Source organism: Alnus glutinosa, chromosome 11 (assembly GCF_958979055.1).
Source record: "Alnus glutinosa chromosome 11, dhAlnGlut1.1, whole genome shotgun sequence".
Taxonomy (NCBI): domain Eukaryota; kingdom Viridiplantae; phylum Streptophyta; class Magnoliopsida; order Fagales; family Betulaceae; genus Alnus; species Alnus glutinosa.
Window position 1 is genome coordinate 12,451,876 of NC_084896.1, and position 72,089 is coordinate 12,523,964.

General features: G+C 39.6%; 1 protein-coding gene across 1 annotated transcript; it reads right to left on the reverse strand.

The window, feature by feature from the left end:
- Nucleotides 1–5,181: 5,181 nt before the first annotated feature.
- Nucleotides 5,182–26,387, reverse strand: LOC133882562 (uncharacterized). Its single transcript, XM_062321763.1, has 10 exons — nucleotides 26,209–26,387; nucleotides 26,020–26,130; nucleotides 25,822–25,887; nucleotides 25,129–25,305; nucleotides 24,904–25,017; nucleotides 7,868–7,939; nucleotides 7,513–7,596; nucleotides 7,298–7,398; nucleotides 6,873–6,957; nucleotides 5,182–5,912 (listed from the first exon to the last, which is right to left on the reverse strand). The coding sequence occupies exons 1-10, from the start codon at nucleotides 26,290–26,292 to the stop codon at nucleotides 5,493–5,495; spliced, it is 1,314 nt and encodes a 437-aa protein (XP_062177747.1). The 5' UTR covers nucleotides 26,293–26,387; the 3' UTR covers nucleotides 5,182–5,492.
- Nucleotides 26,388–72,089: the final 45,702 nt, after the last annotated feature.

Consider the following 72,089-nt stretch of genomic DNA (forward strand, 5'->3'; position numbering starts at 1 on the left):
GCACAACGCTCAACAAAGATAATATCATAAATGCAGTGGTGAACTTCCACAAGAAAACATTGATCCTCACTCAAAGATAACGCTTCCTTTACGAGATGGTGAGCCGCACCATTTAAATTTCACGTAACATGATTACCCTTCTACTTTTGCAAACAGTTAAATATCCCTCAAGTGTCCTCAATTAGATGGGCATATCTGCTCCAAGTTCTCCAATCTTTTTCTAACGCGTGCACTACTTGGAGAGCATCACCTTCCAAAATCACCATATAGAAACCCAATTCACGACAAAAATGTGATGCCCTTAACACAGCCATTGCTTCTGCAATATCAAGTGCAACAATGTAATCTTTTGGCTTTGACAACGCTGTCATTGCCGCACCCATGCTATCTCTGATTATAATACCGATGCCTATCTTCTATTTATTTTTATCCATAATCGCATCCCAATTGACTTTGACAAAACCATCCATAAGAGCTTGCCAATGGAGCTCCTTAACCTCCGCTACTTTTTCTGAATATTTCTGAGAATTTGAGGTTTGAAAAGCCACCAATGATTCTTGAGCATTGCTTAACACTGTAGAATAAGGGCTAATTGGTTTCCCATGGACCGCTGCATTCCATCATAACCACAAGTTTCTTGCGACAATCCCTATTAGCTCCATATCTTCATTGTCCGAATGCCGTTGAAGTCCCTCAATAATGAACACAAACTCTTCATTCACAATGCATCATTTTTGGATCTTAGTATCACACATACTCCATATGACCCTTGCAGCCGGACGTCCCCACAGAATATCCCTCTTAGTCTCTACCTCCACTTCACACAGGGGGCATAATGGGCCCTCCATAATTTTCCGTCTGAAAAGATTTGCTTTAGTAGCCAAGGAATTCTGACATGCCCTCCACAAAAAGCCTTTCACAACATGAGGGACATTCGTCTTCCATACATTTTTCTATAGGAGTTTGGTGAGCATTGAATGCCCATTAGCTTGCATATATTAGCCTCTTATTTTCATTATGATATAATATTTTGTAGTGTTTTTATGTTAATAGCATTCTCAAGAACCAAGGGAAAAACACAAGTAATCTTCTGAACTTAAAGGAAAAATTCAGAAAAAGCCAAATCTATCAAACTGCAAGGCAACACGCTCGAGCGCAAGTACCATTCCACTCGAGCTCACATCAGCTAGGCTCGAGCACATCAGGCCATGAGGCTCAAGTGCGCATTAGGAGCTTGAGTGCAGCTGGGAAAACATGCGCACAGAGGACACCAGGATATTGGGCTCGAGCGCAACCTAAGCACAACACACTAGGCTCGAGCGCAGTACCATTCTGCTCGAGCATAACTCAGTTAGGCTCAAGCGCATAAGACCCTAAGGCTCAAGTGCGCATCAGAAGCTCGAGCACTGCTGGAAGACATGCGCGTATAGGACACCATCACATTGGGCTCGAGGGCAGGAAGAACTAGGCTCGAGTACACATGAGCTCAAGCGCAGTCGAACTTGGGATCGAGCGCAGCTATGCGGTAGATTTTATAACAAGACACCAAATTCACTTAGGAGTTGTTTTAGAATTTCTAGTTGGATTAAATGTTCTTATATGTACAAATCCGTGAAGGATTTCACTTGTACTCTCTATAAGTGTCCTAGACTCGTCCAAATTTAAGGATATAGAGATTAGTTTACATTAAAGAATAGAATCACTATGATTAAAGGCTAGGGTTTTGGAGAGAAGTGCTTCAAAGTTTCAGTAACTTCTTGGGATGAATTTCTCTTCGACAAAGATGATTTCCAGCATCTCCATGAGCGGCGAAATCTTCCATAAGGTATTGATGTAGCCCTTTCTGAGTTGTAATGGCATAATTGTGTTTTCTCTTGGGAATAATATGAATATGAATATTGGTTGTTTAATCTTAAGATTGTGTTTAAATGTTTATATTCAATTTTGATAAATCTTTTATTATGTCTTAGAAAATTATTTATCTTGATTGAACTCAACGTTTATATTTTCTGTGATTATGTGAATGATGGTTTTACAACAGATTTAATAGACACAGAATCAAGAGGATTTGAGAGGCTATGCATAGGAAGAATAAATTTCTTTTGTACCCTAGTTAGTTTAATTTAGGTAAATCAATTTATACTTGCCGAAAGATGAGTTATGCTTACCCCTTGACTATATAATCGAATTAGGATATTTGATAGCCCATGTCTAGGAAGAATGAATTGTTCTACACCTTCATTTAGGTAGAGCATTCATAGCTTACCGAAAGATGAGCTATGCTTATTTTTCAATAAAAGAATTTTCTTGACGACATCATAGGGTGCTTGATACACACACACAAGTCAAAATATTCATGAACATAAAATTCTCATGTTAACTGCAATTTACCATTATGATGAGGTTAGATGTTAGATCAAGCTCTCTATTTTTTTTTTTAAAAAAAATAATAATAAAAAAAAACAAAACAAAACAAAAATTAATTTTTGCTTCTTTTTTTAAAAAACTTCTTAATTTTTAATTTTTGGTATTTCAAAATTTTAACGTTTCTATTTTTTTTTATTTGAGGGTACTTTCCTCATTTAACGATAGTTAGTGTGTAAAAAATGAAATATTCCATCTTATTTAACAAGATTCCCGAATGGCGAGATTTTTCATAACAAACTGATAGTTCAATGCGATTGAGTATGACAAGTGTAAAAGAAATTCGACTCAATTCAAATATAAATTTGTATAACTTCAATTTTTTTTTATAGTATTGTTTTGAATTTCGCAGTCAGAACGTCTAAAATATTTTAAAGGTGAAACTATACTTTACCCCTCAAACTACAACTAAATTTGCAATATCCCCACAAAACTTTTAAAAGATGCAATGTCCTTCCTAAACTATCGCTTAATTTGCAATATTCCTCACCGTTAGAATTTGTCGTTAACTACGTGACCGACATGTGACATAAAATGTCCATTATACTCCCAAAAATTTTGAAAGAATATTAATATGCCTTACATTAAAAATAAAGAAATAAATAAAAATACTTCGCTCGGGTGTGACCCAAGCCATGAATCTGGTGTGAGTCGTGTGACCCACGACTATCCATGGACTTCTCTTTTTTAAAAATAAAAAATAAAAAATTATCTTTTGCAAGTAAGGTATTTTTGTCATTTTGAATCACGTAAAACACTCGTGATCACTCCTCCGTTATGATTTAAATCTATCAATTATTGTGAGATTTTATTCATTTTCATCTACATTGATAATAGTCTTCTGGAACAATTTAAAATGTTTGACAAGGTGGAGATTCTATACAAGAGATAATGTCATTTGACACATCTTATTTAAATGAACTTTACAAGATATCTACCTATATTATTTTTAGATTTATTTATTATTATTATTTTTTAAAAAAAGTATATTTCTAAGTAATCTCACCAATATACACGAAAATGAATAAAAAAAACACATAAAAAATAATGTGATTGTGTCGTATCTTAGTTTATCCTTTGAATAAAAAGAGAGAAAAAAGAAAAAGAAAAAAAGAAGAAGCATATATTAGTAATTCATGAATCAAAAGATATGACATCTCATATCAACAGTAGTGCTTCCTTTATTTCCACTCCTGTTTTAGGCTGTACTCGCACGTGATTGCACTGATTGCTCGTGCTGCGTGCATGCAGTGAACTAAATATAAATTTAAATACCCTTCAAAGAAAAAGTAACCGGCGAACCTGTTTGAAATTCAATTGGTAGCCGCTAAAAAGGAGCAAGAAGGCACTGCCAAAAAAGCTCCCTGCCTTACAAAATATGTCCAAATAATCTTAGGTTCAACTTTACTTGGTTCCACATGTTTGACTTTAAGAAAATGCTAAAAATTACATTTAGGGTCTATAATTTTTAATACGATTTGTAAATCTTGACACAAATTTAACAAAAAATTAGTAAATTAAAGTTGAAAAATCTGACCAATTTAATTAAATTGATCAAATTATGATTGGCTTATATAATCCTATACCTATGTCTTGGAACGACTCAAATTCAACACGCGATATTTCAGCCTTGTTTGGTACGCAGAATGAGTATTCCATTAAAAAAATGAATAATTATAATTAGAAATGAAGAAGTGTAGAATGGAAAATAATTATTTATATTCCTTAATTTGGTGACAACACATATACCACAATTGAAATTGAATTATAATTACTAAAAAAAACACACATGCTTTCTTAATTTTATAAAACTCAAATCTAAAAAAACCCCGATGATTTGTGGGGGTGGCCACACCACCCCGGCGATGGCCGGCTACCCCGTCCCTAACAAATAAAAGAATGGCTATTCCAAAAGAAAAGTCATTCCATTCCAAGGTCCTCTCCTGCGAACCAAACAGGCCTTTAAGATTGATAAATTTTTACACAAACTCAATACAAAATTAGTAAATTAAGGCTTAAGGGTCTAACCCATTTAATTAAATGACCAGGTTCGAATTGACATATATAGTCTGATTTTCATGCCTCAACACGACTCGAACCCGACACGCAAACACAAATTGTCAACCCTAATAACACCTCCATCTCATTAAGGTGATGTGACAATGTTCATCAACTCTGAGATTATCTCTTTTTTTTTTCTTTCTTTTTTAAACAATGGCTAATCTAAAAATTAAGAAACATTAACCTAACGAAATAAAAGCAGTGTATCTAACATTACTCTTTGACTTTATGGTATCATTTTTACCTTTTCGATTTCCCAATAAGTCCTTCGGTTCACTTCTTTGGGGGGTCTTCCAAATGGGACAAAAGCATTTTCTTTTAACTTAACAATGTCGTGTCACCTTAGAGGTTCTATTTTACCTGATTGGACATTTTGCCAATTTCTTCATTCCTTGCAGAAAAGGGATGGCCTGTCCATTATAAATTCTTCGAGCCATCATAGATGTGGGAGTTGACATATTTTATGAGATTATGGGACAAAAAAATTATTTTCAATTGATTGGAAAAAAAAAAAGAGACGAATAGCAAATTGTTTCTTACCACAATTTTATTTTATTTTGGACCGGAAGGAATACTTCCAACTCAATAATTGCATAGTAGAAGTTATGCTACTAATTCAGTGCTAAGCACCCAGTGCGCTCAAAACTGTCTAAAATAATTAAATAAAAACTTCTATTGAAAGAAAAAAGAAAAAGAAAAAAGAAAAAGAGCCTTTTTTTCGTAACACACTTCCAGATACTAATCCAAGGGAAAAAAATAGAGTGCGGCGGTACCATATTAACTCCTTAGATACTAGTGCACTTTACCTGTTTTCTACAAGAGAAGCAATACGATAACAAAGCCATACAAGAGAAGAGAAACAAGTTCATCCTAGAAACTCAAAAATCCATCAAGGCCGAAAGAAAAGATGACAAAATAGTAACATACCAAGAAACTGCCCGCCAAAAGCTGCTATCGACGGGTAAACTAGAAAGAGGGATGGGATGGGATGGTTTCAAACACTACTACTAATCAGCATTATCCCCCAGAGGAGCGGTATTAGTATTACCTGTCTCTTGCGGACTGGTATTACCTGTCTCTTGCCTGACTGTTTCAGCACCCCTCCTGTTGGTATCATCAACATCCAGTACATCATCCATCATGTCATCCTCACCGACATTGATATCTTCCACATCATCCTCATCATCTTCACTGTTGTTTCCACCAGGGATCTTTCTTTTCTTGGGACCATGCTCAAGCCTATGGGTATCCAATTCTTTGTCCATTGTTTCCTGTAAGTTCAACATATCATTACTTGCTTTCCTTGTTTTCCTTGCATTTTGCCATCTCTCCAAATCCTTTTCAACATTGGCAACATACTGCTCCTGAATCTGTTTCTGATATTCAGACAGTTCCTCCCTCCTGGCAGCCTTCCACTCTAGAAATGTCTGACGTACAAATTTGTAAGAGATGGACGGACAAGTGCAAAAAATATTTCACATGAATTTATATATAACCAATATAAGTTTCACTTCAAACTGTGATTCTGCCTTCACCCCTTCCCTATGGCTGAGCAATGTTTTTGGTTGCAAAACCATAGGGATTGTTTGTGTATGAGGGCCAATTTAGAACTGGAAAATACCAAAAATCAAACCCATCCCCGCGAATAAAGTGAACACTAAATTCAATATTTTGGATAATTTTTGGTCAAAAAACAACTGATTAACATATTCAATAACCAATAATGGGAAGAAGAAAAAAAAAAGGTTTTCATTTCTTTCCAATAACTTTTCCAGTAAATATGGAGGGCAATGGAAAAATGTTAAGAAAAGAAGGATTGGAAAGTGCCTATGGCAACAGATAAAGATTCCAACAATATTATCAAAAGGCATAGGACAGTGTGCTCTTATAGTTGCAAAGGAGAGAGAGAGAGAGGGGGGGGGGGGGGGGGGGGGCTACACAGAAGACAGAGAGCTATGAGGAGCGGCTTAAGAAACAAAACATCGAGGAACCCTAGTTGAGATAAATATAGCCATAGGTCATTTGGTATAACAGAACAGTTTAATATTATAATATGTAAACAATTAGATCAGTTTTGGGTATCCCAGGATCTCAACTAAAACAGGTCGCCAAATCTGATTGGGTTTTGATAATTTGTGTCCCCAAAACCCATACCACATCTTAATCAGGTTTCCTAAACCCAACCAACTAAAGGTGAAAATATTGGTGAAAATTTCAACTTAAACTGGTGCAAAATGAAAATTATTATCTGCCTTTTTCAAACATTCAGCTTCTTCTGAAATATCAGGGCAATTGAATTGCCTTTAATTCAAAAGGTTGGCCCCATTTGTTGATATTCCTCAATTAAAGACCCCCCTATCACCAGAGAAGTGTTGCCAGGAACTCACCTGTTCTTTACGCTGCTGAAACAAGGTTTCATCTTCTTCTAAAGGTTTGTTGGGTAAATAATATATTGGAGGCTCTGCCTTGGTTCTGGAAAAAACACATCCCATAACCCATCAGTATTAATTGGGATATAAAGCATAAAATAATTCTGTCATTCTACCTAAATCATGCAATGAAGCAGGAAACATCCGCTAATCAAAATGCTTCAACACTACTATCCACATGAACAGAAACTTATCTTCGTCTCAATAAAATGTGAATATGGACACTTTTGGACCAAAATTAAAAATAACCTGCAGCAGAAAAAGAATACAGAAAGATTTCTTTAGTGCTAGGGCAATCAATTGTCAAGAAGGGTAGCATAAAAGGAAGATTTGTCCTTGGAAAGAATAATGGCATGGTATATTGTTATCTGAAGAAAATGCACCTTATAAAATTGCAAAGTTTTTTATGGTGCTCACTCCACCGAAGATACAGCAATTCCAACTTCTTTTCTTCTGTCTTGGCAGCAACACGTGCCCTGAGAGTCTAATGAAAATAAAGGCACAAGAAAAAAAAATTGAGTAAGGATCATTTAAGAAAAGGTCATTTCGAGGCTTCACCAACAAAGGTGCAACAACTAAGTTTTGATAAACAACAAACCAGGTCTCTTCTCCGCTTTTCTGCAATTTGCTCACGCTCTTGTTGCCTCAGCCTCTCACTTTCTTCACGTGCTCGTTGCTCAGCCTGAAAAATATTAGAGGCATTTACGTATCATAATAGTCTCATTGTTAAATTCAAGATGAGAACAGGCCAATTCTTCAAAGCACTTATGGGCAAAATACCCATATCTTAATTCCTCAGTCATCGTGTAATTATCATTATTCACTTTAAATGCTTGTCCTCAACAAAATTAATATTCCTCAGTCATAGTGCAATTATCATAATTCACCTTAAATCCTTGTTCTCAACAAAATTAATAAAGTGATAGGACTAATGAGTCCTTAAATACACTCACTCTTTGTAGAGAAGTAGACCTTCGCATGTAAGCCTCTGTTCCTGACAGTTGCGTATCTTCTTTCCTGAATTTCTGATCACAATTTCACAAAAATGGTGAGTATATGAGCACCAAAAAATCAGGAATACAACACGAGATTCAATGGACAATATAATCCAGAGATGTCTGCTCATGAAACAAGTTTCAGTAGAATCACATGTTATGATTCTTGACAATTCAGACAAAAATTAATTCAAAGTCACTCCTCAAAGCATCACCAATCACCCCTTGTGTTGAATGTAAAAAATACCTCACTTCTAAAATTTGAAAACTATCTCAATGTGAAATCAAATCTATTGAGACCAACTAGGCAAAAACCAACACCACTAAGCAACTTTTGAAAAATATATGAAATATTGTTATGCAAAGATCAATAGCAAGTATTCTTGTAAGGCAAAAAAAAAAAAAAAAAAAAAAACATAACATTTCATGGTTGCTTCAAAAGTGCCCTTGCTGCAAATTTTTTGACGTCATCTTATTGCACCTAACTTTTTTCAACTAGCAGGTTTGGACCAGCTATAATGTAGTCTACAAGCTATTGTTTCTCAGTTACAAGATTTCTTTACTAGATACATGCAATTGTAATACACACATTCTTATATTAAATTTCAGGGGAAATTACATTTTCCCCTCTGAAGTATCCACCTAGTTGCGTTTTGGCGTCCAATGTTCAAAAATCGACGATCGACCCCCCCAATCTCTCACTTAGGCAAAACATACCATCCATCCATGTTGTCAATCACTTTGGACAGAAATCAAGTCAAATACACGGCACGCAACTTTTTTTGACCAAAAGTTTCAAAAAATGCCCTCGGGGGGTAAAGTGTCATAATAAAAGTTTTTTTTTTTTTTTTTTAAAAACAAAAAATAAAAAAAAAAATGATTAAATACAACATAAAAAACAGGGATAAATACCTTTAACTCCTGTGGTTTAAAGTCTTTATCTTTTGTCCCATATGCTTCATTTCGTATAATAATAGTTTCTCGTTTATGACTAAAGACGGAAATGGTACTTCCACATCACTAGTCTTAAAAAATCGACACATCCCTTGCCTAATTAAAAATTAAAAAACTAAAAATAATAAAAACTTTTAAAAAAATTGGAAAAAGAAAACAGAAAAAGAAGGGTAGCTGAGCCACCCCAAAGAGCAAAATGGGGACCCCATTTGGCTTGGGCGTGGCTACGACCACCCCCACAAGACCAAAAAGAAAAAAAAAAAAAGAAAAAAAAAAAAATTCATTAGCCACCCCCGGCCAAACGGGAGTGGTTTTATCGACCCTCATTTTGCTCTTTGAGGGTGGCTCCCCAAGGGCCATGGGGGTGGTTCGACCACCCCCATGCCGGTCATAGGGGTGGCTCAGAGCCACCCCTCTCTTTTTTTTTTTTACTTTTTTCAAAAAGTCTACCCCCATTTTGGCCAAAGGAGCCACTCCTTTTTTTTTTCAAAAAAAAAAAAAAAAATTAACTTTTTGTTCAAGTTTTAATTATTTTTAGTTTTTTAATGTTATACCACTCAAATTTTCATTGGATCAATATTTTGCCAGGTCCACAATTGGATTACATGAACATCATATGTTTGTCTTGCTTGTCAAATATCAATATAATTTGAAATAACGCTATGGTGGATTCCATCAAAAAGAGGGTTGTTTAAGGTCAAATCTTTCTATAGCTCCCTAGCTTGTACTGAAGGGAGCCGCATTCCTTAGTAGAGTGTATGGAGGACTCAGGTTCCTTTGAGGACAGCCTATTTCCTGTGGTTGGCGGCTCTAGGTAAAATCTTTACCATGGATAATCTCTCAAAGCAGCATGTCATTGTGATTGACAGATGTTGCAGGTGCGAAAGATCTGGAGATTGTAGTGGGTCTGCCATGAGGGACTTTTGTGACTTCATCTCTGACCAGGGTCTTATGGATTTTCCGCTCGTTGGAGGTTCTTATACGTGGTCAATTTCCTGTGATCCTCCTATTTGGTCCAAAATTGATCGTTTTCTTGTCTCTCCTGATTGGGAAGATAGGTTTCCTGAGGCGTCTCAGAAGAGGCTTCCCCGCCTTTTCTTTGACCACTTTCCTATTCTCCTCGATTGTGCTCACTCTTCTGCAAGAAGTAGGCCGTTCAAGTTTGAGAATATGTGGCTCAAGGTGGATGGTTTTGTGGGGTTGGTGAAACAATGGTAGGACTCATTCTCTTTTCATGGCTCTCCTAGCTTTGTGCTTGCATGTAAATTAAAGGCCCTCAAGGCTAATTTGAAGACGTGGAATGTAGAGGCCTTTGGTAATGTGGAGAGAAACAAGAGAAAGCTTCTTGAGGAGCTTCAGGCGATTGATACAGTGGAAGGCAGTAGGGCTTTGGTTGAGGGGGAAATTCAAAAGAAGCTGGAGGTTGTCAGTGAGTTAGAGAGATGCTCACTGTTGGAGGAGGTCTGCTGGAGGCAAAAGTCCATGGTGACGTGGTTGAAAGAAGGAGATAAATGCACAAAATTCTTCCATTCTATAGCCAACTCAAACAGAAGGTATAACTCTATTGATTCCTTATTGATCGGAGATTCCATTTCTTCTAATCCGGCAGAGATAGGGGAGCATGTGGTTCAGTTCTATCAAGATCTCTTCTCTGAGAAGCATAGTTGGAGGCCTCGGTTGGATGATCTTTCCTTTGATGCCATTTTAGAGTCAGAAGCAAGGTGGTTGGAGAGAGACTTTGAGGAGGAGGAAGTTAGAAAGGTAGTGTTTGCTTTTAATGGCGATAAAGCGCCGGGTCCGGATGGCTTCTCTATGGCTTTTTTCCAAGCTTGTTGGGAGGTGGTGCGCTTGGACATTATGGAGGTTTTTTCTGAGTTTCATGCTAGAGAAGTTTTTGAGAAGAGTTTGAACGCTTCTTTTATTTCTCTAATTCCTAAGATTCCAGGAGCTTTGTCTCTCAAAGATTTCCGGCCCATAAGCCTTGTAGGAGGTATCTACAAGATTATTGCTAAAGTCTTGGCCAACAGATTGAAGACGGTTATGGACAAGGTTATCTCCAAATCCCAGAGTGCTTTCATCAAAGGGAGGCAGATTCTTGATCCAATCCTTATTGCGAATGAATGCCTTGATAGTCGTATTATATCAAGGGAGCCGGGAGTCGTTTGCAAAATGGATTTAGAAAAAGCTTATGATCACGTTAATTGGGATTTTCTGTTGTATATGTTGAGGAGATGCGGCTTTGGGGGAAAATGGTGTTCGTGGATAGCTCAGTGCATTTCTTCTGCAAAGTTTTCGGTGCTTGTTAATGGCTCACCATACAGCTTTTTCAGCAGCTCTCGAGGCCTAAGGCAAGGAGACCCTTTGTCTCCCCTTTTGTTTGTATTTGTTATGGAGGCGCTGAGTCGCATGATTACTGTGGCAGTGAGTGGGGGTGTGTTGGATGGTTTCAGAGTGGGCAATGCTTCTTGTTCCCACCTTTTGTTCGCTGATGACACTTTGATTTTCTGTGATGCTAGTTCCTCCAAGATTCGGTCTTTGCGAGTTCTTTTGCTCTTATTCGAGGCTGTATCGGGTCTTAAGGTTAACTTGGCCAAATCCAGCATTATTCCAGTGGGGAATGTCGATAATGTGGGAAGGTTAGCCGACATTTTAGAGTGTGAAGTTGCTTATTTGCCTGTGACGTATCTGGGTCTTCCATTGGGGGCTCCTTACAAATCTACTCGTATTTGGGATGGAGTTATTGAGAAGGTTGAAAAACGGTTGGCTAGTTGGAAAAGGTTATACCTCTCTAAGGGAGGGAGAGTGACCCTTATCAAGAGTACGCTCTCTAACTTACCTACGTACTACATGTCTTTGTTCCCTATTCCGGTGAGTGTTGCTTCTCGCATTGAGAAGTTGCAATGCGATTTTCTTTGGGGTGGCATGGGTGAAGTTTTTAAATACCATTTGGTGAGTTGGGAGAAGGTTTGTACTCAAATTTCGAATGGGGGGCTTGGCATTAGGAAGTTGGTTCAGTTTAATCGCGCATTGCTAGGTAAATGGTTATGGCGATTTGGTACGGATAGAGATGCTTGGTGGAGAGTCGCAGTGGAATCCAAGTATGGAAGTTCGTGGGGTGGGTGGTGCTCCCGAGAGGTTGCTGGGGCGTTTGGAGTAGGGTTATGGAAGTTTATAAGGAAAGGTTGGGAGAATTTCTCCAAATTCCTTAGATTTGAGGTGGGGGATGGCAGTAGGATTAGATTTTGGCATGACTTGTGGTGTGGTGATTCGATTCTGAAAGAAGTGTTTCCTGATCTCTTTGGCATTGCTCGGGTGAAGGATGCGTCAGTGTCTGATAACTTGGAGAGTTTGGGCGGGTCCATTCAATGGAACGTAAGCTTTATTAGAGAGGCTCATGATTGGGAAGTCGATGTTTTTGCCTCTTTCTTCCAGATGCTGGACTCTACCAAGGTGAATATGGAGAGGGCAGATTGTCTTAAATGGGTCCCGTCCAAGAAAGGTGTGTTCAGGGTGAAGTCATTTTTTGGTTCTATGATGTGTGCTGGAGGTACTCGGTTCCCATGGAAGTGTGTGTGGCGGTCTCAGGCTCCCCCGAGGGCAGCTTTCTTCACTTGGTCTGCAGCTCTAGGCAGAATTTTGACCTTGGACAATCTTAGGAAGAGGAACTTAATTATTGTGGATAGATGCTGTCTTTGCAAGCGGGATGGGGAATCAGTGGACCATATTCTTCTGCATTGCGATCTGGCCTCAGCTCTATGGAATAACATTTTCTCCCGCTTTGGTATTTCGTGGGTCATGCCTAGGAGCGTGCTTGACTTAGTTGCTTGTTGGTGGAAGTCTGGGAGATCTGGGAGCGCTACTTCTTGGTAGATGGTGCCTATTTGCCTTTTTTGGTGTATTTGGAGAGAAAGAAACCTTAGGTGTTTTGAGAATCTAGAAAGCTCCCTAGAGGAGGTGCAAGAGTTGTTTCTCTATACCTTGTATGTCTGGTCGATGGCTTATTTGTACCCTTTATCTATCAGCTTGGCTGAATTTCTTGCTTCTTTTTCGCTTTCTAGTTAGGTGTTTCATGTTGTATACTTCTAGTGTACGTAGGGGCGCCTTACGCTTTCAATAAAACTATCATTACTTATCAAAAAAAAAAAAAGAGGAATGTGGAGTCCGCAGACCACATTCTTCTTCATTGTGACATCGCTTATGCCATTTGTATTGCCTTTTTTAGTCGTTTTGGGTTGTCGTGGGTTATGCCTAGACGTTTTGTCTATCTGTATTCCTGCTAGTGGATCGCTGGCAGTCTGCAAGTGTTGTAGTGTGGAAGATGGTGTCTATAGAGGGAAAGAAATGACAGAAGTTTTGAGAACCGAGAATGGACAATGGAGGAGATTTTATCTGTATTCTTTAGAACTTTGTATCAGTGGACAGTTGTTTATGTAACTCCTTTGTCAATTAGTTATAGCGTTTTCCTTACTCTTTTTGCTTCTTCTAGTTAGGTGTTCCTTTTGTATACTTCCTAAGTACTTAGGAGTGCTTTACGCTACTAATGACATTGTTAATTACTTATTTAAAAAAAAAAAAAAATCAAAACTATGATGTTTTTATATTTTAAAAACTACTAAATGTATGAGATTTTGGGTTGGAAAATATATGACATCTGATTGCTGATAAGTGCCAAATATTGTATATTTAAACCCCTTAATTTACATTAGTTAATTCTTTAGCTGTGTCTTAATCTAATGTTTTGTATTAGATTTGTGTTTTTAGTATTTTGTAAGTTGCTAAATGAAAACAGCAGCTTTAAGGTGAAAAGTGTAAGGTTTGGAAGAACGCACACTTTGAGAAGACCTAGATGAAGTGGTTATGTTTAACCAAATCAATGAAATGATTAAATCAAAATTTATCTAATTAGAGTCAAAATCAGATTGGATTAGATTTGTGTTTTTAGTGATTTGTAAGTTGCTAAAGGAATACAGCAGCTTTAAGGTGAAAAGTGCAAAGTTTAAAAGAAAGCACACTTTGAGAAGACCTAGATGAAATAGTTATGTTTAACCAAATCAATTTTTTTTTGATATGTTTAAACAAATCAATGAAATGATTAAATCGAAATTTCTCTAATTAGAGTCAAAATCGGATTGGATTAAATTTCAGATTCTGCACATGTCATAATATTTTTGCCATAACTTTCCGCTCAAGTATCGGATTAAGGTAAAACCAGCAGCGTTGACAAGCTAAATCAAAATACTACAAATCATTGAGAAATACAATTTTCCTAATTCGAACGTCTGATATGCCAAAAGTGTCACGCAATATAAGAACGCAAATATGAACGAATCATATTCCGATTTATACTATGATTGCTTCTTAAACTAACTAGGAGATTGAAGTGCGATTTTTCTTTGATCTAGAGAACTTCTAGAGGTTTGTTTGCTCCCTATAAATAGACTGTTAAGCCTCAAGAAAAGGGGGGAGGGGAGACTAGAAATCAAAAATATTTTTTTTTAGTTTAGTTTTTCTTTAGGTGTAGGTTTTATTTTCATAATTATGTGTAGCTAATTTCTCAATTAATGTTGAGGATGAAGCCTCATCGATGAAAAACAACAATACTTCCATATAAGTCTTTATTATCTAATTTTATTTGGTTTAATGCTCCGTTTGTTTCGGTGTAAAATGATATCTAACAAATGATTTCGGCATTTTACAGTGTTTGGTAGTGGCGAAAATAATAGTCAACGAAAATCATTTTCAGTTTGACCATAAAAGCTTCTTTAATTTTTAGAAAACGATTTGCGGTTTTAAAAAGCGTAAATCGTTTTCCGAAATTAAACTTTTTATCCTTACACGCACATTTGATATCTAATTGTCGGAATCTAGGCGACGCCGAAATCCGGCAACATCCAGCCACCGACACCGGATGCAGACCAGATTCCGGCCGAAACTGGCCGAAATCCGGCCATGGTCAGAAGCTTGCCGGATCTGGCAAAAATGGTCGGGATCTGGCCAAAATGGTAGGGATCCAACCAGATCTGACCGGATCCAGAGGAGTCCTGATCGGAATCCGGCCAAAAATGCTCACCGGAATCCGGCAACGGCGACCAGATGTTGCCGAATTCCGGCAACAATTGCATTTTCGCCTTTTGTAATTTTTTCATGCGAGCCAAGCGCCGGAAAATATTTTCGAGAAAATCATTTTTTCGTCGAAAATATTTTACATCGGAAACCATTTTATGTCGAAACAAACGGAGCATAATTTTTTCAATGTTTTACTTCTTTTCAATGTGTGGAATGATTCTTGGATATCTTTTGTGATTCAATGATACATTTGATAATTTGAGATAATTTCATATAATTGATTGCTTGGTTTTTATTTTAAAACCATTGGATATCCCTTATGATTTATTCTATGGATACAATTGATATTTTGATTTAAATTAGATATCTTGTTGTGATTTACGGATACACTTGATGATTTGATTTAAATTAGATTTCTTTTGTGATTTGTGTACGGAATGGATATATGGGATGATTTTGATTAAATATTTGAAGCACAGTAAAACATACCTAGGATTTTAATTGTGAGAACTTTAGATTAATATTGATGAATATGGAGTACGTTATTATGATTCGGTGGGTGTAGATTCCAAAACCTTAGTACCTTTTCTTTTGTTTTATTTTATTTTATTTATGTTTTCTTTTATTCACCAAAATCAAACTTTTTTTGGAACTAGGTTAGGATTTGATTAATTTAATCATAAATTTTGTTTTCAAAAACACAATTTCCTGTGGGATTGACATCGCACTTGCAATCCATTAACTGCAAACGATTCGTGCACTTGCAAGTACAATTAAAACTCACATCAATTGCTATAAAATTTGGTATGCATAAATGACCATACTAAGGACATGTAATCAAACAGCAGATTTAATAAAATATATATATTTTTTTTGATAGGATTAATAATAAAATATTTATACAATATATTGTATTAATAAAATATTTATACAATATAAAGTTATCAAGTAGTTTAACATTACATAGAATGATACCAAACGTAACTTGAACCAAATCCGATATTATTGATTGGCGACATACATATAAAACGTCGCTATATGTATTGATCTAATACAGGTCTAAGATAAACTTTTTCCCTCAGTTGCTACAGCCATGTCATGATGTAACAAGATCGCAAACCATGCCTCTACCTCAAGACTTCAAGTCTATCTTTGATTGATTTATTTCGAAGTCATCCTAGGCTTAGTTTACCATCCATCTAGTTTGTCTTTCATCAATCAGCATGCTTCAACCCATATTGAGAATACTGTTTTGAATATTGTGTAAACATGGTTGCATTGCCCATAACTGGATAATATTATAGATAAAATCAAAGCCAAATAAGAGACCAAATTTCATTTTAAAATTGGTGATACAATTGCTTTCATCATAACGTTTCTAGACCAACATAGACATTTTGGAAATATTGTACCATAGAAGTTCAAAATTCACTTGGCGGCCAAAGTTGGATGGCCTTTCTTTCAATTTCATCAGTGCTGAGAGGTATCGTGGTTGCAAAGAGCTTTTGAAGAGAGTGAGGCTTTTGAAGTGGTGAGGGCTCTAAATGGTGATAAGGCCACAGACCCTAATGGCTTTTCCATGGCTTTTTTATAGACTTTATATGTCCTTGAAGAGGATATCACAAATGTTTCATCTCCGAGGAAAGTTTGAAAAGAGCCTCAATGCAACTTCTATTTCCCTTATCCTCAAGAAAGCTGGGGTCATGGATCTTAAGGACTTCCTTCCTATTAGTCTTTTTTTTTTTTATGAATAATAATTTAGGTTAAATACCCCATTAGTACCTGAGTTTTACGTGTTTTTAAATTTAGTACTTCAATTTTGTTTTGTATCATAGGTGGTATCTGAATTAGGGGTAAAAACCCATTTGGTACCTCTGTTAGATTTTTCGTCCAAATTTTAATGTCTCGCCACGTGTCAACCGCTGGGTTGACATGTGGCACTATATAAAAAAAAATTAAAAAAAATCTTTAAAAAATAATAAAATTAAAAAAAAAATTGAAAAAAATAAAAAAGAAGAGGAGTGGCTCTTAGCCGGTCTGGGGTGGCCAAACCACCCCCCATGGGATGGTTCACCCCATGGCAGAAAAGAAAAAAAAGAAAAAAAAAGGGTTTGACCCTTAGGGGTGGCCGAACCACCCCCTAGGGCCACGGGGTTGGCTTGGCCACCCCCAATGGCCAAAACCCATAAAAAAAAAATTGAGGGTTTGCCCTTGGGGGTGGCCGAACCACCCCCGTGCCGAGGCCGGCCCAAAACCCATCAAAAAAAAATTGAAGGTTTGGCCATAGGGGGTGGTTCGGCCACCCCAGACCGGCCAAGGGGGTGCTCAGCCACCCCTCTTCTTTTTTCTTTTTTTCAATTTTTTTTTTAATTTTAATTATTTTTTAAAGATTTTTATTTTTATTTTTATTTTTTTTTAATATAAATTTGGACTGAAAATCTAACAGAGGTGCCAAATGACTTTTTACCCTAATTCAGGTACCACTTATGATACAAAACAAAATTGAGGTATTAAATTTAAAAACACGTAAAATTTAGGTACCAATGAGGTATTTAACCCTAATAATTTATTAGAAAAAGAGACAAAGCCCTTATACATAAAAAGTATACAAGAGATGCAACCACCCTATTGGAATCAAAAATCTAATATGTTAACAGGATCTACAAGATTAGAAGAAAATTGGAACAAAAGCTACGATCCAATCTAAAAGAAGCCTCAAAAAAGAAGATTTTAAACGTAGCACATTGGACTCACGAGCCTCAAATTGGAGCCAATTTCTCTCTCCAAATGCTCCACATTAGTAATGCGGGGATAACTTTTCAGATGGCCTCTTTGGAATGTCTCCGCCCTTGAGTCTTCCAACAATTAAGCAGCTCTAAGATATTGCTAGGCATGACCCATGAAACTATGAACAAGATGAAAACCAAGTGTCAAATCTAACTAGTAAACTCAAAATGGATGGGGGTGGTTTACGGTCTCCTAGTTCTTTTTTAATAGACAACACCAATTGACAAGGGTAAGACCCGCCTTATAAGGTTATCAATCGTGGGGATTTTGCCCAAATTTGCCATCCAAGTGAAGAAAGCAATGTGAGGTAGAGCCTTCACCTTCCAAACACTCTTCCAAGGAAATATACAAGACTCCACAATGTAACAATTTAGCATAGCTCTTCACTTCAAAGCCATAATTACATGTTGCGTCCACAACATTTTATCTGTCCCTCCCGGATGGGTTTTCAAGGAGCAAAATAGATTGAGGAATGTAACAAGGGACTCCATCTCCCAATCAGATTCCAACGAATATAAGTGTCGTAAGAGTCCAAGTAATCTGACGCTAAGGCCTCTTTGTTACAAGCTATAAATAAAGTTACAGGAATGCATACTTGAGAGACGCTTCTCTACACCAAACATCTTGCCAAAAGCAAATGCGAGACCCGTGCCCAACTTTGTAGAAGACCAAGTTGGAGAATTTCTCCCAGTTATTCCTAATATTCCTCCAAAGGCCTATCTCATATGTCGCTCAAGTTTTCTTTGACCACCAACCCCCTCTCTGGTTCCCATACTTCTCAACAATCATCTATCTCCAAAAAGAACTCTCTTCTTGCACAAATCCCCAAAGTCAAATACCCAATAAAACTGTATTAAACAGCATGAGGCTTTCGCACCCAACCCTATAGGAACTAGAGAGCAAACAATCTTCTAGTTTACTAGATGAAGCTTAGGCTCACCATCAAACCAACTAATTTAGGACGCCAATAGGCTGTTTTCGTTAAGAGATTCTTGTAGTACTAGAAGATTATGAGCATTTGGTGTTAAGAGTTAAAAGTGGTTATGTTCAAATATCTTTATATATTCTCTCGCCTCTCTTCACTCTCTCGCCTCTCTTCCTCTATCTCCACCCTAGCAGTGGTGCATTGACGCACGTCACACTAGGGCTTTGCTTCTTTCAACATCTGCGGCGCTCGTCATCCAATGGTGCTTTCATTGGAGTTCTCATCGGTGAGCCTTGAGATGGAAAGTAGATTCTTAGTAGAGTCAAAATCTTTTTTGCTCTCGATCTTGGATGGGGCGTCGATGCTGCGGGTGGAAGAAAAGAGGAAAGGCTTCTTCGGTGAGATCCTCCTAAGCAACCAATGCACCATTTGGCTAGCGTCAACGATGGAGGTTCTTTTGGGTTTCCCCGGAGATAAAGAGTTTGTCAAATCTTTCAAGGAGGGGACAAAGGTTATGATTGTGCGTAGAGGTGGGAACAAAGATGGCCGGTTTTTAGAGGCGGCAGCTTATGGGATGGGCAGACGGAGAGGGATTCTACTCATCCCTGAGGGTCATGGAAGGTGGGGGTGGCACAGATTTGCTGGTGAGCTAAGAAAGGCAAAAGACTTCCTTTTTTGCTACGGTGGGGTGTGGGAGTGGGTCTTCATTTTCAACAGAGAAGAAGGGTGGGAAGGAAGGGCCAAGGCTGGGAATGGTTTTGAATAGGACGGGGCCTACCATGGGTGGTTTTCCATCGTCGTACGCGGAGGTGGTGTGGTCGGAGCCATTACGTCATACCAAGTTGTGGGCTCTATTGGCGAAGCCGTGTGCTATTGATATCCTTCCGGTGTGAGGTCTATAGAATGTGAGGTTTTGAGATTGATAGTGGATTGCTCTATGTTGGAGTATACCTCTGCTTGATCCGATGATCAAGAAGAAGCTGCTACGTCCATTGGGTAAGAAGAGTCTCAAAGATGGTCTCTCTGTTCGAGCCTTGGCATGATCTGCAAGGATGACAAACTCGAGTTTGAATTTGCGTACGTGGAGTAAGTTGCTCGCCAGGTTCAACATAGTTGTGGGCCGGGTTGTTGGGAAGTTGAGTCGATTTGTTCGGTTCGATTTGGGAAATAAGCTTAAAGGATTTTGTTTGGGCCAGTTCATGCCTAAACCCAAATTCAAAGAGACTATGGAAGTCTTTGAGGTTACAAGTCCTGTGTCGGACCCTGAAGTGGGTCTCATCTTTGCGAAGTGTTTTCAGCGTCTAACGGTTGCCCATGGGCCGGAGATGACTTCGGCGGCTGTTTTTGGGGTGGATCGAGGTCTATCAACTTCCGGGGTGGGTGTGTTTCTGATCTAGCGATTGATTCCGCCAAGATGTCTACATCTTCACTGTTCGTCTTTCTCCCCTTGACGACACCGAAGCTGTTGTCTTTGGTGTCTCTGGATGCTCCTCTGACTCTGATAAGCTCTGTTGTTGGGTTTGGTTCTTTCGGTACTTCTTCCCCTTTGCCAAGCAGCTCCGGTGGTGCTTGTTTGACACTTCAGCTCAAACTTGAGGGGTCTTCTCAGCCCATCTTTGCCCCTTCACAATCTTTTTCAAGGGCAGCTGAGTTGGGTGAGAAGCTTCGTTCTTCTTTTTCTGTGTCACCGATATTTAATCCTTTTCAGAAATACTACCGGAAGGCAAGGGAAGGTCGATCAGTGCAATTGGATGAGTATTTATTACCAGAATATGTGGCAGCAATGAGGTTGTTTGTTAGTTTTACAGTTGTGGAAGCAGCTGCAATGCTTCTAGTGATGGAAGCTGCGGGAAGGTCAAATTCTGTGAAGGATATTCTTAAGCCATATATATCGAAGAAGGTTTTCCTTCGGAGGGAGTTTCTCAACTTGAGCCCGGCTATGAAAGTTTCTACTCCTCATTCCTTGCTTCTAGAGTCGATCGTGTCGTCATCGACTCTGGATGTCAAGGAAGATGGGGTGATAGGGCATCCCTCCCCCTTGAGTCATTGTGTCACTCCTACCTTTGAAGAGGGCAATGAATTCAGGGTGAATGGTTTGTCCTAATCTCTGAAGTGGCCAGTAGGTTTTTGTTACGGACCTCCGTAACGGGGGATGAACGGTGACGATTTGGATAGTGGTGAGCTTGGGATAGTAGGGTATTCGAGGTACCCTGGGCCTCCTAAGTTAGGGTTATTCGAGAAACCCTAGAAAACTCCTAATCAACTACAAGAGCTGAATTTTAATATTTTTTCTGCTTGATTATTCATTCTTCAATACCCCTATTAATAGGGTTACAAAGCTAGAATTACGGAATGATAATTAAATAAATATTACAAATTCTAAATAATAAATATTAATTCTAAAGGGAGACAAATCCCTTATTTTCCTATTGGAGATATTGCTTAATGAGCAATATTCCTTATTTACCTAATAATAATAATAACCTCCAACTCTGACCTTATTTAAAAACCTAACCTAATTATTCTCTTAAATAATAATATGATACTTACCTAATTTAAAACCTAATTCTAATTACTCTAGGTACGTAACACTGTTACGGACCTCCGTAACGGGGGATGAACGGTGACGATTTGGATAGTGGTGAGCTTGGGATAGTAGGGTATTCGAGGTACCCTGGGCCTCCTAAGTTAGGGTTATTCGAGAAACCCTAGAAAACTCCTAATCAACTACAAGAGCTGAATTTTAATATTTTTTCTGCTTGATTATTCATTCTTCAATACCCCTATTAATAGGGTTACAAAGCTAGAATTACGGAATGATAATTAAATAAATATTACAAATTCTAAATAATAAATATTAATTCTAAAGGGAGACAAATCCCTTATTTTCCTATTGGAGATATTGCTTAATGAGCAATATTCCTTATTTACCTAATAATAATAATAACCTCCAACTCTGACCTTATTTAAAAACCTAACCTAATTATTCTCTTAAATAATAATATGATACTTACCTAATTTAAAACCTAATTCTAATTACTCTAGGTACGTAACACTGTTACGGACCTCCGTAACGGGGGATGAACGGTGACGATTTGGATAGTGGTGAGCTTGGGATAGTAGGGTATTCGAGGTACCCTGGGCCTCCTAAGTTAGGGTTATTCGAGAAACCCTAGAAAACTCCTAATCAACTACAAGAGCTGAATTTTAATATTTTTTCTGCTTGATTATTCATTCTTCAATACCCCTATTAATAGGGTTACAAAGCTAGAATTACGGAATGATAATTAAATAAATATTACAAATTCTAAATAATAAATATTAATTCTAAAGGGAGACAAATCCCTTATTTTCCTATTGGAGATATTGCTTAATGAGCAATATTCCTTATTTACCTAATAATAATAATAACCTCCAACTCTGACCTTATTTAAAAACCTAACCTAATTATTCTCTTAAATAATAATATGATACTTACCTAATTTAAAACCTAATTCTAATTACTCTAGGTACGTAACACTGTTACGGACCTCCGTAACGGGGGATGAACGGTGACGATTTGGATAGTGGTGAGCTTGGGATAGTAGGGTATTCGAGGTACCCTGGGCCTCCTAAGTTAGGGTTATTCGAGAAACCCTAGAAAACTCCTAATCAACTACAAGAGCTGAATTTTAATATTTTTTCTGCTTGATTATTCATTCTTCAATACCCCTATTAATAGGGTTACAAAGCTAGAATTACGGAATGATAATTAAATAAATATTACAAATTCTAAATAATAAATATTAATTCTAAAGGGAGACAAATCCCTTATTTTCCTATTGGAGATATTGCTTAATGAGCAATATTCCTTATTTACCTAATAATAATAATAACCTCCAACTCTGACCTTATTTAAAAACCTAACCTAATTATTCTCTTAAATAATAATATGATACTTACCTAATTTAAAACCTAATTCTAATTACTCTAGGTACGTAACACTGTTACGGACCTCCGTAACGGGGGATGAACGGTGACGATTTGGATAGTGGTGAGCTTGGGATAGTAGGGTATTCGAGGTACCCTGGGCCTCCTAAGTTAGGGTTATTCGAGAAACCCTAGAAAACTCCTAATCAACTACAAGAGCTGAATTTTAATATTTTTTCTGCTTGATTATTCATTCTTCAATACCCCTATTAATAGGGTTACAAAGCTAGAATTACGGAATGATAATTAAATAAATATTACAAATTCTAAATAATAAATATTAATTCTAAAGGGAGACAAATCCCTTATTTTCCTATTGGAGATATTGCTTAATGAGCAATATTCCTTATTTACCTAATAATAATAATAACCTCCAACTCTGACCTTATTTAAAAACCTAACCTAATTATTCTCTTAAATAATAATATGATACTTACCTAATTTAAAACCTAATTCTAATTACTCTAGGTACGTAACAGTTTTGATCCGTCTAGGGAGGTAGTTGTGTGGGAGCAGGGTGATGAGATTTGGGATGGGAAGGTTGGAGATTCCCCTTACCCTTTGGGTGTTCTTCCTCCCAGCATGGCATTGGATTGGGAGGTGGATAGTGCTGAGGATGAAGATCCGCCCTTGGCGATTCTGGATGCCTTTGAAGAAGACTTTCTTCGGGAAGTTAAGGTTGCGCGCCTGAAGTCCAAAGGCAGGAGAGAGATTTTGAATTTGGTAAGCTCCATCAACTACGGTGATGCAAGTGCGTCCACTCGGCATATGATAAGGAAGGCTCACGGGCGGTAGCGGGGAATGCTTCTTGAGGGTTCGGGTTTGAGAGTTTTTAGTTTTTGAGGGTTTGTTGGGTTCTTTTTTCTTTTTGTGGGCTGCTTTGGCTATTCCTGTGTATACTTTGTGTACTTAGAAGCACCTTATGCTTTTTAAATAGGATTAAATACCTTATTGGTACCTGAGTTTTCAGTTTTTTTAAATTTAGTATCTAAGTTTTCATTTGTTTCATAGGTAGTACCCGAGTTTAGGGGTAAAAACCACTTTAGTACTTCTGTTACATTTTCCGTCCAAATATTAACGGTCTACCACGTGTCAACCGCTGAGGTTGACACTTGGTACTATATTAAAAATATATATATATATATATATATATATATATATATTAAAAAAAATCTTTAAAAATTAATTAAAAATAATAAATTTAAAAAAAATATTTGAAAAAAAGAAAAATAAAATAAAAAGAAGAGGGGTGGCTTTTAATTTTTAATTTTTTTTATATAGTGCCACGTGTAAAGCTCAGGGATTAACACGTGGCAGACCGTTAATATTTGGATGGAAAATGTAACAAAAGTACCAAAGTGATTTTTACCCCTAAACTCAGGTACCACCTATGAAACAAATGAAAACTTAGGTACTAAATTTAAAAAAGCTGAAAACTCAGGTACCAATAAGGTATTTAACCCTTTTTAATAAAACTTTCTTACTTATCAAAAAAAAAAATCTATTTATGCTTGGATGGGGCAGCGTACAATAGTCCTCACTTTTCTAGTTTTATTGCATGTTTTGGATCTTGAGCTCTTTCTCCCTAATAGGGGGTCACTTATATACTTTCTATCTAATTGGGTTGGCCCCTTCTGCGCTTTTTTATGAGATTGATTCACTGTAGTTGTATCTCCCAAAAAAATCATCAATAAAAATATCAAATTGTCATCTAAAGAGGAATTGGAACAAGTTTGACAATCGGGATATGAATTTTTTTCATTGGCGCTAAAACCATTGTATCATTCTCCACTCAATGTCAGCTCATACTCTAAAGAGGATTGCCTTATTTTTCTTTCCAGTCCAATCAACTATTCCCAAAAAGATAAAATTTCCTTCCACAAAGCCCCAACCACAATCATATTACTTATATCATATCATATTCACCAATTTTTGTACCAAGTCATCTGAATTCGATTCTTCTACTTCAATAAGATATATGCTTGAAAAAAACGAGTCCTTTCCCAATGACAAAAACCGTTCTCCAACTCTCAAAGTTGCTAACCTTAAGAACTAGAAAAAGAAAAAAAAAAATGATTATCCATGTTCTCTACAAAAACTTTGCAAACATAAACACATGTTTAAGACGGTATTGCACGGTCATGAAGCAAACTTGGAAGTAAAAAACTTAACACTATAATAACAGTAACAATAAGTTCCAACCTGTAGATTGGACTAACAACTTACTGCAAATCAATCAATCCAGTTAAAATCCCAGTTGCTAACAAAAAATAAAAAACTATTACACACATACCTCTAAAGTCCCTAGAAGCTGCCCCAGCATTCTTTTGTTCCTGCTAACCAATCTTGGGTCCTCATCCTTCGGCAATACCCTTGGAATATGCTCCATTGCTGGACCTTCAGAATCCTAAGAATTATAAATAAATAAATAAATAACAGAAACTGAAAAATAAGAGCATTAAGACTTATGGCCCCAAACCAACTGTCCTCAAGAATACACAAAAAATATGAAATTTACAGTATTGGCTGCTCTTTGGTTTCCATCCCTCCTCAACCACCCACTCTGCTGCAAATTCGATGGCTCTCTTTCGCTCTGATTAGTAGCGCCAGCTCCAGCAGTTCCCTCCCTGGTTGCATCCTTCCTCTTCAGATCCTTCGCCGTTTCTGCATCCTCAGCGATCTCCCCATCCTCCAGCTTAATTTGCAAATCAAGACAAGTTCAATTAACCATTTTCTGGACAACTATGCTCTTCCAGAACAATATCAAAATGGACAAATAATACATAAAAGCTTTCTTAACTAAACCACACACACACACACACACACACACACACACACACACAAAAGCTACCATACTGTTTAATTGAGGTAGGCTATCATTCATCAGAAAACCAAAACAATACAGAAAAAGAGATTACATACTTTTGCGGTTATGTCTGAAAGAAATATTAAGAAATAAGAAAAATTATCAGCTTAACAGAACGGTGCCATTTCGTTCATTTGAGGCAAACCATCATTTTATCAACCAAAACAACGAAACACATTCTCCAAACTGTTAGTTCCTTTTCCTTTCCCTAATCTCTCATTAACCAAACAGGCGGATTAGATATATAAACCCATAACAGGTATATTACTGTAGGCTATAGCCTTAAAATCTGTTAACCAAACAGAGGATTGCAATATATAATCAGAATTGCGAAGGATTTAGTACCTTGACTACCGCGGACGATAGTCGGCGTTTGGCTGGAGGTTGATCTTCCGCGTCAGTCTTATCTGCCTGAAATCGTTCACAACAATAGAAAAAAAAATATATATATATATAAGACCAAATAAGAATCCAAAATTGAAAAAGAGAAAACTAAGATGTAGCGGAAAGCGGAGAAATAGAATGGGGTAAGAGTTAACGTACGGGTCGAACGAAGCCTCGCTGACGAGCTCCGTTGGCGGCGAAGTTGCGAGGGCCGGCACCAGAAAAGCCTCCCCTGCGGAGTCCCCGAGGATCTCGAAGCCGCTCCGCAATCTGAAATTGGTCAAAGGAAAAACAAGAACAGAATTAGAGGAGAGAGAGAGAGAGAGAGAGAGAAAGGGTTTTGGGGACCTGGCGTTGTTGGCGTAGGAGCTCATCGATCTCTCTACGGAGCTCCTCCTCTGTCTTCTCCGCTGCTGCTGCTGTGCTTCCCATATCTCTGAGATGGAAGAAACTGCTCCAATTCAACCAAGCGGGGTTTGTGTGCGCTTTTTACTGTGGGGGACTGGGGAGAAGAAACCCTTACAAACTATACGCCCCGGATTTTATCTGAGACCCTTTAAAATAAGGGATTTGGTTATTATACATCATCAGTACAACAACTGTATAACAACCCTTCACATGAGGGTGGACCTCAGTATGTGAGACCCATCTTCATATAAGGGATTGTTGTACAATTATTATATTGGTGTTGTAAATCTAACATTTTCCTTAAAATAAAATGGTTTGGAGGTCACCCACCTTTGCCGCATTTCCTTTTTTTTTTAAGATTTTGTATGTAAAAATGTCTAATTAAAAGCTTCAAAAACGTATTGAAACGATTGTCTAAACAATAATTTTAGACAAGTATTGTACCTCAATCAATGTACAAATATTTTATGTTTTAGGGGGTTCTCGTTCTTGCTGGTTTAAGACCTCGACCCCCTGTTTTTCGTTCCTGTTTTCGTCCCTTTGTTTCCACTAGCCTTGATTGTTATCTTTTCTTCTCTCTAAGTGTCGTTCTGTAAAACTAAGAGGTGACGGTATTATTCTCTAATCCTTACGAGGATTGGAAATTTGTGGTGTTTCAATCTACTGATGAGTTGTATAGGTATGGCGCCAGCAACCACCCACTGAAAGAAAGCGTGTCTCCCAATTTTTTTTGTTCGGTTTTCAGGTCGCATCTTTGAAGTTAGATCATGCTTTCCCGTCAGTCTTTGCATGACACGCAAGAGAGGCTTTTATTATTGTCCATTTACCTAGGCAACTGCTCCCAAGTCGGAATCCGGTATCTAACTTTGTTTTTAGAGTGTCTTTGTATCCTTAATTACTGTCAATGGCCCTTTGGGTCTCATATTATAATGAATGGTTTCTTTGTTAATTTCTCTTTCTTTATTATTTTTATCTCACTCTTTCTTTTTGTTTGGGTTAAAAAAATAATAATAATAAGAAAAGAAAAGAATATTTACAGATAAACTATATTTTTCATACCACAATCGCACTACGCTGACATGACATGATCTAGTAGCCTATAAATCAACCCACATTGAAATATAATAATCTAATGGTTATTAGCCCATGCCACATTAGCATAGTATGATTGTATTGTGAAATATAATATTACTTATATTTAAATGGGTATAAAGAAATAATAGATAATCAAATAAATAATGCATTTGAAAAACCATTAGCTAAAATAGGAAAAAAAATTACTTTTGTTAGCTATTTTAGATGGAAATTTAAAGAATTCATTGTAGATGCTCTAATGAATTTGAACCTATGAAGAAAAAAAAATAAAAAATAAAATAAAATAAAATTGTGTAACGACTTAGAAAAAAGCGCTAGCTACATCTGCGTTGTTACTCCAAAAGGACTGGTCAATTTGGAGCTTCCCTAGAATCTCTTATAAAGTCTAATTTCACCTAATAACTAAGCAATGTGAGACTTATAAACCATCTACTATATGTTGACAACTCCTCATTTTCCCAATGTGGAACCGTGTGTTAATTTTATATGTAATGAGGTAATCTTTGCATTAAAAAAAAAAAATGCGTACGGTTTTATTTTAATTTTTTTAGAAATGTCTTGTGTTTTATTTTTAAGTAGTATTTTGTTTTTAAAAAACATAAAAGAGTTTTAGAGTTTGTTGTGAAAAAGAGTATGAGAGCATTCACAATAAGCTCTTTAAAATTTCTCTAAATTTAACTTTAATAATCTACTTTTGTTGATTTAGCTAGTCACTTTTTAAAGCTGTTAAATAACACACCCTCTAAATGTTTATGTACTTTAAATAACGAGTAATTACATTTTTTCTCTATGAACTACCAGTCATTGTCAATATGCCACTTCGAACTGACACCCTCACCAAAAGAGAGTATTAAACTTCCATTTACATACCAAAACCCCCCTTCTGTCAGTCAATATCATTAAAAGACTCAAATATCCTAACTTAAAATCAAAATCAAAATCTACATATAATACCCTCAAAATTAAACAAATAGAAAAAGAAAAGAAAAAAAAAAGAAAAAAAAAAGAAGAAAGAAAGAAAGAAATGGGGTGGTTGCCACCGTGGGAGAGGGGATGGCTTGCGAGCCACCCTCGGGTTACATCTGGGGTGGCCTGCGGAGAAAGCACTGGGTGGCTGTGCGTCCACCCCAAGTTTAGAGGTGGCCGCAAGTCACCTCTAGGGGTGGCTCGAAGGCCACCCCAGCCTATGGGGTGATTGTGCGACCACCCCTGGTTGCATTTTGAGTGGCTCGCAGGCCACCCCTAAGTTTGGTGATGGACGTGAGCCACCCATAAGTGGCTAGAGTTACCCTCTAGCCACCCACAGTCTATGGGGTGGCCACGCGACCACCCCAGATGCAACCCAGGGGTGGCGTGGGGCCACCCCTAAGTTTGGGGGTGACAGGGAGCCACCCCCTCTTCCTTTCTTAGGTTCGATATTTTTTATTAAATTATTGTTTAAGGGTATTTATGTATTTAAACGAAATATAACAGCTAAAAATAGAATATTCCATCCGATTTAACAAAATTTCCTAACAGAACGGGGGTTTGATATGTAAATGGCAGTTCAATGCTCTCTTCTGGTGAGGGTGTCAGTTCATGATAGCATATTGACAATGGCTGATAGTTCATAGGGGAAAGGTAATTATCCTTTTAAATAATTATTATTTTTTATTGATAAAATTAACTACTAAAAAACATTCAATGCATTAAATTTAAGTCAAACCAAACCTTCTGAAGCATTCGATGCAAAAAAAATTAAAAATTAAAAAAAGAAAAAGAAAAAGAAACTTTAACATTCACTTTTTCGCTCTTTAGATTTAAAGAGAAAATTTTGATAAATGTTAAATTTAACTTTTGATAGAGGGTTTGTTAATTAGTAGTTTTTATGTGTTTTGTTAAAAATTTAGAAAAACAAAAAAAAACAAAAAACAAAAAACAACGACAACAACAACCAAATTTAAAGAGCTCATTGTGAGTGCTCTAAGTGGAGCAAGCCACATAAAAACCCATATGATCAACAAATAAGTGAAAAGAGTTTTCAATGTTTGAAAAACGAAAATAAGTTTCAAAATATTGCCAAACAAACCTATGGAATTATAAACGGCCATTTCGTTCAGCTAGTCCAAATTTTCCTCTTCACTACAATAGTTACAATTCTAAAATCACTTTCTCTCACACTCAAATTAATTACTTCTATTTATTAAGATACAGGGAAAAAAAAAAAAAAAACCCAACATCTAACAACTGATTTTAAAATAACTATGAATTTACAAATGTGCTAAAGTGACCAATCAAACTACCAAGATGTACCAAAAAGGCAGTTTTTTTCTATAATATCCTTATTCTCTTAAAAAATAAAATAAAAGTTAATAAAACTATTATTTTTTAAAACAAAAAAAAAAATTAAAATTTAAAAAGAAATTAAAAACAACAAAAATTAATTTTTCTTTTTTTAAAAAAATAAAAAAATAAAAAATCAAGGGATGGCTCGACAGCCACCCTAGAGGACGCCAAAGGTGGCATTTCGGCTACTGTAATGCCCTGCCTTTTACAAAAAAAACATAAATGGTTATATCTAATAAGCTACGTGACATTTGAGTCAACTGTTTCAATAATATAATGGTTATTGATTTATTTAAAAGCACATAATGCAATGATATGATGTAATGACAGTTTTATATGCAAAGTCTTAAATTATTTTCCTCTTGCACTAGAAATGTAAACCAGGAGGCAGTTCCTAGTTATTGGCCAAAACTAGGAACTAGCTCTAGGGTCCCCGGTTATTAAGAATTAGAAACCGACTCCGGTAACCAAGTAGCCGATTAACCGGTGGTTACCCAGTTACCCCGGGTGGTACCTGGTTATCTGGATTGGATACTTAAGGGCTAGTTTGGCAAACTATTTTCATTCTCCTTCTATTTCTTTTCACTTCTTTCAAAAATATCAAATAAAAAACATTCTAACTTTTTTACACTTTTTATATCACATAAATAATTTTTTATTATTATTCAAATAAAAAAATCCACTACAAAATAAAACTTTTTCACTTTTCTATAAAACATTCTCAAATTTTATATCACATCAATCACTTTTTACTATACAATACACAAATATTCATCAACCCAATTACTTACCAAACAAGCCTTAAATTTTTTTTAAAATGACTTTTTTGGCCTATTTTTTGGACTTCATTTAAACATTTTTAGCCATTTTTTAAGTTTTGGGCCTAATTCAATCACCTATCATCTGGATTTGAAAATGCTTTTAGTGCTAATTAGCTAGCTAATGAGTGTTAAACTAATACATTTTTCAATATCAAAAGCATGAATACTAACAAAAATGCTGATCAAATAATGCTCTACGAAATATAACAGAGTGCTTTGGATATAAATAGGAGATCATGCAACAAATGGCAAGGAAAGCATCCGCAGATGGATTTGGAGAGGTGGAGTCACTTTGCATCTCCGTAGTGATTAATTCAAGCAGTCCCTGGATTATGGAAACAATGATCTAGGGATTCCATTTCTCAAAGAAATAAATGAAAAATAAAAGACTCCTAATTTACTCTGTGTGTGTGTGTGATCAATTTATAACAAAATATCTAAATACTGAATTTAAAGAAGACAGATATTTTGTTAACGAAGTGAAAACTCAATTAAGAGAAAAACCACTATGGGGCAACCAAACCCAGGATATCCACTATTTAGAAAACAAAGCTAAGAACAAAGCAGTAACACTCACATACCCCGATGCAGCAATCGTTAGGGGTGAGCATGGGGAGGAGGGGGGGAGGTTTTTTTTCCTTTTTTGCCCCTGCCCGGCACCCTTGCGGTTTTGAAAAATTGCACTGGTGAACAGCAAAAGATGAGTTACATCTGTGCGGGGCGGGGGTGCGGGTTGGGCGGTGCAAGGCGAGTTTGGGCGAAGAAGATGAAGAGACGAAACAAGAAACAAAATCACAAATTTATTCAACACAGAATCAAAGACCAAGAACGAGAAACAAAATCACGAATTTATTCAACACAGAATAAAAGACCAAGAACGAGATAATAGCATGTATATTTGTTTACAGGAATCATAAATATTGCCAATAAAAGATTACACAGGTGTACCTTAAGAATTGGGCAGATGAAGTGGTTAGGAGGTGAGGTTTGAAGTGCTCTAGAAGCTGAATCTTGAGCCGAAGAACCATGGTCACCAGTCTCCCTCAAAAATGGAAAAAGAAGAGGGGGTCTTCCAGTCTTCCTCAGAAATGGAAGGAAGAAGACGAAGGGCAGAAGGGGGTGAGGGGGTGAAGGAGAAAAGGAAGAAGACAAAGGGCAGGTGGCGCAAGGGTTTCTTGGCAACTACAAAAATGAAGAAGACGAAGGGAGGTGGCTAAGAAAATAGAAATAATGAAGGGGTAGCCGGGTAGGGTTTTTAGAATTTTAGGTCTTTAGAAGAGTCAGCGGGGTGGGGTGGGTCCCCGGGATTTTTTAAAACCCAACCCGTAACCGCATAAAAACACTTAAAAACTGAAAAATTCTGGCTGGGGTAGGGCGGGTGGAAGGGTTTTTACCCACCCCTAGCGATTGTCCTTGCACTCTAACGTACCTATACGTGAACGCTTCCCAACCAGGTCTCTTATCTGAAGGGGTCTTCAATGGAATCATTTATTTATCTTAGGGCTCCTTCCTAAGTTAGACTTCAAAATTGATCAAATCACACAACGACCCTAAAAAAGCTAGCTAATCTCACAATATCTGCCTAAACAATATCTCTAAGTATAAAGGTGTTCAAGCAAGTTCAGATCAATATCCCATTTTTGGATGCCATCCAGGAAGTGCCATATTATGCCAAGTTCTCCTCTCATGAGAAGGCTTTATTAGATCTTGGAGAAAGTGTAAATCTCTTACCCTATTCGGTTTATCTGCAATTGGGGTTAAGAGAATTGAAGCCTACATCCATGACAATTCAATTGGCTGACAAGTCGGCGAAAAGACCACAGAGAATCATTGAGGATGTTTTGGTAAAAGTGGACAAGTTTTATTTCCACGTGGATTTTGTTGTGCTTGACACAAAGTCGGTTCAGAATGTTGGGATTCAGATACTGGTAATTCTAGGGTGACCATTCTTAGCTACAGTTAATGCCCTGATTAATTGTAGGACAGGGGTAATGAAGATCTCTTTTGGCAACATGACAGTGGAGCTGAATATCTTTGATATCAGCAATCAGCTGTTAAAGTATGATGAGGTCGAAAGTGTATGTTTGATTGAGGAGATCAAGGAGGACACTGTAGATGAATCAAGCATTGAGGACCCCCTAGAGGCATGTCTTGCTCAATTTGGAGAGGATTTGAATTTAGATAAGTTACTTGAGCAAGCTGATGCCCTTTTGGAGTCTGCTCGTCTGGTGAGCAGTAAGAATGAGGAGAACATAGATGAATCAAACACTGAGAACCTCTTAGTGGCATGCTTTGCTCAATTTGGAGAGGATTTAGATTTGGACAAGTTACTTGAGAAAGCTGATGCAATTTTGGAGTCTGCTCCTCTGGTGAGTAGTGAGAATGAGGAGGCAGCAATACCAAAGCCTCCCAAGAAGGAACTTACACCTCTACAATACATTCTTAAGTATAAGTTCTTAGGTCCAGAAGATGTTTTACCAGTGAGTAGAGCTTTGGTTTTGCTTGATGCTCCAGAGGAAAAGTTACCATATGTTTTAAGAGAGCACAAGGAAGCTAATGGTTGGACTATTGATGATAGCAAGTGGGTGAGCCCGATTCATGATGTGCCTAAGCGGGCTGGTTTGACAATAGTAAAGAACAAGGATGACGAGTTTGCGCCAACTTGTATTCAGTCAAGATGGAGAGCATGGATAGACTACCACGAAGTGCATGCTGCCACAAGGAAGGCTTATTTTTTACGCCCATTCATTGATCCAATGGTAGAGTACTTGGCGTGGCATGAGTGTTTGAGACGACCCTACTGGAAGATTTTGGTTACTCAGAGTGATTGTCATCTATTGTGGGAAGTCTGGCTGAAGATTGAAAACTTAGCGCTTGTGAGAGGCAACCCTCATTCCTTTACTTATCACTTGATCTTGTTTGTTTGTTTGTTTTGTTTTGTCTTTCAGGAGCAGTGTCTGCCATTCAAGTTTGGGGGAGAGTTCTTCTATGGTACACCCGACTTACATCGCCCATTCGGTATTGTATTTCTGGACACATTAGGGACAATGTGTCATTTTAGTTTGCGGGTGGGGTAGACATTTCTGGCTGTTATTTTTATTGCTTTTGTGTGACAAATAAAAAAAAATAAAAAAAATTGCTAGGTTGTTGATTGAGCGTGATTACATCTTATTATAGTTTGCATATCATTGGTTTGCTTAACATCCTGAATGCTGCATATCATTAGAAATCTGAATCTGTTGACTCATCTGCTGGATTAGAGAGACCTCATTTGTTTTAATTGAAATTCACAAGCACATTTGCATTGGTTTTGTGGGGTATGAAATTTGAAGTGAGGAATGTGTATCATAAGATTCGTTGGATGATTTGTTGATGAAACCTTGGCAGTTTAATAGAAAAAAACATTAAAAAAAAAAAATTCATCAATTTTTAGTTCGCATTGAGTAACCAGGCCTCTTGCCTCACTAAACATTGAGTGTTCGCGTAAAAAGATGTGGAATTTAAATTTGATTGATTGTATGTCTAGTTTGGCTTTGTAGCCTTTTTGACTTGAGTAATTAAGCCCTTAGGGATGTTTCTACATCTAATGACCTAAAACCATTTGGTTTGAGAGTCACTGGCCCAACACTTGCTACATAGGTCAATTACAAAGCTTATGGGAGTCAAACATTGTATAGCCTACACACATTAAAAAAAAATAAAAAATCACATTTTATTTTAAGTCGTGGTTGTTTTCATTTAATAAAATTCCTATGAATTTTGGGGTACACAAACTTTAAGAAAAATTGAAACCTCTTAAGTCTATTCTCACTTTGCACTTATTGGAGCATGTGTTGTCTCAATTCTCTAGCTATGAGTTAAATGATTTGTGATGTCTGATGTGATTGTGATGTTTACCTTGTTAAGCCTAATCATGATATAAGAACCATGTGTTTATGTGGAAGTTTTTGTTTTGACAACAACATAATGCTTTAAAATGTTTGTGGGTATCATTTCTAGCAAACCATAACTAGACTTCACACGTCCTCTAGGGAGTCCTAGGGGTTTAAAAGGTTTGTTGCATACGCTAAATGCAATCATCTCTCCCACGAAAGCGGATTTATGTTTCTTGCTTTGATTTATTTTTCATCTTGTTTTGCTAAGGGACTAGCAAAATGTAAGTTTCAGGGTATTTAATGAGTGCCAAATATTGTATATTTGGACTCCCTTAATTTGCATTTGTTAAACCTTTAGCTTTGTTATTTTTTGATTTCTTGGTTAGTTTTGGTGTTTTAGTATTTTGCAGGACTGTGAGATAAAATGTGAAAAATGAAATTGACTTCTAAAAATAAAAGGCAAGTGTGTGCTTAACGTGTTAACACAAAATAACAATGCGGAAAATAAACAACATAAGAATTTTTGTTAACGAAGTGGAAACTCAAGATGAGAAAAACCACTCCGGGGCAGCCAAACCCAGGATATCCACTATTCAGAAGACAAAGCTAGATACAAGGCAGTAACACTCACATACTCCTGATGCAGTGGTCGTACCTTGCTCTCTAACGTGTAACCCAACACGAATGCTTCCTGTTAGTATTTTGGCCTCATTCTGTGTTTGGACAAAATCACTTATGTGTAAAGATGCTGTAAACAAGGATTCCACTTGTCAGAGCATTTTCAGAAGACTCTGCACTACGAAAAAGATAGAAGATTTCAGTTTCCCTGTTAGCCGTTCGGACGACGTGTCATCCCGTCTGGATGCCCATCTGTCCACTGTTCCATCCGTCCGGACGACGTGTTCATCCCGACCGGACTCCAGACAGACCAGCATCATCCGTCTGAACGACATATCTTTTCCGTCTGGACCCTACATTGTATCGAGAAGCTTCTGTTCCAGCTTGCATCCATCCGGACATCTCAGTAGCCTGTCCGGACGCATATCAGTACTCGAACAGTCTCAGATTCTTTCCAAGTTCCAAAAAAGGGAAGATCGATCAACCGTCCGGACAATGTGGTATCCCGTCCGGACGCGCGTCTCCTTAAGGCAAGAATCACAATTCAAATATCACCGTCCGGACGTTATACAGCCTTGGTCTGGACGCGCGCTCATCAGTTAAGGAAATTGCTGATTTGACTTCAACCGTCCGGACATCTGCCTCTCTTGGTCCGGACGCACGCATAACAGATATGGAAATTGCGTGTTGAAGAATTGCCATCCGGACGTTCATCCCCTTTGGTCCGGACGAGCCAAGCCTTATATGGAAATTACTTGCAGCGGACGTACGACTGTCCGGACGTCAGTGTCTCACCGTTCGGACGCAGGTCTTAAACATGAAAGATTTTCAGTGAAATTTTTGGAAAATCCTGTCGCACAGTTGTCCGTCCGGACGGCCCAAGTTCACTGTCAGAAATGGTGTCCGTACATATTACTGCAGTCGCCCATTCTGCACCTCAGCCTATAAGTAGAGGCCCCTGGGCATTGAGAACTGCAAGAATTCGGTATTGAATTCCACAAGAGCTCAGAGAAGTTCAAGATCCCTCTGAAACCATTTCAAGTGTGCTGTGCTACAACTGAAGTTTATCTTAGAGGTCGGCTCTAAGGTAAGGAATTCCATTGAATACCCCTTTAGGTAGGAGACCTGGTTGGGAAGCATTTGTGTTGGGTTACACGTCATAGAGCAAGGTACGACCACTGCATCGGGTTAATGTGAGTGTTACTATCTTGTACCTAGCTTCGTCTTATGAATAGTGGAATTCCTGGGTTTGGCTGCCCCGGAGTGGTTTTTCTCTTAATTGAGTTTCCACTTCGTCAACAAAAACTATGTGTCTTTTATTTTCCGCTGTGCTTGATTTTTGTTGACACTTGTTGCACACACTTTCTTTTAGAAGTCAATTTCAATTTACAATTAGTATCAAAGCTTGGTACACTCTGAGAAGATTAAATTCTTGAGTGTCATTTATTTTTGACTTCTATTTGCTACTATGTCTCAAACTCTTAATTCTGTTCCTACCTTCGATGGTACGAACTATGGCTATTGGAAAGCTCTGATGCGATTCTTTTTAAAATCTATTGACTGTTGGAATATTGTTGAAACTGGTTGGACTAAACCAGAGGATACAACACTCGAGACAGTCCCTCTAAAAAAAGCCGACTTGCCAATGATAAAGCGCTCCATGCTCTATGCCAAGCACTTTCTCCTTCTGAATTCGCCAAAATTTCAAACTGCGAATCAGCCAAAGAAGCATGGCAAATCTTGGAAACAACATATGAAGGCACAAAACTTGTTAAATCTGCCAAACTTCAAATGTTGATTTCAAGATTTGAAGAAATTAAGATGTTGGAAGAAGAGACCTTTGGAGAGTTTTACTCCATAATGAGTGACCTGAGGAACTCCATGGTGAGTTTTGGGAAACCTATCTCGGATGTAAAACTCATCCGAAAGATTCTAAGATCTTTGCCTGAGCGTTTCAGAATCAAGGTGACCACCATTGAAGAAAGCAAGGATCTTGAGGAGATGAAGATTGAAGAGCTGGTGGGATCTTTTCAAACGTATGAGCTATCTCTGCCCCCGGTCAAGAAGATAAAGACCATTGCTCTAAAAGCTTCCAAGAAGAAGGTAGAAGCATCATCTGAAGATGACTCTGAGGATGAAGAAAAGGCTGTGGCTATGTTAGCCAAAAATTTCAGAAGACTGATGAAAGATGATTGTTTCAAGAAGAAGTTTTCTGAAAGAGTTAAGAAATCTTCCAGAGAAGCTGAACCTGAGGAAAAAGATAAGAAAGATCCCAGAGGACCCCGATGTTTTGAATGCTCAGGCTTTGGGCATATCCGGGCCGATTGCGGGAATCTTAGAAAGGGCAAGGGGAAAGCGTACAATGTGACTCTCAGTGATGAGTCAGAAGAAGAAGCTCCAGAGTCTGAGAAATTTCTGGCCTTTGTAGCCCCACATGTTGAAGAAGAAGACTCGTATTACTTGGAGCATAGTGATAATGAGGAAGAGCTCAAGGAGGCCTACAAGACACTTTACATAGAGTATGCGAAACTAAGGGAAGGCCGAAAGTAGCACCTTAATGATCTGAATAGTTTGCAGACCGAGAAGAGTTCATTGCTGCTCAAAGTACAAGAGCTTGAGGAAAAGCTACTAGAGACACAGCTCTAGCTAGAGAGAGCCACTGATGAGAAGCTGACTCGTATGCTGTCTATCCAGAAGAGCCCAAATGACAAAACTGGCCTTGGGTATGTAGCTCCCTCTTCTGATGTTCCTTCTTCCTAAAAGACTGTGTTTGTAAACCTACAGTCCCAGATCCTCCTCCCACTGTTAAAGATAAAAAGAAGGAAAAGGTCAACGATGATGTTCCAGGCACTCAGGAGCCTCATTCCATCAGAAGACCTCCCATTTGCCATCACTGCGGTCTCAGTGGGCATGTTCGCCCTCAGTGCTCCCTACTGAAAGCACAAAAGGCCAAAGCCAAGAAAGAAGTGCCCAGACAAGCTCATTATGGCACTAGAACTGCGGCTCAGCATCAGACTCCATGGCATCAGGCACCTCACCAAGCACCAAGGTATCAGTATCAAGCCCCTTGGTCTCATGCTCCACAGCATCAGCGGCCTCAGCAGTGGTTTGTACCAGCCAATCACAGTGGCACCTACAAAAGCAAACCCAAGTAGTTTAGAAGGCCTCAGAAGATGAAAGAAGAGCAATACTCCACTGAGCCTCCTATCTAGATGCAGAACATGATGGAGTGGATGATGCAGTCCTGCCAGCAACCACCCACTGGAAGGCAGACTTGGGTCAAAAAGGACAGCTACCCCATGAGGGGGTACAGACACACCTAGCAGTTTCGGGTGTTCATGCCTAGGATTCAGTTCCTAATCCTATGGCATTAGGTTTGTTTGCTCAGTTTACTTGACATATTGTTATATGCAATCTAGGAACTAGTTGTGTTTGCCCCTTATGTTTCTTGAGAGAACTGTGCAGGTACTTTTTGGGGAAGACAGAAAAAGCAGGTCGAGCGACTGTTTTTCTGTAGTGGCATCATTGAGCGTATACAGGTTTGATCTTGCCTTTGCATATGATGTCTTTTCCATATTGCTTGTTGTTTTGTTTTGTTTTGTTTTGTTTTTTTTTTAAAAAAATAATAATAATAAAAATGGGGAGAATTTGCAGGATTTATTTTCTCTTGGCGTTTTAGATATTGCATGTCTTTTTGCCTGATATCTCAATTCTGTAAGCATTAATCTACTCTGCTTAGATATAATTGAGAGGTTATGACTATATTGGCCAAGTGTTTTTCCTGTTTATGCAAAAAGTAGGATAGCTTCTTTTCCTCACACGATGAAAAAGTGCGGGCTCCCCTAAAGGTACATCTTTCCTTCTCTGGCCTCTTTGTTTCTAGAAATTCTGGATAAGAGAAGAAGTTTTTGATAAGATGACCAAATTGACCTCATGCTAATTGAACCTAGAGCCTATAAATTCTGGCACTCCCTATAGTTTGCAGCACCATAAGAAACAAGCAGTTAATCGTTTGAAATCTATGCTTTACAGTATATATTCTCTGCTTATGTACTACATTTGCGTTATGCCTTGCCCTTTACATGCAAGTAAAACATTTACATTGTCCTTCATGGTACAAGTAAATCACTTAGGTGCTGCATCGCAGTGGGAGTGTATCAGATGAGGGTGGCTAGGCCCTAGTAAGGTTTGACTTTTGGCTTATCTTCCATTTATTTTCTCTCATGTCTAAGAAAATCTGGTTGCTATTGGTCAAAATATTGAAAGTCATACCTTGTGGGAAAAGAGTCTTCACACACACACGTGCATTGAGTGAGTTGAGTTGTCTATTTGAAATTTTCTATGACCAGGAAAAATACTTGTGTTAATTAAAATCAACTCTCTTTTATATCTCTGTTTAGTTTTGAGATGCCCTCTGATTGTGTTATCAGTTGATTATACATGCATGTTCTGACACTGACTTGAGAAAATTTTATCTCTGTAAAATTTTATTCAGTTTTTCTGGTGTTTCAATGTGGAGCGTCCGGATGGTCCCTCTTGGTGTCCGGACGGGTGGAGTTCAGCAGTTCGGACGGTTCCCGTTTTCGAGTCCTAACGGACGGCGTTCTGAAGTCCGGACGAAATCTGTTCCACATCCAGACGTGAGCTGTCATCCTCGTCCGAACGGGTAATTTAATTCTTCCGGACGTGCATAACCGTTTTGCTCCTTTCCGAGGCAGCGCGGGTCCGGACGTCATCAAAACACCATCCGGACGGGTACCCCACAGAGGCTATAAATTGCCCAGATCGTCGCTTTCTCCCCTCATAACCCACAAACTTTTCTCCTTGGCACCTTGTGAGTACTTTCTTTTAGTTTTTAGAGTGATCTCATTTTCTGTGTGCATTCTCACTCTCATTCCAGGTATTTTTTTTTTCTTGTCTTATTTCTTTCAGTTTATTTTACAACTGTTAGATTTTTTTTGGAATGTTTTTGGGATATTTGCCATGCTAAAATTCCTTGGACTTCATTGTGATATTCTCTGTTTTTATTTTTACAAAAGTCTTTGTTACTGCTGTTATTCTGCCAAATTTTTATTACATTAACAAGAATATTTTTTTTGGATTATTTTTGGCAAAATTCTTATTGGTTCTTTTGCAGAATCATGTCTGCCATCAGCTCTTAGCGCCGGGTCCGCCAGAGGACAGAGGAAGAGCAGAGTGCCTTCCAAGCCAAGATCATGGACCGCAATGTCCTTGCTGAGCGGAACGTGGTCCGTGCTGACATCATGGTGCCTCCATTGGATAACATTTATGAGACTATCCAGACCTATCACTGGGGCTACCTCTACACTTGTGCCTGCATCGTCCTCACCAGGCTAGTCAGGCTCTTCTATGCCAACCTTGAGGTGGCTCAGGATGATGAGCATGGGGTGGTACTGCAGTCCACTGTTGACAGACACATCATCACTGTAGATCCTCAGACAATCAGTCGGTTCCTCGGAGTACTAGTCCTTGATATGCCTGCCAGTCCTTACAATGAGGTGGTGCTTCCTCCCTCTATGGACGATCTCCTAGAGTTCTTCCATGCCGTTCCACAGGGTGAGGGGCGTCATACCCAACATCAGGATTGGTGCACTAGCTCCGGCTCATCGAATGTTGGCCAAAATTGTTTAGCACAATCTCTGGCCAGTTGCTAGGCGCAGTGATCTGATACTGAAGAGGGCATAGTTTGTTTATGATGTTCATCTTTGCTTGCCTTTCTGTCTTTGCAAGCATATTCTGGGAGTCATGCTCGAGGCTCGTGATGAGAGCAATACCGGTCTCCCCTTCGGCTGCTTAATCACTCAGATCATCCTTCAATCAGGTATCAATGTGAATGGAGAGCCTAGGATGAAGATCCAGCAGCCCCTCAACAAACAGACACTGATGAAGTCGAATGCACAGCTGCGACGAGAGGATTTTGATGATGACATGCCTGCTGCTATGCATGTTGCTTTTCCAGACATGGCTTTATCCTCTCATACTGTCCCGCCATCTGAGCTAGAGGCTAATTATTCTCAGATCATGGAGGCCTTAGCTGCCATTCAGGGAGGAATGTCCACCATGCAGTAGTCCATCTCCTCCTTACAGCTCGAAGTGCGGTCCATCAACAAGCGGGTGGAGTAGAGCCATTTGGACCTTTAGGAGTGCCTTCGAGTCCATCATCCAACAGCAGTGATGATGAGGATGCTGCAGCCCAGACTGTACACATGCCAGAGGATGTTTGATTTCCCTCTGTTTTATTGTTTTTTTTTTGTTATTTTGAGACATTTTGATAGTTTTTGTTATTTTGTTAAAAACTTAAACTAATATTACTCTGTTTGCCCGGGTCCTTCTGAGACCGTTAGGGGGAGTAATTTTTATGACAGTTGGTTTTTTTATTACTCTGTTTTACCCTTTGTGACAAAAATGGGGAGTAATTTTAATTTTTGGACCGGGAATGTATTTCCAAACCGGTCAAGTGATTTTTGTCCCAGAATGGCCAAAGGGGGAGTTTGTTAGTATTTTGGCCTCATTCTGTGTTTGGACAAAATCACTTATGTGTAAAGATGCTGTAAACAGGGATTCCACTTGTCAGAGCATTTTTAGAAGACTCTACACTGCGAAAAAGATAGAAGATTTCAGTTTCCCTGTCAGCCGTCCGGACGACGTGTCATCCCGTCAGGACGCCCACCTGTCCACTGTTACATACGTCCGGACGACGTGTTCATCCTGACCGGACGCCAAACAGACCAACATCATCCGTCTGGACGACATATCTTTTCCGTCCGGACCCTACACTGTATCGAGAAGCTTCTATTCCAGCTTGCATCCGTCCGGACATCTCAGCAGCCCGTTCGGACGCATATCAGTACTCGAACAGTCTCAGATTCTTTCCAAGTTCCAAAAAAGGGAAGATCGATCAACCGTCCGGACGATGTGGTATCCCGTCCGGACGCTCGTCTCCTTAAGGCAAGAATCGCAATTCAAATATCACCATCCGGACGTCATACAGCCTTGGTCCGGATGCGCGCTCATCAGTTAAGGAAATTGCTGATTCGACTTCAACCGTCCGGACGTCTGCCTCTCTTGGTCCAGACGCACGCATAGCAGATATGGAAATTGCGTGTTGAAGAATTGCTGTCCGGACATTCATCCCCTTTGGTCCGGACGCGCCAAGCCTTATATGGAAATTACTTGCAGCGGACGTGCGACCGTCCGAACGTCAATGTCTCACGGTCCGGACGCAGGTCTTAAACAGGAAAGATTTTTAGCAAAATTTTCAGAAAATCCTGTTGCACAGTTGTTCGTCCAGATGGCCTAAGTTCACTGTCTGAACGGCGTCCGTACATATTACTGCAGTCACCCATTCTGCACCTCAGCCTATAAATAGAGGCCCCTGGGCATTGAGAACTGCAAGAATTCGGTATTGAATTCCACAAGAGCTCAGAGAAGTTCAAGATCCCTCTGAAGCCGTTTCAAGTGTGCTGCGCTACAACTGAAGTTTATCTTAGAGGTCGGCTCTAAGGTAAGGAATTCCATTAAAGACCCTTTCAGGTAGGAGACCTGGTTGGGAAGCGTTCGTGTTGGGTTACACGTCAGAGAGCAAGGTACGACCACTGTATCGGGTTAATGTGAGTGTTACTATCTTGTATCTAGCTTCGTCTTCTGAATAGTGGAATTCCTGGGTTTGGCTACTCCGAAGTGGTTTTTCTCTTAATTGAGTTTCCACTTCGTCAACAAAAACTATGTGTCGTTTATTTTCCGCTGTGCTTGATTTTTGTTGACACTTGTTGCACACATTTTCTTTTAGAAGTCAATTTCAATTTACACTTCCCAACCAGGTCTCCTACCTGAAGGGGTCTTCAATGGAATCCTTTATCTTAGGGTCGTCCCCTAAGATAGACTTCAGTTGAAGCGTAGCAACAGCACACTTGCAATGACTTGAGAGAGAACAAATCAGCTCTGATAACTTCACAAAATAACTCTCTAAGCTCTGAAGGAATTCAATACCGAATTCTTGCAGTACTCAATGCCCAAGGGCCTCTTTTTATAGGTTGAGGGTTCAAATGGGCGACTGCTGTAATATGTACGGACGCCATCCGGATGGTGAACCTGAGCCGTCCGGACGGACAACTGTACGACCAGAATTTCCAAGATTGTCGCTGAAAATCTTTCCTGTTTGGGAGCCGCGTCCGGACGGTGAGGCACAGTCGTTCGGACGGTCGCACGTCCGCTGCAAGTAATTTCCATATAAGGCTTCGCGCGTCCGGACCAAGGGGGATGGCCGTCCGGATGGTTGATCTTCAACACGCAATTTCCATATCTGTGGTGCGCGTGTCTGGACCATGATAGGCAAGCGTCCGGACGATTGAAGTTAACTCCACAATTTCCATATCAGATGCACACGCATTCGGACGATGGCAGACTGGCGTCCGGACGGTTGAATTTGAATTGCGATTCTTGCCTTAAGGTGAAGCGCGTCCGGACGGGAATCCACGTAGTCCGGAAGGTTGTAGCAATCTTCTCATAAATGAACTTTGAAAGAATCTTAAGCTTGGTCGAATACTGAGAGGCGTCCGGACGGGCTGCTGAGACGTCCGGACGGATGCAAGCTGGAACAGAAGCTTCTCGATATAGTGGAGGGTCTGGACGGAAGTCCACGTCGTCCGGACGTATGGTGCTTGATCTGTCTGGCGCCCGGACGGTATGGCACGTCGTCCGGACGGTATGGCACGTCGTCCGGACGGTATGGCACGTCGTCCGGACGTATGGAACAGTGGGCAGATGAGCGTCCGAATGGGATGGCACGATCGTCCGGACGGCTGACAGGGAACCAGAAGTCTTCTGACTTGCAAGCAATGCAGAATCTTCTGAAACACTTCTGAATAGCGGAATCCCTGTTAAACAGCATCTTTATATACAAGTGATTTTGTCCAACAGAATGAGGCCAATTACAAACTAACAAACTCCGCTTTTGGCCATTCTGGGACAAAAATCACTTGACCGGTTTGGAATTACATTCCCGGTCCAAAAATAAAAATTACTCCCCCTTTTTGTCACAAAGGGACAAAGGGTAAAACAGAGTAATAAAACTGTCTGCAATAAAAATTACTCCCCCTAACGGTCTCAGAAGGACCAAGGTAAACAGAGAAATATAAGTCCAAAAGTTTAACAACAGTAGAAGATAAACTAAATGTCTCAAATACAGACAAAACAAACTATACAAAGGAAAAACACTCAAGCGTCCTCTGCCATAGGTGCAGTCCTAGGTGCATCATCCTCATCATCATTGCTGTCAGGATGATGGTACTTGAGGCACTCCTTGAGGTCCAGCTGGTTCTGCTCCAAGCGCTTGTTGATGGAGTGCACTTCTAGCTGCATAGCGGTGATGGACTGCTGCATGGAGGACATAGAAACCTGCATAGTGCTCATCCCCCCCTAAATGGCAGCCAGGGCCTCCATGATCTGAGAATAGTTGACCTTCGGCTCAGATGGCGGGATGGTCTGAGAGGATGAAGCCATGTCCGGAAAACCAACAGGCATGGCAGCAGGGTATGGGCACCTCATCATCGGAGTCATCTCTCTGCAGTTGCGCATTTGACTTCATTAAAGTCTACTTGCTGATGGGTTGCTGAATCTTCATCTTCGGTTCTCTAGTAATGTTGATGCCCGACTGAAGAATGATCTCAGTGAGCAGGCAGCCAAAGGGAAGACCGGTATTGCCCTCATCACGAGCCTCCAAAATCACGCTCAAAATATGCTTGTACAGGCAGAAAGGCAAGCGGAGGTGAATGGCATAAACGAACTGGGCCTTCTTCAGAATTAGGTCACTGCGCTTGACAACTGGCCAGAGATTATGCTGGAAGATCTTGGCCAACATACGGTGGGAGGGGGATAAAGCGCCGATCCTAATGGTGGTGGCGCACTACTCACCTTGTGGAACAGCTCGGAAAAACCCCCGGAGATCATCCATGGAAGGAGGGAGAACAACCTCATTGTACGGGCTGCCAGATATCTCGAGGACAGGAACTCTGATGAAGCGACTGATGATCTGGGGATCAACAGTGATGATATGGCAGTCAACGATGGACTGAAGCACCAACCTGTGATCATCGTCCTGCACCACGTCTAGGTTGGCATAACAGAGCTTGATTAGCCTGGTGTACACCACACATGCGCAGGTGTGAAGATATCCCCAATGGTATGTCTAGATAATGTCGTGGATGCTATCCAGAGATGGCACCATGATGTCAGAGTGGATCACATTCCGCTCAGCTATGACTGTGCGATCCATAGTTTTGGCTTGAAGTGCAGCCCGATCTTCCACAGTCCTCTAGCGGACCCTGCGCTGTGGGCTGCCTGTAGACATGATTCTGCACAAAGAAACCAACAAGATTTTGCCAAAAATAATGCAAAAAAAATATTCTTGTTAGGTTACGACAAAAATTAGGCAGAATAACATCAGTAAAAAGAAAGACTATTTCAAAAATATAGACAGAAATTATCACATTATAGTCCCAACAAGTATCAACACAAATAATCCCAAAAAAAATTCCTAAAGAAATCATCATTCTAACAGTTAGAAATAAACTGAAGAGAAAAAGACTAGAAGAATACCTGGAATGTGGGAAAATGCACAAAAAGACAAAAAGTAGCAAGATAATGCCAAAAACTTGCAAAAATTCACTCATAAGATGCCAAAAAGGAAGATTTTGGTGGGTAGAGTGGATAGGCGGCGACTAGGGGTATATATAGCCTCTGTGGGGCCCCCGTCCGGACGATGAATTAATGCCGTCCAGATGTTGGTTGCCGCGGGCGTCTGGACGTAACCTGAACCCGTCTGGACGACTAAGCTCCACCGTCCGGACGTCAAGAGTGATCGTCTGGACGCTCCACACTGAAACATCAGAAAAATGAGAAAAATTTACAGAAATCAAATTTTCTCAAGTCAGTTTCAGAACACGCATGTATAATCTACTGATAGCGCAATCAGAGAGCATCTCAAAACTAGGCAAAGATATAAAAGAGAGTTGAGAAAGCAATTAGCATAAATATTTTCCTGGACATAGAAAATTTAAATAGACAACTCAACTCATGCAATGCGTGTGTGTATGAAGACTTAACCCACAAGGTATGACTTTCAATGACATGACAAATGGCAACTCGATTTTCTAGAGAAGAGAGAAAATCAGTGAAAGATTAGTGAAAAATCAAACCTTATAACTTACTAAGGCCTAGCCACCCTCATCTGATACACTCCCCCTGAGATGCAGCACCTGATTGTTTTACTTGTACCATGAAGGACAAAGTAAAAAATTTACTTGCACGTAAAGGGCAAGGCATATGGCAAATTTAGCACATAAGCAGTGAATATACAATTTAAAGCACGTAATTCATATGATTAACTGCTTGATTCTTATGGTGCTGCAATCTAAAGGGAATGCCAGAGTTTTTAGGTTCTAGGTTCAACTAGCATGTGGTCAATTTGGCCATCTTATCAAATACCTCTTCTCTTATCCAAAATTTCTAGAAACAAAAAGTCAGAGAAGGAAAGATGTACCTTTAGGGGAGTCGTGGATATTGCACATTTTTCATCGCACGAGAAAATAAGCTATCCTATTTTTGCATATGCAGGAAAACACTTGGCAAATTATAGTCAGAAACTCTCAATTATATCTAAGCAAAGTAAATTAATACCCAAAGAATCGAGATATCAGGAGAAAACAAATGCAATTATCTGATATGCCACGAGAAAAGTATCCTGCAAATTCTCCCAATTTTTTTTTTATTAAAAAAAAAATGCAATATGGAATTAACATCAAATGTAAGGCAAGATCAAACTTGATGATGCCAATACAGAAAAACAGTCGTTTGACCTGCTTTTTCTGTCTTCCCCAATTAGTACCTGCAAAGATCTATCACGAGACATAGGGGCCAAAACAAACTGGTTCCTAGATTGCATAGTAAGCACACAAATATACCAAGTAAAAGTGCAAGCAATCAAACCTGATGCTGTAGGATTAGGAACCAAATCCTAAGCATGAACAACTGAACCTGCTAGGTGCATCTGTTCCCCCTCATGGGGTGATTGTCCTTCCTGACCCAAGCCTGCCTTCCTGTAGGTAGTTGCTGGCAGGATTGCATCATCCACTCCATCATACTTTGCATCCAAATAGGTGGCTCACTGTGGTACTGCTCTTCTTTCACCTCCTGAGGCCTCCTAAATTGCTTGGATTTGTTCTTGGAGTTGCCACTGTGATTGGCAGGTACAAATCGTTGCTGAGGCCGCTGATGCTGGGATGCCTAGTATCGTGGTCCATGAGACCAAGGAGCTTGATATCTTGTTGCTTGATGGTATGGGGCCTGATACCATGGAGTCTAGAACTGGGCCACAGGTCTAGTGCCATGATCAACCTGTCGGGGCACTTCTTTCTTGGCCTTGGCTTTCTGAGCTTTTAGGAGGGAGCACTGAGGACGAACATGCCCACTTAGACCGCAGTGATGGCATATGGGAGGTCTTCTGATGGAATGAGGCTTCTGAGTGCCTGGAACATCATCATTGACCTTGTCCTTCCTTTTTATCTTCAACAGTGGGAGGAGGCTCTGGGACTGCAGGTTTTACAAATACAGTCTTTGAAGTAGAGGGAGCATCAGAAGAGGGAGCTACATACCCGAGACCGGTCTTGTCAGTTGGGCTATTCTGGATAGACAGCATACGAGTTAGTTTCTCATCAGTTACTCTTTCTAACTAGAGTTGAGTCTCTAGCAGCTTCTCCTCAAGCTCTTGTATTCTGAGCAGCAATGAACTCTTTTCAGTCTGCAAACTGTTTAGATCATAGAGATGCTGCTTACGACCTTCCCTCAGCTTCTCATACTCTTTGTAGAGTGTCTTGTGAGCCTCATTGAGCTCTTCCCCATTATCACTATGCTCTGAATAATAAGAGTCTTCTTCTTCAGCGTGAGGGGCTACAAAGGCCAGAAATTTTTCAACTCCCCCTAAGATGTATCACCTAATTGTTTTACTTGTACCATGAAGGACAAGATAAAATTTTTACTTGCACCATGAAGGACAAAATATAAAGCTAACTCAACACAGAAGCAGAGAATATAAGTATATAACAGGGAATTCAGAAGAATAACTGCTTGTTTCTTTTTGGTGCTGCAAACTAGATAGAATGCTAGAATTTTTAGGCTCTAGGTTCAACTAGCATGTTGGTCAATTTGACCATCTTATCAAAAACATCTATCTCATTAGAATTTTCATAAGCAAGAAGTCAGAGAGGAAAAAGATGTACCTTAGGGGAGCCTTAGATAGTGCACATTTTCATCGCATGAGAAAAGTAACTATCTAGCATTTAGATGCACAGGAGAAACTTGGCAGATAGGCATAAACTCTCATCATATCAAAGCATAGTCAATTAATGCGCAATGAACTGAGATATCAGGCAAAAATACATGCAATATCTGACATGCCAAGAAAGGAAAAAAAAAAAAAATTACTTGCAATTTCTACCCCAATTTTTTTTTTAAAAAATAAAAAATAAAATAAAAACATGTTATATGGAAAAAAAAAAAAATCAAGACTAGCATGTAAGGCAAGATCAAACCTGTGAAGGATTAAAATTACCAATACAGAAAAGAATTCGCCCGACATGCTTTTTCTGTCTTCCCCAAATAGTACTTGCAAAAATTCTCTCAAGAGAAATAGGGGGCAAATAACAGCGGTTCCTAAAGTGCAAAGTAAACAAAAGATATAACAAGTAGAAGATTATGCAATGCAATCAAACCTGATGCTCTAGGATTAGGAACCAAACCCTAGGCATGAATATTCTCACCAACTAGGTGAGTCCATTCCTCCTCAAGGATGAATGTCTTTTTTCTTCCTAACCCATGTCTGCCTTCCTATTGGTGGTTGTTGGCAGGACTTCATCTGATGATCCATCCACTGAATCATGATCTGCGTCCAAATAGGTAGCTCCTTGCAGTATTATCATTCTCAACCTTCTGAATCTTTTTAAAGTGCTTGGATTTGCCATTTTGATTAGCAGGAACAAATCTCTGCTGATGCTACTGGTGTTAAGGAGCCTGGTGCCGTGGGGCATGATGCCATGGGGCCTGATATTGAGGAGCCAGATGCCTTGGAGCTTGATTCCATGGAGCCTGATGGGGAGCCTGATGCCTTGAAGCTTGATTCCATGGATTCTAATACTGGGCCAGAGGTCTTGTGCCAAAATTTGCTTGTCCGGTCACTTCTTTCTTGACCTTCGCTCTCTGAGCTTTGAGAAGGGAGCACTGGGGTCGGACATGCTCGCTTAATACGCAGTGATGGCATATGGGAGACCTTCTGATGGTAGGGAGCTTCTAAGTGAGTGGAACATCTCCATTGATTGTGTCCTTCCCTTTATCTACTACTATGGATGGAGGCTAGGGGACTGTGGGCTTAACAAAGACAGTCCTAGAAGTAGAAGGAATGTTAGAGGAAGGTTCTACATACCCAAGTCCAGTCTTGTTTGTTGGGCTTTTCTAGATTGACAACATATGAGTCAACTTCTCATCGGTGACCCTCTCCAATTGTAGCTGTGTCTCCAGTAGCTTCTCCTCTAGTCCCTTTATCTTTAGCAACAACGAACTCTTCTCAGTCTGTAAACTATTCAGATCATGAATGTGAGGCTTGCGAGCCTCCCTCAGCTTCTCGAACTTTACATAGAGGGTTTTATAAGCCTCCTTGAGCTCTTCCCCATCTTCATCACTGTGCTCTGAGTAGTAAGAATCTTCCTTTTCTATATGTGGAGCCACAAAGGCTAGAAATTTTTCTTGCTCAGGAGCTTCTTCTTCTTCGGACTCATCACTGAGAGTCCCATTGTAACCCTTCCCTTTTCCCTTGCTTGAGGTTCCCACAGTTAGCCCGTATATGCCCAAACCTTGAGCATTCAAAACATCTTGGGCCTCTGGAATCTTTCTTCTCAGCTTCGTCAGGTTCAGATTCTCTGGGGGGCCTTTTTCATTCTTTTGGAAAACTTCTTCTTAAACTGATCATTCCTCATTAATCTTCCAAAATTTTTGGCTAGCATTGCCACAACTTTTTCTTCATTCTCAGAGTCATCTTCAGATGAGACTTCGACTTTCTTCTTGGAAGCTTTAAGAGCAATGGTCTTCACTTTTTTGACTGGGGGCAGGGACAGTTCATAGGTTTGAAGAGATCCCACCATCTCTTCAATCGCCATCTCTTCCAAGTCTTTGCTTTCTTCAATTATTGTCACCTTGATTTTGAAACGCTCAGCTAAGATCTTAGAATTTTACGAATGAGTTTTACATCCGAGACGGGTTTCCCAAGACTCACCATTGAGTTTCTTAGGTTGCTCATTTTGGAGTAAAACTCTTTGAATGTCTTATCTTCCAACATATTAATTTCTTCAAATCTAGAAATCAACATTTGAAGTTTGATAGATTTAACAAGTTTGGTGCCTTCATATGTTGTTTCTAAGATTTGCCATGCTTCTTTAGCGGATTCACTGTTTGACATTCTAGAGAATTCAGACGGCGAAAGCTCTTGACATAGAGCATGAAGGGCTTTATCATTGAGAAGTTGTAAGTTTTTATCAGTGACTAATTCGGGAGTTGCATCAGCTGGCTTAGTCCAACCAATTTCAACAATTTTTCAACAGTCAATGGATTTTAAAAAGAATCACATACGAGCTTTTCAATAGCTATAGTTCGTACCATCGAAGGTAGGAACATTATTAAGATTTTGAGACATTTGAAATAAAACTAGAAGTCCAAAGGACAGATAACACTCAAGAATTGAATCTTATATTGAGTGTACCAAGTTCTAATACCAAATAAAAATTATTGGACTTCTAATTTATCAAGTGTGTATAAATAGTGTGCAACAAAATATCAAAATGCGGAAAATAAAGAGACAGATATTTTGTTGACGAAGTGTGAAAATAATTTATTGACTTCTAATTTAAACCAAGTGTGTGTTTGTGTGCAAACAAATATCTTAAATGCGGAATTTTGAAAATTGAAATTGACTTCTAAAAGAAAGTGTGTGCAACAAGTGTCAACAAAAATCAAGCACAGCGGAAAATAAAAGACACATAGTTTTTGTTGACGAAATGGAAACTGAATTAAGAGAAAAACCACTCCGGGGCAGCCAAACCTAGGAATTCTACTATTCAAAAGACGAAGCTAGATACAAGATAGTAACACTCACATTAACCCGATGCAGTGGTCATACCTTGCTCTCTAACGTGTAACCCAACACGAACGCTTCCCAACCAGGTCTCCTACCTGAAGGGGTCTTCAATGAAATTCCTTACCTTAGAACCGACCTCTAAGATAGACTTCAGTTGTAGTGCAACACACTTGAAACGGCTTCAGAGGGATCTTGAACTTCTCTGAGCTCTTGTGGAATTCAATACCGAATTCTTGCAGTTCTCAATGCCCAGGGGCCTCTATTTATAGGTTGGGGGCTCAAATGAGCGTCAGGTAAAATATACCTGGGCGCCGTCCGGACGGACAACTGTGAGACAAGATTTTCCAAAAATTTCGCGGGGAAATCTTTCCTGTTTAAGAGCCTCGTCTGGATGGGATGGCACATCGTCCGAACGGTCGCACGTCTGCTGCAAGTAATTTCCTTATAAGGCTTCGAGCGTCCTGACCATAGGGGATGAGCGTCCGGACGGCTGAACTTCAACATGCAATTTCCATATCTGATGTGCTTGCATCCGGACCATGAAAGGCAGTCGTCTGGACGGTTGAAGTCGAATCGGCAATTTCCTTCTTTGATGAACGCACGTCCGGACCACAGCTTTCAGACGTCTGGACAGTGATATTTGGATTACGATTCTTGCCTTAATGAGACGCGCATCCAGACGGGATACCACATCGTTCGGACGGTTGATCGATCTTCCCTTTATTGTAACTTGGAAAGAATCTGAGACTGTTCGAGTACTGAGAGGCGTCCGGACGGGCTGCTGAGAGGTCCGGACGGATGCAAGCTGGAACAGAAGCTTCTCGACACAGTGTAGGGTTCGGACGGAAAAGATACATCGTCCGGACTGATGATGCTGGTCTGTCTGGCGTTTGGTCGGGATGAACACGTCATCCGGACGGATGGAACAGTGGACAGATGGGCGTTTGGACGGGATGGGTCGATCGTCCGGATGGCTGATAGGGAACTAAAAATCTTCTGACTCTGAAGCATTTCTGAATAGTAGAATCTTTGTGGAGCATCGTTACACACAAGTGATTTTGTCCAAAACACAAAATGATGCCAAAATACTAACAAACTCCCCCTTTGGCCATTTTGGGACAAAAATCACTTGACCGGTTAAAAATACAATCCTGGTCCAAATAAAAAATTACTCCCCCTTTTTGTCACAAAGGGACAAAGGGTAAAACAGAGTAATGAGAAAAACCACACAACAATTACTCCCCCTCAAAGTCTCAAAAGTACAAGGGTAAACAGAGTAATAATATCCACAAACAAAAAACTTTCTAAAATCCAAAACAATAGGAAAATAGAGAAAAGTCTGCAAGTGGCCCAAAAGAAGAGAAAAAGCTCATCTTTAATCCTGAGACCTTTGGAATTTTGAACATCCGATAACAACAATCAATTTTCTAAAGGATCCATCTGTCAAACATTGTGCTGGGAGCCGCTGGATGTCATATTCCTTAACCAAAACCAACCAGAAATATCTCAAAAAATACCATTAGATCCTGTTAGTTCCAAAAATAATGTGGTATTTAAGACGGCTGTCAAATGGATGCCAAAGAGAAATATAAGCAATGCAGCTACTCATCAGGCATAAATATATCAAGATCAGCCCAACACACAGATAGAGAAGGATTTTCATGCACAATATCTCAAGAAAATATCCCAATCAACAAATATTCCAATATTCTAAAAGCACAAAAACTTGAAAGAATAACGGAAGACACAATGAAGATCATGGGATGAGAAGAGATGTGCAAAGAATGCCAAAATCTCGGGAGAAATCCACAAGAAAAACACACAACATGATAAATCAATAAAAATGCAAAGATGTGTGTTTGGCAGAGAAAGAGACGCAAGTCTTAAACCTGTAGAGATCTTGTCCGAATGTGTCACTTAACCATCCGGATGGCAACTACTAGGTCAGCATATGGCAAGACTGCGCTTGTCTGGACGTAAGAATAGGTCCGTCCGAATGCTTCACACTTGAAAGTCTGAAACTTGAAGAAAATATGCAGAAAAATATTTTTCTCAAAAGTTAGCTTCAGAACACGCATGTATAATCAACTGATAAAGCAGTCAAATAGCATTGCAAAAATATGCAAAGATATAAATGAGAGTTAAGTATTCAATAAGCACAAATTTCCCTGTAGATAGAAATTTTAAATAAATTACTCAACTCATGCAATGCGTGTGTGTGTGAAGACTTTTTCAATAAGGTATGAAATTCATTGATATGACAAAAAAAACAACCAGATTTTCCAAACAAGAGAGAAAATCAATGAAAGATCAGCCAAAAGTCAAACCTTATCTTACTAGGGCCTAGCCACCCTCATCTGATACACTCCCCCTAAGATGCAGCACCTAATTGTTTTACTTGTACCATGAAGGACAAAGTAAAATTTTTTTACTTGCACGTAGAGGGCAAGGCATATAGCAAATTCACCATATAAGCAGTGAATATATAATTTAAAAGCGCATAATGCATATGATTTACTGCTTGATTCTTATGGTGCTGCAACCTAGAGAGTGCAAGAATTTTTAGGCTCTAGGTTCAACTAGCATGTGGTCAATTTGACCATCTCAATCAAAGACCTCTTCTCTTATCTAGAATTTCTAGAAGCAAAAAGTCAGAGAAGGAAAAGATGTACCTTAGGGGAGTCTTAGATAGTGCACATTTTCATTGCATGAGGAAAGTAACTATCTATCATTAAGATGCAATAGGAAAACTTAGCAGATATCATGCATAAACTCTCAATCATATATAAGCATATTTAATCAATGCACAATGAACTGAGATATCAGGCAAAAACACATGCAATATCTGAAAAGCTATTAACAGAAAGAAATAAAGTTCCGCATCTTCTCGCAATTTTTTTTTTTGGTTGAAAAATGAGCAAAAAAAAAAACAACAAAGACATGCTTATGGAAAAGGAAATGACATCTAATCCCAGCATGTAAGGTAAAACCAAACCTATCCTCATGGAGAGAGGTTTAGAAATACCAAGACAGAAAAGTAGCCGCCCGACGTGCTTTAACTGTCATCTCCCAAAAAAATATCTGTAGATGTTTCTCAAGAAAACCAGAGAAAATATGGGGATAGAATAAAAAGGTTCCTCCAATAGAATGCAAGGCATGAATAAGATATGACATGATAAACGATGCAATGCAAACATACCTAACATGCACTAGGATTTAGGAACCAAAATCCTAGGCATGGGAAGACTTCACCTTTACTAGGTGAGTCCACTCCCCCTCAAGGGGTAAATGGTCTCATCCTTCTTGACCCATACCTACTTGACTCGTGGCGGTAGCTTGCAGGTCTTGCCCATGTTGTCCATTCTCCTTAGCATACCTTGCATCAAGCTCAGAAACCCTTCATAGTCATGGTAGCTAATGGGCTTCTGCGGCTTTCTCTTGTAGCGCCTTGATTTGTTCTTCTTTGATTTGCCACTATGATAGGCAGGAACAAATTGCTGCTGATGCCGTGGAGCCTGAAGCGCCGTAGGAGGTAGAGTTCCTGATGTAGCTCTAGTTGGCAGCTTCCTCTGAACCTTCAACTTCTGGAGTTGTGGGCATTTGGATCGGATGTGACTGGTGATGCCGCAGTGATGACAGGTAGGCAAGCTTCTTTTGTTTGAATGCTTCTTTGTATTCTCTGCAAAATTATGATTAACATTCTTACAAATAACATTGCCTTTACCTTTTATATGTCCCCTATGCGGAGGGATATATTTTGCTGAGGAAGAATCTTCAACTTCACTTTTCCTCAGAGCATCCTGCTTAATCCAAGGCCTGTGGGATTTCAACAAATAACAATTTGGCCTAATATGACCAATCTTCCCACAATTATGACAAGTAGGGACAAATTTACCATGAGCTTGTGTACCTGTATCTTTGGATTTTGGCATCACATGATTAGTTAAGCAAGAATTTTCTAAACAAGCTGTATCTACTATCACAGGCTTAATATCAATAGAATCTATTTCAGAATCAGAAGCATGTGAAGTAGAAGTACTCATATCATCAACAATTGAAGCAGGCTTGTTAGAAATATCTGAATGAATACAAAGCATGCTTTTCAAATTAGCACTTGAGAATTTTTTCAAGAGATCCTCAGATTCTTTTAATTTATTCTCAAGTGTATCAATAATGTTAAATTCTCAAAGAGTCAATCAAAGCATGTGATTCAGATAACTGAACAATCAAAGACTATTTTTCTTGCTTCACCTTTTTGAGCTCTTTTGGAGAAACAATTTTATCTATTTTAGCAAAAACTTTAGAGAGCTCAATATCATGATTTTCTTCAGATAACTGAGAGAAATCCATGATAAAAGGTGTAAAAAAAATAGAAGTAACAAGAGATGAGGATCACACTCAGGAAATAAATCCTTTCAACGGAGTATGCCTGCTTTGATACCAATTGAAAATTGAAATTGACTTCTAAAAGAAAGTGTGTGCAACAAGTGTAAACAAAAATCAAGCACAACGGAAAATAAAAGACACATAGTTTTTGTTGACGAAGTGGAAACTCAATTAAGAGAAAAACCACTCCAGGGCAGCCAAACCTAGGAATTCCACTTTTCAGAAGACGAAGCTAGATACAAGATAGTAACACTCACATTAACCCGATGCAGTGGTCGTACCTTGCTCTCTGACGTGTAACCCAGCACGAACGCTTCCCAACCAGGCCTCCTACCTGAAAGGGTCTTCAATGGAATTCCTTACCTTAGAGCCGACCTCTAAGATAGACTTCAGTTGTAGTGCAACACACTTGAAACGGCTTCAGAGGGATCTTGAACTTCTCTGAGCTCTTGTGGAATTCAATACCGAATTCTTACAGTTCTCAATGCCCAGGGGCCTCTATTTATAGGCTGGGGGCTCAAATGAGCGCTAGGAAAAATATACCTGGGCGCCGTCCGGACGGACAACTGTGCGACAAGATTTTCTGAAAATTTCGCGGGGAAATCTTTCCTGTTTAAGAGCCTCGTCCGGACGGGATGGCACATCGTCCGGACGGTCGCACGTCCACTGCAAGTAATTTCTTTATAAGTCTTCGAGGGTCCGGACCATGGGGATGAGCGTCCGGACGACTGAACTTCAACACACAATTTCCATATTTGACGTGCTTGCGTCCGGACCATGAAAGGCAGTCATTCGGACGGTTGAAGTCGAATCGACAATTTCCTTCTTTGATGAACACGCGTCCGGACCACAGCTGTCAGACGTCCTGACGGTAATATTTGAATTACGATTCTTACCTTAATGAGACGCGTGTCCTGACAGGAAACCACATCGTTCGAACGGTTGATCGATCTTCCCTTTATTGGAACTTGGAAAGAATCTGAGACTGTTCGAGTACAGAGAGGCGTCTGAACGGGCTGCTGAGAGGCCTGGACGGATGCAAGCTGGAACAGAAGCTTCTCGACACAGTGTAGGGTCCAGACAGAAAAGATACGTCGTCCGGACGGATGATGCTGGTCTGTCTGGCGTCCAGTCGGGATGAACACGTCGTCCTGACGGATGGAACAGTGAACAAATGGGCGTCCGGACGGGATGGCTCGATTGTCCGGACGACTGACAAGTAACTGAAAATCTTTTGACTCTGAAGCATTTATGAATAGTAGAATCCTTGTGGAGCATCGTTACACACAAGTGGTTTTGTCCAAAACACAGAATGAGGCCAAAATACTAACAAATTTAAATGAGACAAATATTTGTTACGAAGTGGAAACTCTATGAAGAGAAAAAACCACTATGGGGTAGCCAAACACAGGAAATCCACTATCTAAAAACAGGAAATCCACCGTCCGGACGTCCCCAAGCATACCATCCAGACGCTTCACACAAAAAATTTGAAAAAGAGAGGAAAAATAGCAGAAAAATATTCCCAAAATAATTTCCAGAGCACGCATGTATATAACACTAATATCTTAGTTCAATTAGCATTTATAAAAAATCCAAGATATAATTGAGAGTTATGTTTTAATCACCACAATAATTTCCTTGCGGAAGAACATTTTTCAATAGAAAACTTAACTCAAGCAATGAGTGTTTGTGGGAAGGCTTTCTCAATAAGGTATGAAATTCACTGATAAGACTTAAAACACCTAGATTTTCTAAGAGAGAAAAACATTGTTAGATCAGTCAAAAGTCAAACCTTATAATGCTAGGGCCTAGTTACCCTCATCTGATACACTCCCCCTAAGTTGCAAAACTTTTCTTTTACTATGTCCTTTAGTGACTATCTATTTTTGCAATGATGTGGTCACTGACTTTTTCTTTAGGGACAAGATTAAGAACAGATTTAGCATAAGTAGTGGATCTTTTTATTTATCCATGATTATTCAGTTTTGAATGCATTTTATCACTTGGTGTTGTAACCTAGAAAGAATGCTAGAGTTTATGGGTTTTAGGTTCAATCAGCGAGTTGGTCAATTTGACCATCTTGACAAAAATCTCTCCCATTTAAAAAAATCCAGAAGCTATAAGTCAGAGGAGAGACACAATTACCTTAGGGGAGCCTTGGATAGTGCACATTTTTCATTGCAAGAGAAAAGCAACTATCTAGAATCTGAGACATCAGTTAAACATACATAAGATATCTGGAAGTTATAAACCAAAATTGTTAGTATTTTTGCCTCATTCTGGACAAAATCACTTGTGTGTGTAAAGATGTTGTAAACAGGGATTCCATTATTCAGAGCACTCTCAGAAGACTTTTGCACTTCGTGAAAGATCGAAGATTTCGGTTCCCTGTCAGCCGTTCGGACGATCGAGTCATCCCGTCCGGACGCCCATCTGACCACTGTTTCATCCGTCCAGATGACGTGCCATACCGTCTGGACCCTGGTCAGACCAAGCATCATCCGTCCAGACGACGTGCATTTATGTCCGGACCCTACACTATGTCGAGAAGTTTCTATCCAGCTTGCATCCGTCTGGACAACTCAGCAGCACATCCGGACGCCTATCAGTACTCGACCAGTTTCAGATTCTTTCCAAATTCAAATATGGGAAGATTGATTCAACCGTCCGGACGATGTGGTATCCCGTCCGGACGCACATCTCCTTAAGGCAAGAATCGCAATTCAAATATCACCGTCCGGACGTCAGTCAGCCTTGGTCTGTATGCGCGTGCAACTAATAAGGAAATTGCCGATTCGACTTCAACCGTCCTGACGACTGTATCTCATGGTCCGGACGCGCGCATAGCAGATATGGAAATTGAGTGTTGAAGTTCAGCAGTCCGGACGCTCATCCCCCATGGTCCGGACGCGCGAAGCCTTATAAGGAAATTACTTGCAACGGACGTGCGACCGTCCGGACTGCTCAGAGACGTGATTTTTCCTCTGAAGCCATTGCAAGTGTATTGTTGCTGTGCTACATCTGAAGTCTATCTTAGGGGTTGGCCCTAAGGTAAAGGATTCTATTGAAGACTCCTTAAGGTAGGAGACCTGGTTGGGAAGTGTTCGTGTTGGGTTACACGTCAGAGAGCAAGGTACGACCACTGCATCGGGTATATGTGAGTGTTACTATCTTGTATCTAGCTTTGTCTTCTGAATAGTGGAATTCCTGGGTTTGGCTGCCCTGGAGTGGTTTTTCTCTTATGCTCCGTTTGTTTCGGTGTAAAATGGTTTCTGTCGTAAAATAGTTTCAGGGAAGTCATTTTTCAGAAAATTATTTTCCGTCAAAATCATTTTTTGGTATTTGGCGAGTACGGAAAATTACAAATATTTTTTATATTTTAATTTAATCATTTTAATTTTAAAAAATTAAATTTTATTCACAAAATAAAAAATTTTAATAAAAAATAATATAAAAATATTTTTTTTTTATATTTGGCATATACATATTCCGGCAAAAGTTGTCGGAATCCGGCCATTTTTGTCGGATTCTGGCGATCTTTGTCGGAATCCGGCACAAAACGGCAGGATCCCAGCCAGTTGACCGGAAGCCGGCCGTCTTGGCCAGCTGGCCGGAGATTCGGCCAGAACAGCCGGATCCGGCCAGATTTGATGCCTGCAAATTCGTAAGCAGAATCCTCCGGTTTCCACGTGACATTACTACATCAGAGATAAACTCTCGCAGCGGAATATATATATATATTTTTTTCTAAAGCCTTAGGAATTGATAGCATAACACATTTAGAGCTGACTGAAATACCTCGATACGTTTATTAAAAGTTACTGAGGTTTATCTTTACATCCTATATGCACACTAGGTGCATCAAAATTAGTGCCACAGGCGGCACATAAGCATATAACATAAAACATGTCGAACATGACATTGTTAAAAATATGTACATGCCATAAAACAAAACACATATAAGCACAACTATTAATTTCTAAGCTAGCACATGATAGTTCGTTGATGGTTTCAAAAACCATCAAAACTGGCATATGGGTCCATGCCTTCATTCTCCAGATCTGCATCAGTAATTATGCAAATATGACGTTATCATATTTACATAGACAAACAAGTGAGTCATCCATTTTCATAACTAAGTTACTATCAGATTAATAACAGTTCATAAATAATATAAATGCAAGAGTTGTATGAATATGCGTCGTAGTAACCATTTAGTTTGTGTTTTATGATCATCTTACTTCAGACCTCTCGTTCTTAGGTATTCAAACCCGTTCATGTCCTTTGCCTCACACTTAAAGTCTTACCTGTTTGCACTGGAATCCTACCGGTCCCAACATTAGTTATATATTAGGACTTCGGACACCCCTGGGTCACTATGAACCCCCTGGATCCACTGACTAGCCTTCCTTCCACTTGCTACTACATCAGCTTGTTGATGGCTATCTCATCAGCCGTTATATTAATTGGACACAACATGCAATGCATGAACAACCACATGCAATAAGCACACACCACACAGTCCTAATGAAACATAGAATCATTCCTCAGTAAGTACATCCATACACTACAAAAAAATAGGTGTTTTGAACCCTTTTTTTAGAGCCGTTTTAAGGCCTTAAAACGGCTCAAAATATTTTGTGTCGTTTTTTTTGAGCCGTTTTCAAAATGGCTCAACACATAAAGTATTAAAATCTCAGTTTGAGCTGTTTTTCACTAAAACGACTCTAATTTGAGCCGTTTTAATAAAAACGGCTCAAACTGATTTAAGCCACTTTTTAAAACGGCTCAAATCGGTTGGAGTCGTTTTGAAAAAAAGGACTCAAACAATTTTGAGCCGTTTTGGACTAAAACGATTATAAATAATTGGAGCCGTTTTAAATAACCTAAAACGGCTCTAATAAGAGACATATATATATATATATAGGCCCCTGGGCATTGAGAACTGCAAGAATTCGATATTGAATTCCACAACTGCTCAGAGACGTGATATTTCCTCTAAAGCCATTTCAAGTGTGCTGTTGCTGTGCTACATCTGAAGTCTATCTTAGGGGTTGGCCCTAAGGTAAAGGATTCTATTGAAGACCCCTTCAGGTAGGAGACCTGGTTGGGAAGTGTTCGTGTTGGGTTACATGTCAGAGAGCAAGGTACGACCATTGCATTAGGTTTATGTGAGTGTTACTATCTTGTATCTAGCTTTGTCTTCTGAATAGTGGAATTCCTGGGTTTGGCTGCCCCGGAGTGGTTTTTCTCTTGATTGAGTTTTCACTTCGTCAACAAAAATTCTTCGTGTCTTTTACTTTTCGCTGTGCTTATTTTTGTTGACACTTTGCGCACACACTTGTCGTTTTATTTAGAAGTCAATTTCAACTTTCAGGAAACAACATATGAAGGAACGAAACTTGTAAAATCTGCTAAACTTCAAATGTTGATTTCAAAATTTGAAGAGATTAAGATGTTGGAGGATGAGGCATTTGGAGAGTTTTACTCCAAGATGAGTGACCTGAGAAACTCCATGGTGAGTCTAGGGAAGCCTATCTTGGATGTAAAACTCATCCGAAAAATTCTGAGATCTTTGCCTAAGTGTTTCAGGATCAAGGTTACCACCATTGAAGAAAGCAAGGATCTAGAAGAAATGAAGATTGAAGAGTTGGTGGGATCTCTTCAAACGTTTGAGCTGTCTCTGCCCCCGGTCAAGAAGTTGAAGACCATTGCCCTGAAAGCTTCCAAGAAGAAGGTAGAAGCTTCATCTGAAGATGACTCTAATGAGGAAGAAAAAGATGTGGCTATGTTAGCCAAGAATTTCAGAAGACTTATGAGAGATGACCGATTCAAAAAGAAGTTTTCTGAAAAAGTAAAGAAAGCTCCTAGAGAAGCTGAACCAGAGGAAGAAGAAAAGAAGGATCCCAGTGGGCCTAGATGCTTTGAATGCTCAGGTTTTGGGCATATTCGAGCAGATTGCGGGAATCTTAAGAAGGGCAAAGGGAAGGCATACAATGTGACTCTCAGTGATGAGTTAGAAGAAGAAGCTCCAGAGTCTGAAAAATTTCTGGCCTTTGTAGCCCCACACGTTGAGGAAGAAGACTCTTATTATTCGAAGCATAGTGATAATGGGGAAGAGCTCAAGGAGGCTTACAAGACACTCTATATAGAGTATGAGAAGCTGAGGGAAGGTCGTAAGCAGCACCTCTATGATCTGAACAGTCTGCAAATTGAGAAGAGTTCATTGCTGCTCAAAATACAAGAGTCACTGATGATAAGCTGACTCGTATGCTGTCTATCCAGAAGAACCCAACTGACAAGATTGGTCTCGGGTATGTAGCTCCCTCTTTTGATGCTCCCTCTACTTCAAAGACTGTATTTGTGAAATGTACAGTCCCATAGCCTCCTCCCACTGTTGAAGATAAAGGGAAGGACAAGGTCAATGATGATGTTCCAGGCACTCAGAAGCCTCATTCCATTAGAAGACCTCCTATATGCCATCACTGCGGTCTAAGTGGGCATGTTCGTCCTCAGTGCTCCCTCCTAAAAGCTTAGAAAGCCAAGGCCAAGAAAGAAGTGTCCCGACAGGTTGATCATGGCACTAGACCTGTGGCCCAGTTCTAGACTCCATGGTATCAGGCCCCATATCATCAAGCACCAAGATATCAAGCTCCTTGGTCTCATGGACCACGATACCAGGCATCCCAGCATCAGCGGCCTCAGCAACGATTTGTACCTACCAATCACAGTGGCTACTCCAAGAACAAATCCAAGCAATTTAGGAGGCCTCAGAAGGTGAAAGAAGAGTAGTACCTCAGTGAGCCACCTATCTAGATGCAGAGTATGATGGAGTGGATGATGCAGTCCTGCCAGCAACCACCTACAATAAGGCAGGCTTGGGTCAGGAAGGACAATCACCCCTTGAGGGGGAACAGACGCACCTAGTAGGTTCGGGTGTTCATGCCTAGGATTTGGTTCCTAATCCTACGACATCAGGTTTGATTGCTTGCACTTTTACTTGGTATATTTGTGTGCTTACTATGCAATCTAGGAACCGTTTGTTTTGCCCCCTATTTCTCTTGAGAGAATTTTGTAGGTACTTTTTGGGGAAGACAGAAAAAGCAGATCGAGCGACTGTTTTTCTGTATTGGCATCGTCAGGTTTGATCTTGCCTTGCATATGATTTTTTTTTCCATATTGCATTTTTTTATTAAAAAAAAAATAAAAAATTTGGGGAGAATTTGTAGGATTTTTCTTTTCTCTTGGCATAACAGATAATCGCATGTATTTTCTCCTGATATCTCAATTCTCTGGGTATTAATTTACTTTGCTTAGATATAATTGAGAGTTTCTGACTATAATTTGCCAAGTGTTTTCCTGTATATGCAAAAGTAGGATAGCTTCTTTTCTCATGCGATGAAAAATGTGCACTATCCACGACTTCCCTAAAAGGTACATCTTTCCTTCTCTGACTTTGTGTTTCTAGAAATTTTGGATAAGAGAAGAGGTCTTTGATAAGATGGCCAAATTGACTACATGCTAGTTGAACCTAGAACCTAAAAACTCTAGCATTCCCTCTAGATTGCATCTTCATAAGAATCAAGCAGTAAATCATATGAATTATGTGCTTCAATTGTTCACTGCTTATGTGCTGAATTTGCTTTATGCCTTGCCCTCTACGTGCAAGTAAAACATTTACTTTGTCCTTCATGGAGCAAGTAAAACAATTAGGTGCTGCATCTCAGGGGGAGTGTATTAGATGAGGGTGGCTAGGCCCTAGTAAGTTATAAGGTTTGACTTTTGACTAATCTTGCATTGATTTTCTCTCTTGTCTAGAAAATCTGGTTGCTCTTTGTCATATCTGTGATAGCCATACCTTGTGGGTTAAAGTCTTCACACACACACGCATTGCATGAGTTGAGTTGTCTATTTGAATTTTCTATGTCCAGGATAATTTTTGTGCTGATTAACATCTCAACTCTCCTTTTTATCTCTGCTTAGTTTTGAGATTGCTCTCTGATTGTGTTATCGGTAGATTATGCATGCGTGTTCTGAAACTGACTTGAGAAAAATTGATTTTTGTAAATTTCCCTCAGTTTTCTGTTTTTCAGTGTGAAACGTCTGGACGGTCTCTCTTGGTGTCCAGACGGGTGGATTTTCGTAGTTCGGACGGGCGGAGCTTAATCGTCCGGACGGTATCAGGTTACGTTCGGACGTGCGCGGCAACCAACGGCCGGACGATAAGGATAAATCGTCCGGACGCACGCTACCTGTCGGCATGATTCCGAGGCAGCGCACGTCCGAATGGCATTAATCCACCGTTCGGACGGGGACCCCACAGAGGCTATTTATACCCCTGGTCGCCATTTCTCCTCCCTAACCAACCAAAATCTAACTTTTTGGCTTTTAGTGAGTTATTTTTTTGAGTGCTTTTGGCTTTATCTCATCCCTCTTTGTCTTTTTGTGCATTAATCTCACATTCCAGGTATTCTTCTAGTATTTTTCCCTTCAGTTTATTTTTAACTGTTAGAATGTTGATTTCTTTAGGAATGTTTTTGAGATAATAAAATGCATATATCTGCCACATTGGGATAATCTGTGATGATATATTCTGTCTATATTTTTGGGACATCCTTTTACTACTGTTATTCTGCCAAATTTTTGTTGTAACCTAACAAGAATGTTTTTGGATTATTTTTGGCAAATTCTTGTTGGTTTCTTGTTGCAGAATCATGTCTGCAGTCAATTCCCAGTGCAGGGTTCGCCAGAGGACAGAGGAAGAGAGGAGCGCCCTACAAGCCAAAATCATGGACCGCACAGTCATTGCTGAGCGCAATGTGGTTCGATCTGACACCAGTGGGGATATCTCTACACCTGTGCCTGCATCGTCCTCACCAGGCTTGTTAGACTCTTCTATGCCAACCTAGAGGTGGTGTAGGACGATGATCGTGGGTTGGTACTGCAGTCCACTGTTGACGGGCATATCATCACTGTTGATCCCCAGATCATCAGTCACTTCATCGGGGTACCAGTCCTTGAGTTGCCCGGCAGTCCGTATAATGAGGTGGTGCTTCCTCCCTCCCTGGACGATCTCCGAGAGTTCTTCCATGCAGTTCCACAGGGAGAAGAGCGTGCTACCACCATCCGGATCGGCGCATTGTCTCCCTCTCATCGCCTGCTGGCCAAGATAATGCAGCACAACCTATGGCCAGTTGTCAGGCGCAGTGACCTGATTCTGAAGAAGGCCCAGTTCGTTTATGCCATCCACCTACGCTTGCCATTCTGCCTGTGCAAGCATATTATGAGCGTTATGTTGGAGGCCCGAGGTGAGGGTAATACCGGTCTCCCCTTTGGCTGCCTGTTCACTCAGATCATTCTTTAGTCAGGCATCAACATTACTGGAGAACTGAAGATGAAGATTCAGCAGCCCATCAGCAAGCAGACTTTGATGAATTCTAATACACAGCTGCGGAGAGATGACTTCGATGATGAGGTACCCATCCCTGCTGCGATGCCAGTCAGCTTTCCAGACATGGCTTCATCCTCTCAGACAGTCCCGCCTTCAGAGCCGGAGATCAACTTTTCACAGATAATGGAGGCCTTAGCTGCCATTCAGGGAGGCATGAGCACCATGCAGCAGTCCATCACCTCTATGCAGCAGGAGGTGCACTCCATAAACAAGCGGGTGGAGTAGAACCAGCTGGATCTCAGGGAATGCCTCAAGTATCATCATCCTGGCAATAGTGATGATGAGGATGATGAGCCTAGGACTGCACCTATGGCAGAGGATGATTAAGTTTTTTTTTTTTTTTTTTTAATCTTTTTCTTTGTTTTGTTGTCTTTTTGTTTGAGACATTTGATTTATATTTTACTATGTTTTGTTAAACTCTTTGACTTCTATTACTCTGTTTACCCTGGTCCTTCTGAGACCATTAGGAGGAGTAATTTTTATTGCAGTGTGTTGTAAATTTTTATTACTCTGTTTTACCCTTTGTCCTTTTGTGACAAAAAGGGGGAGTAATTTTTATTTTTGGACCGGGAATGTATTTCCAAACTGGTCAAGTGATTATTGTCCCAGAATGGCCAAAGGGGTAGTTTGTTAGGTTGTGATTGGCCTCATTATGTTTGGACAAAATCACTTGTATGTAAAGATGCTCTTCACAGGGATTCCACTAGTCAGAAGTATTTCAGAGATTCTGCACTGGTTACAAGTCAGAAGAATCGGTTCCCTGTCAGCCGTCCGGATGACCGTGCCATCCCATCCGGACGATGTGCCATATCGTCCGAACGCCCGACAGACCAAGTATCATTCGTCCGGACGACGTGGACTTCTGTCCGGACCCTCCACTATATCGAGAAGCTTCTGTTCCAGCTTGCATCCGTCCAGACATCTCAGCAGCCCGTCCAGACGCTTCTCAGTATTTGACCAAGCTTCAGATTCTTTCCAAGTTCATTTATGTGAAGATTGATGCAACCGTTTGGACGACATGGATTCCCGTCCGGACGAGCTTCTCCTTAAGGCAAGAATCACAATTCAAATTCAACCGTCCAGATGCCAGTCAGCATGGTCCGGATGAGCATTCAACATATATGGAAATTGTGGATTCGACTTCAATCGTCCGGACGCGCGCACAGTAAATATGGAAATTGTGTGTTGGAGATCAACCATCCGGACGGCCATCCCCCATGGTCCGGATGAGCAAAGCCTTATATGGAAATTACTTGCAGCGGACATGCGACCGTCCGGACGACAATGCCTCACCGTCCGGACGCGGCTCTCAAACAGAAAAGATTTTCAGCGAAAATCTCAGAAATTCTGGTCGCATAGTTGTCCGTCCGGACGGCTCAGGTTCACCGTCAGTACCTATTACTGCAGTCGCCCATTTGAACCCTCAGCCTACAAATAGAGGCCCCTGGGCATTGGGAACTGCAAGAATTCGGTATTGAATTCCTCTAGAGCTCAGAGAGTATTTTGTGAAGATTATTGGTGCTGATTCGTCTTTTCTGAAGCCTTTGCAAGGGTGCTATTACTGTGCTACAACTGAAGTCTACCTTAGGGGTCAGCCCTAAGGTAAATGATACCATTGAAGACCCCTTCAGGTAAGAGACTGGTTGGGAAGCGTTCGTGTTGGGTTACACGTTAGAGAGCAAGGTACGACCACTGCATCGGGTGTATGTGAGGGTTACTATCTTGTATCTAGCTTTGTCTTCTGAATAGTGGATATCCTGGGTTTGGCTGCCCCGGAGTGGTTTTTCTCTTAATTGAGTTTCCACTTCGTCAACAAAATATCTGTGTCATTTATTTTCCGTATTATTATTTTTGTTGACACTTTGTGCACACACTTGTTATTTGTTTAGAAGTCAATTTCATTTTTCACTTCAGATTTGCATATTCAGTCCTGATGTGCCCAAAACCTGAACATTCGAAGCACTGGGGACCCCTCGAATCTTTCTTTTCTTCTTCTTCTGTATCAGTTGTGTGAGGAGCCTTTCTCAATCTGTCAGAGAACTTCTTTTTGAATTTATTGTTCTTCATAAAGCGCTCGAGGTTCTTGGCTAACATTGTCACTGTATCTTCATCAACATCCGAGTCTTCGTCAGATGAGACTACAGATTTCTTCTTGGATGCCTTAGATGCTTTGAGGGCAATTGTCTTTGCCTTTCTGACTAGAGGTAAAGAGTATTTGTATGTCTGAAGAGATCCTACCAGCTCTTCAATCTTCATCTCCTCCAGATCTTTGCTTTCTTCTTTTGTTGTCACCTTAATCCTGAAACGCTCAGGCAAAGATCTTAGTATCTTTCGGATGAGTTTTACATCAGAGATTTGCTTCCCAAGACTCACCATCGAGTTTCTTAGGTCGCTAATCTTAGTTTAGAACTCTCCGAATGTCTCATCTTCAAGCATCTTAATTTCTTCAAATTTAGAAATCAACATTTGAAGTTTGGCAGATTTTACTAGTTTTGTGCCTTCATATGTTGTTTCTAGAATTTGCCATGCATCTTTAGCAATTTCACAATTTGAAGTTCTTGTGAATTCAAATGGTGAAAGTGCTTGACATAGTGCATGGAATCATTGGACAGCCTTGAGCTTGTTTGAACAACAGTAGTTTCGTCTGTTTCTTCTGGTTTAATCCAACCAGTTTCAACAATTTTCCAGACGTCAATAGATTTAAAAAAAAAAACGCATTCGGGCTTTCCAATAGCCATAGTTTGTTCCATCAAAGGACAGAACAAAATTAAGATTTTGAGACATAATAATAAAAAATGGATACACTCAAAAGGATACACTCAAAAGGATACACTCAAGAAATAAATCTAAAAAAAGAGTGTACCAAGCTCTGATACCAATTGAAAATAATTTATTGACTTCTAATTTAAACCAAGTGTGTGTTTGTGTGCAAACAAATATCTTAAATGTGGGATTTAAATGAGACAGATATTTGTTACGAAGTAGAAACTCTATGAAGAGAAAAAAACCACTCTGGGGCAGCCAAACCCAGGAAATCCACTATCCAAAAACAAAGCTAGTTACAAGACACTCGTACTCACATAACCCTATGCAGTAGTCATACCATTAACTCTGACGTGTAACCCAACACGAACGCTTCCCAACCAGATCTGCCACTAGAAGGAGTTTTTGATGGATTCCCTTACCTTAGGCCGACCCCTAAGATAGACTTCACACGAACACTTGAGCACGCACTGGCACCGGCTTGAGAGCTAGCGGATCTTCGATTCTCCCTAAACACCCTCTCAAAGCACTATGGAATTCACCACCGAATTCTGTACCAAACACAGACCTAGAGCCCCTTATTTATAGGCTTTAAGAGACCTTAAAAGCTGCTAAATATCAGACTCTGTTTGTCGAGCGTCCGAACTGAAGTTAGCCTCATCCGGACGGTTTTCTACGATATCCTTTCAAAAACCGCATAATTCAATCTTTATCAGGTTTGCGTCTAGACGTCTTGACTGAGCGTCTGGACGGTCTTCATTGAAATCCTTTCCGAGTTTGAAAGGAAATTTAGAGTTATCTAAATTATTGGATATCGTCCGGAAGTGTTGCCGAGTCGTCCGGACGACTTGTAGAGACTGGACATCGTCCAGATGTATTGCCTCGTTGTCCGGACGGATTGCAGAAACTTCCCAAATAGTGTCAACTTCTGAGAACAGACTCCTTGTTGACTACTGATTGACCGAGCATCCGGACGGTGTTGCTCTGACGTCCGGCTCTCTTCAATGTTTATTTGTAAGACACTGCGGGGCGTTCGGATGCCTTCAAAGGCCCGTCCGGACGGTTTCACAGGAACCGATTGATTTGTCTTGGTTTTTGCAATGGACACTTCATGGGTATCTTCTAGAAGCTTGTCAACAGTAAATGTCTCTATGTATGAAGATTCCAATTTGAAAACCAACTGTCAAATATCTGAAGATATGAAAAACTGACTATCCTGCAACCATTACATAAAGTGTTTTTGTTTTAACCAGAATGTAGCCAATAAAAATACTAACAAAGTGAAAACTCAATTAAGAGAAAAACCACTCCGGGGCAGCAAACCCAAGATATCTAGTATTTAGAAGACAAGCTAGTACATAGACAGTAACACTCATATACCCGATGCAGCGATTGTATCTAGCACTCTGACGTGTAACCCAACACGAACGCTTTCCAACCAAGTCACCTACTTGAAGGGGTCTTCAATGGAATCCTTTACCTTAGGGCCAACCCCTAAGATAGACTTCAGTTTAGCACAGCAACAACACTTGGCAATGGCTTAAGAGAGAACGCTTCAGCACAATCACTCTAAAATAAACTCTCTAAGCTCTACGGAATTCAATACCGAATTCTTACAAATTACATACCTAGGGGCCTCTATTTATAGGCTCCAGAAAACCAAAATCAAGTTTGGTTCGATTTTCCTATGCGGCATCCGGACGGTAGCTGAGGGCGTCTAGATGGACAACTGTGCAATCGGCTTTCCAAATTCACACGATATTCTTTCTTGAATAGGGCCGCGTCCGGATGGTGTTGCCCTAGCGTCCGGACAGTTGCACTTTAATTGCACGCAATTTCCATATCAAGGCTATGAGCGTCTGAACCATGAAGTTTGACGTCCAAACGGTTAAACTGATGCACAAAATTTCCATATATGAGGCTTGAGCGTCTGAACCATGAAGTCCGACGTCTAGATGGTTGAATTTTGTATACACAACTTGCCTTACCAAGGATAGAGTCTGGACAGGAACACACATGGTCCAGACGGTTGCAGCTGTCTTCCCATATCTGTGTTTTGGAACGAAGTCCTTTTCCTTGTTGAACACTGAGAGGCATTTGGCCGTGTTGCGGAGATGTCAGGAAAGATGCAAGTTGGAACAGTTCGGAGATTCTCGACATAGGAGAAGGTCTGGACGGAAAGTTCTCATCGTCCAGAAGAATGATGCTTGGACAGCCGAGTGTCCGAACGGATGCAAGGGATCCAATTTCTCTGACTTGGAATCTGTGTAGAATCTTCTAGAACCATTTCTCTGAATATAAAGACTTTGAAAATATTGAACCCCTAATAAAAAGCATCATTACATGAAAGTAATTTTGTCCAACAAAATGCAGCCAATTACAAACCAACAGTTGTTTATTTTGAGACATTTTTTTTTACCTTTATTCCTATGTTTGGATATTTGTAACATTTATAACTCTGTATTTAATGTACTCTATTTACCCTTGTCCCGCTTGGACAACAAGGGGAGAGTATTTTATAGTTGTGGTTTTTCTGCTCTGTTTACCTTTTGTCCTTTTGAGACAAAAAATGGGAGTATTTTATTTTGGACATGAATGTATTTTTAAAACCGATCAAGTGATTTTTGTCCTAGAATGGCCAAATGAGGAGTTTGTTAGTTTGTGTCGACTGCATTGTGTTTGACAAAATCATTTCATGTAAAGTTGTTATAATCAGGGATGCCGTATATTTCAGAGTCTTCATTACAAAAAAGTTTTTCAAGATGTTCAAGGAAGATTTTGTGCAGATTCCAACTCAGAGAAATCGGATCCCAAGATTCCGTACGGATGGCCCAGTCATGCGTCTGAATGCCCATCTGTGTCAAGAAGCCAAACAATTCAAAGTTACATTCGTCCGGACGTCATGGCAACACGTCCGGACACACCTCAGAGTTCAAGAAGATTCCAGCTTTCCTTCACAGACACGGAGTGGGAAGACAGCTTTCACCTGTTCAGATGCTAGGGCAACACCGTTCGGACGTTGAGATCCTTGATAAGGAAATTGTGTGTATACACTCTACATCCATTTGGACGACAGGGCAACACTGCTCGGATACGGTCCTGTTATGGCAATTATGTGCAGACAAAGTGCAACCGTCCGAACTCTAGGGCAACACCTTCCGGATACGGACTTAATATGGAAACGCGTGGAGCACGTTATCGAAAGCCTGTTGCACAGAAGACCGTCCAGACGCTCAATGGTTTCGTTCGGACGTCGCCTAGAAAAATCAGAGACATACTTGTTTTAGGTCTTCTGAGCCTATAAATAGAGGTATCTAGGCATGTATTCTTCATAGAATTCGGTATTGAATTCTTCAAAGCTTAGAGAGGGTATTTAGGGAGATATTGTGAAGATTTGCTAGCTCTCAAACTGTTGCCAGTGTGTAACGCCCTACATTTTACAAAAAGGCGTAAGTGAAAATTTCGATTTCCACGTGAAATTACGACATCATCAGAGTTTAATATTGGGTGCGGAATATATATATTTTTTCTTTACAATGACACATCAGAGCTGACTAAATAACCTCAATATTAAAATAATAACTTTTCGTTCTTATATAATAATTACATTCAAATTAATAACATATGTGCCACAAGCAGCACTTAATAAAGTTTCAATCATACCGTAATAAATATCACAACACGAAAGAAACCTATGAAAAGAGTCTGACATAGGTGCATGAAAGGATAGACTAAGCAGGGTAGTCCATCACATCCAAGAGTCCACAACATAGGAGGCAACCTAGCCTCAAAAGACCTCCACTAGGAACCATCTAAGCATCTGAATAGTTCTGATACTCTTCGTCCTCAAACCCTGTATTAATAAATAATACAGATATATATATAATAATACAAAAATACCTAAGTGAGTCTGCTGTTTTCAATAATATAATGAATGGTGATTTATTTATGAAATGCAACACAGTGAAATAAAATAAAATAATATATATATATATATATATATATATATATATATATATATATATATATATATATATATATATATATATATATATATATATATATACAATTTTATGGCCTATGGTTGCAAGTCATAGTCATAAATTGAATATATATACGTATATATAAATAAATAAAGAAATGGCGTGGCAGTTTTATATGCAGAGTTTTAATTATATCCTTGAAGCACTTCTCTCGTGATGGATGCTACGATCCATATTAGCGTGTTGATTGGGATCCTACGGTCCCCCTTTAAGAGTTATCTCACCAAGTTTTATTAATCTTTT

What these genes read in the sequence shown, in the direction of transcription:
- LOC133882562 (XM_062321763.1), bottom strand. Translation starts at nt 26,292, where the DNA reads ATGGGAAGCACAGCAGCAGCAGCGGAGAAGACAGAGGAGGAGCTCCGT. An exon ending in TATCGTCCGCGGTAGTCAAG is followed by an intron (nt 25,306 to 25,821) that starts GTACTAAATCCT and finishes TTGCAAATTAAG; the next exon opens with CTGGAGGATGGGGAGATCGC. An exon ending in AAAAGCGGAGAAGAGACCTG is followed by an intron (nt 7,399 to 7,512) that starts GTTTGTTGTTTA and finishes TATTTTCATTAG; the next exon opens with ACTCTCAGGGCACGTGTTGC.